The sequence below is a fragment of the Tasmannia lanceolata genome, unplaced genomic scaffold (genome assembly GCF_043159265.1).
Source record: "Tasmannia lanceolata isolate RefF3 unplaced genomic scaffold, GAP_Taslan_0.1 ptg000018l, whole genome shotgun sequence".
Classification (NCBI taxonomy): Eukaryota; Viridiplantae; Streptophyta; class Magnoliopsida; order Canellales; family Winteraceae; genus Tasmannia; species Tasmannia lanceolata.
Genome location: NW_027518695.1, coordinates 11,455,668 through 11,515,236, shown reverse-complemented (window position 1 = coordinate 11,515,236; position 59,569 = coordinate 11,455,668). Strand labels below are relative to the sequence as shown.

The 59,569-nt window shown below is 39.1% G+C and overlaps 1 protein-coding gene and 1 pseudogene across 2 annotated transcripts; one reads left to right on the top strand and one right to left on the bottom strand.

Moving 5' to 3' along the window:
- Positions 1 to 7,538: 7,538 nt before the first annotated feature.
- On the bottom strand, positions 7,539 to 20,474 carry LOC143851806 (phosphoinositide phospholipase C 2-like). Of its 2 annotated transcripts, none has more exons than XM_077361293.1 (9): positions 19,975 to 20,474; positions 19,087 to 19,283; positions 12,926 to 13,061; positions 12,586 to 12,834; positions 12,253 to 12,488; positions 11,964 to 12,081; positions 8,530 to 8,682; positions 8,350 to 8,436; positions 7,539 to 7,877 (listed from the first exon to the last, which is right to left on the bottom strand). In XM_077361293.1, the coding sequence occupies exons 1-9, from the start codon at positions 20,287 to 20,289 to the stop codon at positions 7,584 to 7,586; spliced, it is 1,785 nt and encodes a 594-aa protein (XP_077217408.1). In that variant the 5' UTR covers positions 20,290 to 20,474; the 3' UTR covers positions 7,539 to 7,583. The 2 variants fall into 2 exon arrangements, with proteins under 2 accessions (XP_077217408.1, XP_077217409.1); XM_077361294.1 differs by having other exon boundaries at positions 12,598 to 12,834; positions 19,975 to 20,470.
- Positions 20,475 to 35,146: 14,672 nt separating this feature from the next.
- On the top strand, positions 35,147 to 36,210 carry LOC143850050 (secreted RxLR effector protein 161 pseudogene; annotated as a pseudogene).
- The last annotated feature ends 23,359 nt before the right edge of the window (positions 36,211 to 59,569 follow it).

Sequence of the window (59,569 nt, the reverse complement as noted above, 5' to 3'; positions counted from 1 at the left end):
CATTAGCAATCTTTCCCTTGATTTTGGGAAATGATATCAACGCCAAGTGTTTCGATAAACCTGCGCTCCACTTGTTTGTCGTGTAGTATTTAAAGGGTTTAAAGAGCCTTTTGAGAACCATAATATCCTCTGAAATCCCTTTAAATATTGCACGACAAACAAGTGGATGTTGAAACACCTTGGCGCAGATATCATTTCCCTTGATTTTTGGCTTTTTTTCTCTATCAAAATGGCAAAACTGCCCCTCCCATGCCATGTGGCATGTGGGGATTTGTTAGGCTCCACTCTCGGTTTCCGTAGCAGCACTCATGTATGTTTTGCCCATAGGTAAAGTTCACACAAACCCAAAGGATGATTGTGTCATGCTCCAATCCCCGAAGCCCTTCAACTTAAGCAGGCACAACTCTAATCCTTCCTTTTTTTCACCCTCTTTTTTTTTTTCATGTCACTGCTCTCTTTTTTATGTGTTTCCACTTGGGATGTTAAGGGGATGGCTCTGCGTATTTTCTGCGTAAATATGATTTACGTGCTTTCTCCCTTATATTTCATTGCAATAGGGAGATTTTCTCTCCCATGTGGTTTTCTCTCTAGCACCTCCTCTACGCGGTAATTAGTTTTGGATGGAAAACAGGTTGTCCCTCTAACCGCTGTTGAAGTATAAATGATTAAATAACACGAACTCTAACAGCTTAAGCTTTTGGAGTAATTGGTTGTTTCACATGGTCTCGAAGGTATTGCCTTACTGCATGTCTGGGTTCAAAACCCAACAGTTCCTTAATATTAAAAATCTGCCGGGCGAACGGCGCACACATCAAGGGGAGTCTTGACGTATAAACGATTAAATAACACCAACTGTAACAGCTTAAGCTTTTGGAGTAATTGGTTGTTTCAAAGGTTACACATTCGTATGAAAATATGTTGCTTTATATGGAAGGTTTTTAACGATTTTGTGGCCGTTAATGATAATATAAAGAAGAATATCCATCTTGCAACAATGTGTAATTGCTGCCCTGGCAAGAAAACCAAATCCCTTGATCACCTATTTATTGATGGTGAAATGGTGAAATTGGAAGCCAATGTGTGGGCTTTTTCCTCCGTTCTTTTTGACATACCTATCATTCAATTCCCATGCATTCAAAGCAGGTTATTGCAATTATGGTTCAAGGCCCTTGAAAATAACAAGCCTTGCTGCCTTGCTGTGACTTTATTGTTGAGAACACGACTACGATAATGACATGGGAATTATGGAAGGAGAAGTGCTTCAGAAGGATGGAAGGAAACTAATCCAAATAAAAAAACACTACGTGGCTTTTGTGAGAAGGCCCAAAGAGTCTATGTTGAACTCAACATAAATGAAGCTGCAAAAGGTAATCCAGGTTGCTTTTGTGCAGAAGGCCCAAAGATTTTATGGTTTGGTGAGTTTGTTTTTTTCTTATCATTTTTAGCTATTTCCTCTCGAGGGTTTCGAAGCAAGACGGGCCATGCCCTCCTCGTGTACTTTGTTTTATCATTATTAAAATCTAATTTCATCATAGGATTATCCAAACCCTCCATTTGATGGGCACAATCATTTCGATAGGATGACCTAGCCCTAGGATCTATAGAGAAAACACATATTATTGAAACCTCTATAGATCGGAGGGTTGGGATAATCCTATGTGTTGAGAAAATCTGCCGGGCAATCCAATCCGATCGTGCACAAATTTAACGGAAAAAGAAAAATAACAAACAAGCCACAAGATGAACACTAATATTTTACGTGGTTCGGCCAAGCCTACTCCACGGGCGAGAAATACGATCTTCCACTTTGAGAAAAACAATATACAAGGATTACAATGGATTAATTTATTGCAAACCCACAAACCCGCAACCCTTTCCTTGCTTCTCAAACCCAAGACTGTACACAAGAGATAACACGAGAGATAAACCTAAAAAAAGAACCCAAGAGAAAACCCCGAGATGAAAAACCTCTTCTCCCTTTCTCGCTCTTTTTCTTCTCTCTCCTTTGACAGCCGACACACCAAAGACGTCTTGCTTCGCCGCAACCCAAGAGAACAACACTTCTCTTTTTATAGTTTAGTTTTCCCCAAAAGCTAAAAATAGACATATCTATTTTTGCCTTTGCCTTCCCACCCAAGCAACCACCGTGGGTGGAAAATAAGGCAACTTTCCCAACACTACGGAAATGATTATTGGGGTACTATGTATTTAAGTTGTGGCCCATCAAACGGGCAGTTTGGATAATCATGTGGTGTAAGCCGTACAGTTCTTTTTGAAATTACTGGACTATGACTATACGTGCCTACACCGTATAAAAACTCAAATAACTCATCTCATTTGTCAAATAGAAGGTTAACTAACGACATTTGGGTCTTCATTATTTAAAGGGAAATGCTATCAGCACTACTGTATTTTGATGAGGGCACTCCTCACTTTCTTAAAAGTACGGTATGGCCCGCATCATATGATGATCCAAACCGTACATTAGATGGGCCACAGCCTAAATAGTTTGTGCCCCAAAAGTCATTTCTATAGGTTGATCGTAACCCTACGATCTGAATGTTAGAGTGTTGATCCTAACCCTCTATAGATCGGAGGGTTAGGATCAACCTATGGAAATGATTTTCAGGGTACAACTTATTTAGGCTGTGGCCCATCTAATGGACGGTTTGGATCATCCTATGGTGCGGGCCATACCGTATTTTTAATAAAGTGAGGAGTGCCCTCATCAAAATACAGTAGTGCCGATAACATTTCCCTATTTAAAAACTCTGATTGTAAGAGGAAAAACAAGCACAATAATATAGGGGACCGATATCGACACTAACATATATATATATATTGATAATGGTAATATTCTCATGAATTTAGACTTTTGATAATGGTAATATTCTCATGAATTTAGACTTTTGGTAATGGCAATATCCTTTCGATTTTACACCTTTTAACGTCTATTATATTTCCCAAGAGCTTTCTCAGCCAAAAGGAAGATAAAACCGAGTGATTAGTTCCATTATCAAAATGTTTAAGTGCGGATATCAGTCCATTTAATATATTCTCTTCTTGCTTGATAGATCGAAGTTGTAAAATTAAATTATATGATGCACGAGCATAGCTGCACGTAATGGGGTTACAACATAGTTGTCACCCTAGGTACTTGATTCAAGGACAACCTCTTATAAAGTCTCTGATTGATGAGATACAAGATAATAGAGTGGTGAGCTTTCAGGTTGGATAAAATATAAAGGGTGAGACCTTGGTCAGGCGCAGCTACGCTTGGACACCATATTAAAACTCAGATAAACTTTATCATTATATATTTATATACCATACCATGCACCAAATTTCAGATTTCCAATACTAACTTCTCCTTATGTGTAAATCCCAATTAGGTTGATTAAAGTAGGTCAATTTATCTGATCATCTTTAAAGTATTCATGTTAAAAAAAAATCAAGGGAGCTGTTAGTCAATTGGGCAAAAAGCAATTTCGCGGCTCCTTCTTTTAGGAGAGAACAACACCTCATAGAAAATCTCTGTCTTAATTAATTCATCTTAGGTGTCTGTTCTCTTCTGAGAAAGTCAGTGCAAAATTGCCTAATCGCTTTCAAATCCAGCCGTGCCTTGCATGATGTCTATTCATACATACGTAGCATACTCTTCTTCCTCTACTCTTATTTTTATTTTTCGATGTCCCACTTGCATTGATGGATCACCAATTTTTAGATATTTATTTACTCAAATAGTTGTCGAGGGCCAAGTCATAAAATCGTCTATAATATCATTCAACCACCTTTGGCCGAATCCTCCCTCTTCTATTTGGTTAGTCATTATTAATAGAGAGTGCTAGCACGATGCACGTGAAGGTGGCCCGCAAGTCACGGCACGGCACGGATAGCTACAGTGACGCGTGCCGTGCCGGCACGGCACGAAGCAGCGGGCCGTGCCGGGCTTGGTTGGGCGGCCCACTAGTCCGGTTCCCTCTTTATAAAATGTATTTTATTTTTTTGAAAAACCCAAAAATACCCCTCAAAAATTGTTTCAAACGGCTAGTTTGGGGGGTTAGTTGCAATGGATTTACACGACTTTTAGCGGATTTGAGGAATTGGGCATATTATGAGTCGTGTGCGTCTTTTTTGCAGAACTCCAAAAATGCACGGTTAGTGGCAAGTTCCCAAAAGTTTAATTCACTCAAAGTTCTCATCAAAGTTCACGAAAGTTGAAAGAGAGACTAGATGTCCCCCACATTCAAAGTTATAGTCCCTAACTGTACGTTAAGGAGAGTTAGCAAGAATTCACATGACCTTCAAAATCCCAAACACAGTATTTCAAGTTTGAGTTTTTCCCCTGTTTTTGAGGGGCTTTTCATGTCCCCCTCAGCCACAGCCTCTCAAGTTTCTCTCTCTCTCTCCACCAATCTCTCACTATTGGCTCCACTAATATTCCATGGAATAGTTTTTCAGGTCAACAAAGCATTCCATAAGGCTCTGTTCACTTGCCATCTTGAGAAACGAAATGAGAAGAAAGAAAGCCAAATTTTTCCGTGATTGGACATGATTTGACATTTTCCGCCGTTCACTTATTTTCTCGGGAAAGCATAATTACACAGGTGGAAAATATAAATAATGACGTGGAAAACGAACTTTCTTGCACTTTCCCTCTAGATTTTCTCACCCAAAAGGGTGAGAAAATCACTTTCCTGAGAAAACCACTTTGCCTGCATACTTTCTTTTCCTTTCTCGGCCAAGTGAACAACGGAATTTTCTCACAAAATGAATTTTCTCACAGTTTCTTTTCCTTTCTTTTCCAGTTTTCCATGTCAGATTCTTTTTCTTTCTTTTCTTTTCCTGCTGCTAGAAAACAAGTGACCAGAGCCTGAGTAGAAGTTTCGAAATAAAAAAGGGAAATACCAAACGTTGGGATGATCCTATGGATTTGATTTTTTGTGGACACCCTATCTATGTGAGGACCATTCAAATGAATGGTTTGGATCACCCAAACAAAGTGGGCCCCCACTGTATTTTAAGCTAGTGTGTAGGTAACTTACCTACACAAGTGTGTAAGAAATGTTTTCTCATATATATATATATATATATATAAGGAAAGTGTTGGTGAGCTTAAGCTCACCAAACTTATGGTGAGCTAGCTTGCCCAATCACATGGGTCCCACATTTTGGGGAGTGATCCAAACCATTCATTTGCAAGGCCTTATCATAGATAGGGTGTGTACCAAAAATCAGCTCCATAGGATCATCCTAACCCCTCCATTTGTGGAGGACAAAAATGGACAGTTGTGTCTGTCTATTTTTGTCCTCCACAAATGGAGGGGTTAGGATGATCCTATGGAGCTGATTTTTGGTACACCCCCCATCTATGTAAGGGACTTTCAAATGAATGGTTTGGATCATCCTAACAAAGTGGGCCCCCATGTGATTGGGCAAGCTAGCTCACCATAAGTTTGGTGAGCTTAAGATCACCAACAGTTTCCTCTATATATATATATATGAGAAAACGGTTCCTACACATATGTGTAGAGAGTTCTCTACACACTAGCTTAAAATACAGTGTGGGCCCACATTGTTTGGGTGATCCAAGCCATCTATTTTAAAGGCCCTCACATAGATAGGGTGTCTACAAAAAATCAGATCTATAGGATCATCCCAACCCTACGATTTGTGGAGGTAAAATGGATGTCTTTAAACCTTCACAAATTAGTTCATTTTTTGCCTCCAAAGTTCGAATGGTTAGGATGATCCTATGGATCTGATTTTTTGTGGACACCCTATCTATGTGAGGGCTTTAAAAATGAATGGTTTGGATCACCCAAATAATGTGGCCCCCACTGTATTTTAAGCGAGTGTGTAGATAGCTTATCTACACATATGTGTAGGAACCGTTCTCTCTCTCTCTCTCTCTCTCTCTCTCTCTCTCTCTCTCTCTCTCTCTCTCTTTATATATATATATGAGAAAACATTTCCTACACACTTGTGTAGGTAAGTTACCTACACACTAGCTTAAAATACAGTGGGGGCCCACATTGTTTGGGTGATCCAAACCATTCATTTGAATGGTCCTCACATAGATAGGGTGTCCACAAACAATCAGATCCATAGGATCATCCCAACCATTCAAACTATGGTGGCAAAAAATGGACTAATTTGTGAAGGTTTATACACGTCCATTTTACCTCCACAAATCGTAGGGTTGGGATGATCCTATGGATCTGATTTTTTGTGGACACCCTATCTCTGTGAGGACCATTCAAATGAATGGTTTGGATCACCCAAACAATGTGGGCCCCCACTGTATTTTAAGCTAGTGTGTAGGTAACTTACTTACACAAGTAAGTTACCTACACACTAGTATATATATAGAGAAAAGTGTAGCTACACATGTGTAGCTAACTTAGCTACACCGACGCCTTATAATACAGTGGACCCCACATTGTCTCGGTGTTGTAACCATTCATTTGACGGGCCCTCACATAGATAGGGTGTGCCCAAAAAATCAGCTCCATAGGATCATCCCAACCTTACGATTTGTTGAGGCAAAAATGGACGTGTAAAAACCTTCACAAATCTGTCCATTTTTGCCTCCACAGTTTGAACGGTTGGGATCATCCAATGGAGCTGATTTTTTGGGCACACCCTATCAATGTGAGGGCGTATCAAATGAATGGTTTGGATCACCCAAACAATGTGGGCCCACTGTATTTTAAGCCGTCGGTGTAGCTAAGTTAGCTACACGTATGTGTAGATTCACTTAACTCATATATATTTTTATTTTATTTTTTTGAAATTGTTTCCATCAAAAATAAAATTTTCAGCATTTTGTAACTCATTTTTCATGGAAATTATTTTGAAAAATAAAAATTTTCCTTTTCAAGAAAAATTACAAACCTACTAGACCTTGGATTTTTTCTTCATTGAATATTATTTTCTATGGAATTATGTAACACCTCATGTTTTGATATAGTGGAGTGCACCATCTCCACCTAAAACCATGTATATGATGGGGTCCACCATTTTACACCTCATTTTTATGGGGCGAGGACCACCATTTTTATGTGTGTGTAATTCAAAGACGCTAGAAATTTTGAATTATTCATGAATTTTTTTAAGTTTGAAACCGGGCATAAATTTTTATTTTTATTTTTTTAAATACCTGGCATAAAAGATTCTGAGATTATTTCAAGAATTTTTCTGTATATGGGAGAAATTTGTTACTCAGATCAAGGCCTGTAAAAGTTGATGAACAAAACAACCGCACTCGAGATAAACTCGACGAAAAATCAACAATCAAACACCCTTCCCATTTATTGTCGATTGTCCGACCCATTCCATGATGTGCTAATCATAAAATAAAGCAACAAGACGTTACAACAACATTTAGATTGCAACATAAAACATTTATATCACTGAAGCTTTAGTAGAAACGAGTACTATAATATACAGAATGCATTCAAAAGATTCATGTAGAAATATACAACATTTAGAGCTCTAAAGCCAGGTATATATGGCCAATATAATAAACACAAGGAATAATTGCAGGAAAATCTGAACATCAATTCAAGTATGGAGCAATCTCAAACAAATTCAAACCTCATAAGTAGCTTTACAGACTTGAGCTTTTCTCCCTTGCGATCACAAAGCGGCACAGCTCGGATCCCTGACCTCAACTCTGTTATAGGCAAACAAGTCTGGCCAGCAAAGTCATCCTTCTCAGACATATCATACTCATGCACTTCAATCCGAAGCAAAGCGAGTTCTGGAACAGTCAATGGGAACGTAAACTCCTCATCCCAAACAGGTGTCCAGTTATCCTCGATAGTTCTTGTTTTCTTCATTATGGTATCATCTGGTACTCCTGCTATCCCGACCTGTAGACAGATTGATTAGTGGATACAGGCTTTACATTTTTGCACTATCCATGTTTTCACAACTTTTGTGGTGTGGTTCATTGATATTTCTCCCACACTTTCTGTTTTTCAAAAGTACTATACATTAATGGTGGCCCTATGCCGCGCTTATGAGTATAGTACATGAGAGACTGACAATCTTTCGCTCTTTCAATGAAAAAAAGGACTCTTTTGGCTTATAGATTGTTAGAAACATCAATACATGCAGAAATAAATGGACAGAATAAATCAGTAAAGAATGGGCACATATTAATTTGTCTTCACCAGTTTTGTTTAAAAGTCGACTACAATTTCAGTGAGAGATTGGTGGTCTACATTGTCCTCCTGAAGTAAATAGTACTTGACTACCCGAGCGCAGCTCATGGCAGTAGATAACCTTAAGAGCAACCAAGGCGCGATGTGTGAGCAAAAGATTAGAGATTCATCATTTTACCCTTGCATAGAAGTCTGGTGGCGAGTATGCATCAAAGTGTGTTCGACGGAAATCCAAATGCCATCCATCTCCCATATATACTCTCACCTGTTTAGTAATAATGGAGCTCAAATCAGAGTTGGATATGCAAAAGAAAATACTCAGGACTCAAAAAAGTCAGTTCTGCGGGAAAATATTCACCCTCAATGTTTTCTTCACAGGAAAATGTTTCTGAGGATCAAAGACCTCAGTATTTGAATCAGTCTTCAACAGAAAATCAGGTTTTTTTACATAACCACACCCTCCATTGGCTCTGAACATTCCATGCATCAACCAGAGTGATCTTCCAAATCCCTGTCACAGAAAGACCCACTTGATTCTTTAATGATGCCAGCAAAATTATGAGAAATCATGTATGAAGAAAATGATTTGGTTCTGTAATTACTAAGCTTTAATGTAAATACTTTTGCTTAAACCTATGATGGTGATACTAATGCAAACAACACGGGTTTGATCTAAGCAGTCAAATATTACGCAAATGGAATCTTTTTCTATAGACTTTTTCTATATGAAAGGTTAAGGTAATGTATTGAAAAAGATAAGATGAGATGACCGACCTCATCACAGGAAAAAAAAAAACCCAGGAAACAACTCCAAATTAGGGCTGCAACTCGGGTCGGGCGGGTCGGGTTTTGGAGAACCCAACCCTACCCGAGAAATATCTCGGGTCGGGTCGAGTCGGGTTTTTTTTCAGAAAACCCACGATTCCCAAACCCGGCCCTACCCATGATAAATCTCGGGTCGGTTCGAGTCGGGTCGGGTTTTTTAACGTTGACGCAATTTTTTAAGGAAAATTCTTATTTGGCAAGGCAACTCAACTCATAGAAGCAGAAATTACACTCACATTACACTTGAATCAAACAATGATGTAATTACACTCACATTACACTTGAATCAAACAATGTTGTAATAACAATCAAACAATGCTGAATCAAACACTTGAATCAACTCAATTCATAGAAGCAGAAATTACTCACATACAATAACAGTGGGTGCGTGGGTTTTCACTTTTAACTTTTAACTAACAATAGAAAAAAATGTACATACTATAACTTATGTAACTCGGGTCGGGTCGGGCCCCTTCAAACCCGGCTCGACCCGAGATTCATGCGGGCTTTTGAATGCTCAACCCGGCTCGACCCGAAACCCATGAAACCTGAACCCAACCCAGGCTATTTTCGGGTCGGGTCGATGCGGGTCGGGTAAAACCAGGCTCGAGTTGCAGCCCTACTCCAAATGCATCAAGTATCATCAAAAATTGTTTTTCGATTTTAACAATTGTTTAAATAACTTGAAGTGGCACAATCTTTTTCTTATTAATCATCATTTTTATTTTACTTTTTTTGAAAAAAAAAGGAAAGGAAGGAATCGTGGATGTCTAATTCATTGTTTCAGAAAGCAGATGTGGGTCAAAACGCGGCGAAAGCAAATCCTACTCAACTCGGCACGATGCGGCCGAGTACACGGTTGATGTGGTCGTAACTTAGGAGAGACCAAGCAGTTTTGATTGACTAGGGTAAAATGCGGACTCGGACAAGAATGCGGCTAAGGTAAAAGAGAGTTGACTCAGGCCAATCAGGATGACATGGGGAAGTGTTGAAACTATCTATGGTCCCTTGCATGTTTGGCATATTCGGCACCTCCTCCCATAATGAGTCACATTTCGGTAAATGGTAGGCCAAAAATATTTCTCTTTCACTAGAAAAATAGTTCTGTCTCTTCCAAAATGTCCTCCTAAACCTCCAGAATGTAGATCTTTAATAACATTCTCTCTAAGGGTGCATTTTGGAATGCAAAGGCGAATCCCCTAAAAGAGAAAATCATCTAGGAGAAGATAATCATCATACTTCCCTTGTCTACAAAGCTTCCAAATTTCACAAAAGTCTTCATCATTGGCATACATGTCTCTAATGGTGTCAAAACCTTCAAGTTGCACACTCATGGAATTAAGAAGAGCTACCCTTCAAGCTAGGCTAGTTGTCATGAAAAAACACTTCGTAACTTTGGAGCTTAGAAGCAGGAATCTTCCCTCGGGGTGTTGTTCCCACCTCGGAACCTTGATTCGGCGCTCCTTAGGAAGGAGCTTCCAGGGAGCGCGACCCCAAAGGGACAGGAACCTCCTATGACGCTCCAAGCCTGCTTCTATTACTCCATAAGTCCCACCATCACCTACTTTCTTGCATCAAACTCCTTGAACTCTTCAAAGAACTTCATTGGAGCAAGCACAAAGGTTTGTGCATCTTCAAACGGCACGAGGAATGAGTGCACGGAAATGAAGATGGTTAGAAATTACTGCTTTTTTTATGTACTTAAAATTTGAAAAATACATATGAAAATGGTTAGAAACTATTATTTTTTGATGTACTTGAATTTTGAAAGATATATAAAGAAAATATTACATAGACGCTCCCATGACGCTCCCAAACTTGGACTCTTCTAGACCCCCACGTTTCCTCGCCCCCACTCCCACCTCCGCCCCCGCACCCGCACCCGCTTTGTGCTTCTAAGCTTTGGAGTACTTGTAGTAAGAACTTACCCAACCATCTACTATTTTGGATCCAGCCACACCTTTAGAATATCCTTCCAATTCCTTGAGGTGGTGGTACGTGTTGGAAGCAGGTTTAAATGTTCCCCTCCGGTATACATGGATTTCAACATATTGCTCACTCCAATCAATTCCCATTATGAATACTTTCAATCTAAATACACTACAGTAGCCCATGATGCATACATATTAATCAATGTAAAGATGATTAAAATAGCTGCAAGTTGATGGCCGCCGTTCTAACCGGTAATTAATAACCTTAAAAACATACATGTAAACATGGATTTAAATTTCGGTTTCGGTCCCAATTTCGGACTTGACTAAAACCGAAATTTCGGCCGAAATTCGGTAAAAAATAATAATAATTAATTAATCATTTACAAAATTTCGGAAATTTGGGCAGAATTTTCATAAAAATATTAGTTTTTTTTTTTTAAATTGAATTTCTGAAATTTCAGCCAAAACTTGGGAAATCCAAAATTTTGGATTTCAAGCAAATTTCGGTTTCGGTCCCATCCGAAATCGTACAAAATTTAAAACTATGCATGTAAAAGCAATGACAAGCAATGCAAACATCCTATCTCTCAAAAAGTTTAATTTTTTTCATTCATTCAGACAGTTTCTAGCTGATCCGATTTCTTAACTTTTTTAGAACAGTTGCACCATCTATGACTTTGTGCAACTAAGGAAGCTAATATAAATTAACATATTGTATACTCATTCCAATCTTGTTTGAGAAGAAATGCATTCTCATGGAATATCTACTAGAGGCTAAAATATTCTAACAAGTACTTAATGAGATGAAATATAACCTGAACTGTATTTTCAGTTCTCTTAGCTGCCGTGAAGCAAAATTTCAGCAAGAAGTGACAAATGAAACTGAAGAGGGGTAAAAGCAAAAGGTTTACCATAATATATTCAAAAGAAGTTCAACTTTGAATTGCAACACAAGGAGACTAAGCAAAAGGTTTACCATAATATGTCCAAAAGAAGTTGAAATTTGAATTGCAACACAGGGAGAGAGACTAACCTGCATATTAAATGCAACCATCTGAGCACCATGCATCCACCCAATTAGAGGGTTGTAATTCGAGGAGTTAACACGTGTACCCTTTGGGTATACTCTAAGCAAATTCCTTTGGGTGAACCTGAAAAGAAATGGCAATCATCACCAAGAACTTCAGAAATTTAAGCAAATGCTTGAACTATGAACCCCAAAATGCCAAGTGGAATCATAATCTATAATTGTACATTTGTACCCACATATGCACACAAACAAATCTCCATGACTGAACCTTTTGGATAAGTATATTAAATACCTGACAAGATCAGTTCCATAAGTGATTGCGATCTTCTCAAGTTCTACTTCACTCAAGCTGAGACGTTTAACTTTAGAGGGGTCCACTTTTAGCCAGTCTTTCACCCCACCTTTCTGTTTCCCAGCATGAATAGCAATTAGCTGCTTGTACTCCGGTGCTAACCTCTGATGCAACTTGTGGTCCCCATCCTCATGATTTTCCTCATCATGATTGAATTCACCCTGATCATGCTCATTCTGCTCGCAAGTTGCAAATTGGAAGAATTTAAAGAAATGGATGTTAATAGGTCGGATAAAGTGTACTATATCAATAGAATAACACAATGAATGTAACTTTTAAGTGCACCGTAACATCAGATACAGGTCCAACTTTAAGGTCTGTGACCTCCTTTCCCCATGCTTCTTCGTCAGCTTCCTTTCCAACTTTGGGTCCATCTTCCTTAAAACTTTTTGACTCAAGGAACTCTTTCGGTGGTTTGGTTGAAATAATTATCCGATGCTTCAATTGTTCTGGAGAAGGAAATTCCTGTAAGCAATCTGACTCCGGGTAAAACAGTATATCTCCAAATGTTTCGTGGACCATCTAGACAAAAAAAAAGCGTTCAATCATAAAAATGGTGAACTGAAAAGAAACTGGGTGGTAAGAGTCGAGAAAGAGGAAAATGAATCCTCACCTCAGCGACTTTAGCCTGAAGATCTGGAGTAAGGTGGTCTTCCAGAGTTATAACAACAGGGTACGGAGATGCAGAGAAGGCATGCTCTTTTATGGACCTCAAACATTTGATTAGTTCCACCGGAGCAGTCAAAGTCCTAGAGTAATCCATTAATCGAAATGATTTTAAACAGAATAAAGGTGATGCATATATAATACAAGCAAATCACTAGGAATCGAACAAAAGAAGGGGAATTGCTTTGGAAAATCAACAATCTCACAAAATACAAATTGAATTTTCACAATACAGGTAGAGAGAGAATTCAACAAAGCTACTTTGAGAAATAAATAAGATCTCACAAAATACAAATTGAATTTTCACAATACAGGTAGAGAGAATTCAACGAAGCTACTTCGAGAAATAAATAAGTAAACGTCGAAATTCAAACATATGCTCATGAGCACCATAAAAGTGAAACATGTAAGTACTTTCCATTGAATTTGCTGCAATTATGAATACATAAACAGTACCAAAAATCCTAAACCCACAAATCAGTCCAGTCTACCCAAATTAAGTTCGCTGCAACCCTTAGATAATCACTAAGCAAAACTAAATTTTATTATGAGACAACGAACATCAAATTGGCAAGAAGAATACATTTTTCTGTCCAAATTTTACAAAAAAGACGAACTCCAACTTCTAAAGACAAACTAAAACTTCTGAAGGTATTAGAAAAGATGGCATGTTTCCTTTAAATTTTTCATTAAAATAATGATTCAAAGATAAGAAAAACTCATTTCCCCGTCATTCTTCCCCAATTTTATTTGCTTTGATTCTCAAAATCAAACAAAGAAATACAATTGAAGGTGATTAAGCGACCGTAAAACATTGATTGGGGCAGAAATTTTGTCAAATCAGACAAAGCATCCACTTTCCTTTTTTCTTTTCTTTTTGAGATATTGCATTTTATGTGTTCTAGATTTAGAGGTAGACCTGTAATAATATTGTAATCCATGCATCAATGATGTAACTATGGTAGACTAGTATATTTTAATGCTTTAACATTTTTTCCTTTTTCTATGATTTTATGTTTCTAATGCAACATCATAAATGCATTGATTTGGCACTATATACATGGATAAGTGATGTTGACTGTTGAGTAGTTGCAGAATAGTAACATTTCATTATTTGTACTGTTTTTATTTAATTTTCCTACTTTTTAGTACTTTTCATTTTTCAAAAGGAAAATCATACACTCGGATGTGGAACCAGATCCATGGATACATGACTAAGTTCCAAATTTCGGATTTTGTATGGACTTCAGTCCCCACGAAAGTGGAAGGATTCTGTGGAAGCCTATAGAAGTCCATGGAAATCTTGTAAAAATCATAGAAGCTTAGGGAAGTCCATGGAAATTATTGAAATTTAAGATAAAACCTCAAAAAATACTAAAATAAGTACAAACATACACTTAGAAACAATCACATAAGCAAGACAACCATCCATAATGGTTTAACAAGATCAAACACCTAGTGACACGCATAAAACAATAATGATCATTTTAAGAATAAATATTTTTTGAAAATTGATGAGTGTGCCATTTCTTTTACTGCTCAACTAACTCATCTTATTAATGGAATGGTACTAATACTTTTGTGATATATGAGGCATTTTTATTATGCGGGTGCACATCAAGGAATCAAACTTAGAACTGGACTTCGACTTTGGTGCCAATGGATGTCGACACAGGTCCGTCGAAATTGACACACATGTGAACAATTTAAACCATGTCAATGACATTGATTACTGGTAGATAGTGTCACTGGCAGTTGACAAATGTTAGGTGCAACCTAATTAAATTCTAGTTACTACTATATACAACAAGTAGACAAGAGTTTACATCACTACCTCCTTTGAAAAGCTTTGCACTTTCTCTCTTGCTCAGCATACCTCTAATATAGTTGTAGACAACCACAACTAGAGGAAGAGAATCTGTACAGGAACCCTCTATACCTTAAGTGTTCAATCCTGTTAAGAATCAAAGATCCTCATCTGTTATATCTAATTTCTGGTATATTTAACGTTGAGAGCAATAGGTCGGTAGTTATCCAACTCCCATTTGATATTGGGAATAGTGAGTCATCTCCTTGCCATAAGAGGGTTCTATATCAGACCTGTATAACCTCTTCATCATTCCATTACCTTCAACAAAGATGCGGAAATGGAATTCTAAGAGCGAAGGGAACACTTATTTCATAAAAATTGACAGATGGAATTAGATCTATCACTTGGGCCAACACTGATAGATCACTAAAGTATAATTGAAACAACCACTATTATGTAAAAAATGATAACAAATCCAAAGGGAGGAACTGAATACCTTCACAATATTCTGTACAAGAACCTCAAAATCACCTCATAAAGTGCTCAGCAGGTCATGAATCAAACTAACTATTTTAAATCACAAGAGCAAAAGAACTATAAATCGTAAAAGAATCAAATTAGAAGCATGGAAATCCAATGCAAATCAGATCATGAAAAACTCATAGATGATTTGTAATTTGCCAAAACAGAAAGAAAAAAAAAAACTTATACAAATCCTAAACTCCACATAGGAGATATGAAGGACTATATATATATATATATATATATATATATATATATATATACACATAAATAAAAAATCGACTGGATGGGTGTATCCCTTCCTTCACAAGAAAAGATTTCTTGAAGTTTACTCGTTTGACAAACTAGTAGCTTGGAGAGAGAGAGATAGAGAGAGAGGGTTGGGCAAGGGAGGGGGGGAGAGCAAACCACATCACACTAACTGTCTCTGGGCAAAGAGTTCCAAGACAAACCCTACAACTCGTCTCCTTCTCCATTATATATTAAATAAATGGATAATTCCATATATGGCCATGGACTGTAGACAATTACAAGAGGACATAAAAGTACTTCTATCCTTTGGCTTATATAGACCGCATAAATTATAGGCGCAATCACTAACATTGATGTCATTGGCTATGGCAATCCACAACTGAAAGAAGCTAAGTCTAGGTAAATTAATTAATATTGTTAATTATTATGTGTTTATATTATGTTTTAATTAGATTTGAAATTTTAATAAGGCATTGTTGAGTGAGTCAACTCTATTATTGCACTTTGCATGTAGACACAAATTGGCAAATGATGTCCCAAATTGCAAAGATTTGCAATTCAAATGCTAATGTCAAACAAAGACAAAATTGTTTGAAGCATGGGCAGAACCGGAACCGCCTCTTGTTTCAAAGAGAGGAGGATAGTTCGATAGCATGCAAAAGGAACTAGAGTACTTTCAAAGACATACACTTCAAGAAGATAAACAAATTGGAGCATCAAAGATTGATTCATCTGGTGTTTCTCCACTACAACTTGAAGTTTTGAGTAAGGCATATTTTTGTAGTAAGTGCTTTTATTCACCCGTGCTATGAGACAATAATTAGAAATTCTATTATGTTTTAAGAGTGTTACCCGAACACACTCACTGGACTATTCGCCAGAGTAGAGCGCGAAGACTCTATCATGATCTAACGAATCTGACAGATAGGAGCTCATAGCTGTCCGTTCTCGTGAACATAGGGAGTCTACGGGCCTTGATCAAAAGCCAGAAGCTTCGGCGAAGGGGTAGGTGTATAGAGGATAAAGTGGCAATTAGAGGGCGAGCGGAGCATAAATCTCATCTCACACAAGTATCCCCCCCCCCCCCCCCCCCCCCAAAGCCTCTCTGAAAAGCTCGCTTGGTGAAAACCAGTGTTTAAAAACTCGTTGACAAGCCAAGGAACTCGCCCGAGTCGACAAGGATTTTTCTTGGTCGCATTCTGCATTGCACCACCGCATTCCGCGTTTTGCCCTACAATCTCTAAAAACTCCTTTGACTCTCCCGAGTTATAACCACATTCTTGGCTGCATCTGCGCTTAGTCGACGAGGATTTTTCTTAGCCGCGTTCCGCGTCACATCCGTGTTTTTAAACACTGGTGAAAATGGTAAACACGGCAGCCCTTGGGCATAGTTGGGGTACCATTATCTCTCCTTATCAATTGAATCAATCAAGAATACAATCAAGCGTTTATCACCTTTGATCGCTCCCGACTCGTTTTCAGGGCTGTGTGGCTGCTCTGACGTGCAACAGACCATCCACAAAATGCCTTCTGTGGACGCTAGCAAATCACTCTCTCTCTCTCTCTCTCTCTCTCTCTCTCTCTCTATATATATATATATATATATATATATATATATATATAGAGAGAGAGAGAGAGAGAGAGAGAGAACGGTTTCCACACACAAGTGTAGATAAGTTACCTACACACTAGCTTAAAATACAGTGGAGGGAATATTGTTTGGGTGATCCAAACCGTTCATTTGATTGGCCCTCACATAGATAGAGGGTGTCCACAAAAAATCAGCACCATAGGATCATCCCAACCCTACGATTTGTGGAGGTAAAATGGACGTGTATAAACCTTCACAAATCTGTCCATTTTTTGCCTCCACGGTTGGAAGGGTTAGGATGATCCTATGGAGCTGACTTTTTGGGCACACCCTATCTATGTGAGGGCCAATCAAATGAATGGTTTGGATCACCCAAACAATGTGGGCCTCCACTGTATTTTAAGCTAGTGTGTAGATAACTTATCTGCACATGTGTGTAGTAACCGTTTTCTCATATATATATATATATATATATATATATATATATATATATATATATATATATATATATAAAAATGGACAGATTTGTGAAGGTTTATACACGTCCATTTTACCTCCACAAATCGTAGGGTTGGGATGATCCTATGGAGCTGATTTTTTGTGGACACCCTATCTATGTGAGGGCCAATCAAATGAATGGTTTGGATCACCCAAACAATATGCCCTCCATTGTATTTTAAGCTAGTGTGTAGATAAGTTATCTACATGTGTACAGAAACCGTTCTCTCTCTCTCTCTCTCTCTCTCTCTCTCTCTCTCTCTCTCTATATATATATATATATATATATATATATATATATAGGGAAATGATTTCGGCGCTCCATTGTTGTGATAAACATGTGCTCACTTGTTTGTCGCGTAGTATTTAAAAGGTTTTAAGAGCTTTTTGAGAACCGTAATATCCTCTGACATCCCTTTAAATACTACACGACAAACAAGTGGAGCGCATGTTTATCAAAACACTGGAGCACAGAAATCATTTCCCTATATATATCATACAACTATATATGTACGCTCACATATGAATTATATGCAAGCTACTTTCAATGGTTACTACATCGTCTACTAACTTTACACTTTCTCAAAAAAAAAAAAAAAAAAAAAAAAGGAAGCAAGAGTTATGTGACACGTATTTTTCATGTGATCAGCCCCATATTTCTATGATCCATGATGAAGATACCGGCAGCGAAGGGGTACAGTGAGTATGAGGGCTTGAAAACATCGACATTCTAAGACCTAAGAATATCAATCTGTAAAGGTAGATTTCCGTCACTGTAGAGGCAGTATGAGGTCTTGCTAATTACATTTGTTCCTACAAATAGGGGTCTTTCATGGAGATTCTAACTGGCAAATCTCATTTATTTGGTTTCCCAACATATGCATTTTTTTCATTTGTACCATTAACATCACCTCCACCATGACCTTAGCCACAGCTAGGGCCATAATCACTATCAGAACCACCATCCTGACCATTTTTTAGGGACAAGGACAGATCTCTCTAGAGGATGATACATGGACATAGTTTGTTCCTGAATTTTCATCACTTTGAATTCCAGTCTTAACCCGGCAAGTGACTGCGAAACACCAACTAGAACAGTTCCAAAAATGTGTACTTAATTGATTGCATAAAGTTTCCTTTCAGACTTAAAAACAAGGTCGTAAAACCTCAAGGTTAGAGTGACAGAATAGTGTAGTGGAAGAGTGCCATCTCAAGCAAGTTTCATCTTTTAAGATCTCTTTGCAAGTTATAGCTTCAATAATGTTCCTTCTTCTCTTGAATTATCGATATTGGCTCTAGGTTCAGAACATAAAAATCGTCTATTCCTTGCATTAGCAAAGGAAGTGATCCTATTGAAGCATAATGTCAAAACTTTGCAGCGAAATTAGGACAGAAGAGTGCCAGAATTGGGAGGCTTCCCACATTAATTCCATACCTCCCATGAAGAATATGCACATTATCGTTTGTTGCATTTGGCCACATATCAAGTTCAACTACTCTTACACCTCTCTTCAATGCCTTTATGATTGGTACATCACTGCAGTCACTGTTGAGTTGGTTCCCAGTCAAATAGGAATTGTGGCCAGTATGTATGTAATAGTGGGATAATGGAGCAGTCATATCTTGGTGAACCTGAAATGAAATATACATTGTCAACTATGTAAGAATAAGAGGAATTCAAATTAAATAGTAGTTAGGCATAGATAGGAATGGTCTGGTATCAACACTTTGAGTTTATCTAAGATACTTTACAAAGCAACCATGCAAAAAATCAAAAAGTTAAAATGCTGAGCAAATACAATCATCATTTCATCCCTGAGGACTCCAACCTTTACCAAAGTTAAACAACTGAACGCAAACAAGCACAGATTACTTGCATATGGAAAAGAATTTGGGGAAAAGGCATTGAATCCAAGGATGATCTAAAATTACTCTAGTGCCCACTCCCTATGATGATCCAAACCGTTAATTTGTTGGGCCGCAACGTGAATAGGACGTGCCCCAAAAGTCATTTCCATCGGATAATCCCAACCCTCCGATTTATACAGGTTTCCAAAACACGCACTCCCTGTATAGATCGGACGGTTAGGATCATCCTATGGAAATGATTTTTTGGGCACCACAACCTATTTACTTTGTGGCCCCACAAATGAACGGTTTGGATCATCTTATAGAGTGGCCCGTACAGTATTTGATAGTCACGCACCATATAAAATATCATTTAAAAACATAACAGACAAAGGAAAGGGAAATTCTAGTTTATACTACTAATCTAAATGATGATAGATGGATAGATAGATAGATAGATAGATAACAAACATACCCCAAGGGAAGGTGAGAGAGGGGGATTGTCCTCTCCAAAGAGATAGCGAAAGAAGGTGTCGAGATTGAATCCCTTCCGGAAAACATTGTGATGTTTGAAACGATCTAAAATATATTGGGCCTCTTCTTTGCTTGTTTTCTCCTCACCCTGAAATTCACAGAGAAATCGATGCAACCCATCCACACCCATCACCCCATTCTCTGCCCATCTCTCAAACTCTCTCTTTATATCCTCTGGGGGCTCTGTTAAAGCCCCTCTGAATCTTCTTCGGAAACAAAAGCAATACTTATATGTAGTGTTTCTACTACTACTCATCTCCAAATCAAGATCAAAACACACCTCTTAAAATCAATATATTTTTCCTTTCAATTGTGTAGAGATGAAGATGGGTTTGGCTTCTTTCTTCTTCTTTTTTTTTTTTTTGTAAGATTTAAGATGAGAAGAAGAGTGCTATTTGGGCGGAACTAAGGCCAGCTCTTTGCCTGACAACGATTGGGATTGGGCCAAGAAAAGCATCAGATGCTTGGCTATCTGTTACGCCATTTGGCACTAGATTTTTGCGCCCACGGTGGGCCCCATTTGCCTTGATCACTCACCGTATTATGCATGTAGCAGCATTGTATGTGAGCAAAGCCATTAAGAGAAAGCCAAAAAGAGAAAGGGACCATTCACCTCCCTGTCTCCCACCTAGGCAAAAAAAAAATAAGAAAAGCTGGTTCTCAGTCATTATCCCACCTTTTTTCTTTTTTTTCCATTCATCTAAAGCATTATCTTGTTATGTGGGTTGCTAGCAAAACGGGAATCCCGTTTGGAAAAAAAGACGAGGGTCTTTCTGGTGACACATGCACAGGACAAAGAAGGGGGCAAAGTCCCCACAAAAGCCAAAAAATCAATTTGAACTGTCCATCGTAAATAGGTTGTATCCCAAAAAATCATTTCCATACGATGATCCTAACCCTCCCATATACAGAAAAACTGCATATTATGGAAACCTCTATCCTAACCCTCCCATCTACAGAAAAACTGCATATTATGGAAACCTCTCTAAGGGTTGGGATCATATTTACATTGTGGCCCTTCAAAATGGGCAGTTGGTATCACCCTATGTTGCGGGTCGTGCGGTCCATTTTGAAAAATACTTGACTTTGAAGCTTACACTGCATAAAATCTCTATTCTCACAAACGGTACTCTCTCTCTCTCTCTCTAAACAGGAACCCTTAGTGGGGCAAACAATGAATGGTTTAGATCTTAATTTGACTGTGATCACCATGTTTTTTTTTTTTAAATCTCTTAGGCTTACTTTGTTCGAAGATCCACGAACCATTTGTTTGTTGCGACCCAACGTAAAAAGGCCTTGCTCCAAAAAACATCTCCCTAGGATGATCCTAGCTCTTAGATCCATGGAGATTCATATATATAGTGTCAGTCGTATTAGATTGTAGGGTTAGGAGATCATCAAGATAATTTATGGGGCATAGACTATTTACGTTGAAGGTCAACAAATGAATGGTTTGGATCTTCAAACAAACTGACGGGGTGTATTTTCTAAAAAATACATGTTATATATAATGTGTGCACGTATGTGAGGTGCGCCAGTCTATATTTATGTTCGTAGGTGACCATATATTTCAAAAATTACAATGAAGCCAACCTTGTTCGAAGATCCAAACCATTCAGTTGCTGAGCCTTAAGTTTTGCAGTCAAATCCTTCATATCTCCTCCTATGTGGACTTTAAGGTTTAAGTTTTTTTTTTTTTTTTTTGGCAAAGTACAAATCATCTACAATCCGTTCATGATCTGATTTACATTGGATTTCCATTCAAATTCAATGGAAGTACTTACATGCGTCTCTTTCATGGTGCTCATGAGCATGTCTGAATTTTGATGTTTGCGTATTTATTTCTCAAAGTAGCTTTGTTCAACTCTCTCTACCTGTAATGTGAAAATTCAATTTGTACTTTTTTAGTTTGATCATTCTAAAGCAAGTTGCCTGCTTTGTCGTGATGAGTTTGGTGAGATACTTCGGGCCTTTTCTGGCCCTATTGGTGTGTGTGATTCTTCGGAGGCGGAAGTCAAAGCGACCTATTTTGGGATTATGAAGTTGAGTAGGGAAGTCTTAGACCATATTATCGTTGAAGGGGATTCATTGAATGTTATTAGGTGGTTGAAGGGTGGAGAAGCTCCTCCTTGGAGATTCTTGGCGTTCTTTGATGAAATTGAGGATTTTGTTGCAGGTTCGGCTATTGTCTTTAAACACGTTTGGAGGTCGGCAAACGAAAAGGCGGATGTGTTAGCCAAGTAGGGAGTTGGGGGGGGGAGAGTATTCTCTGGTTCGGTCATCTTCCCCCGTAGTATAATTTTGTAATTTTTGTTGTCTTTTTTCTTCTTCTTTTCTGTTTCTTCTTTCTTGTTTTTGTTCTCTGGGTTGCCCCTTCTCGGGTGCTCCCTTTTCATTTAATACAAATCGCTATTTAAAAAAAAAAAAAAAAAAAAAAAAAAACTAGTGATGTGTTTGCATCATATATCCATCACCTTGTTTCTGCTTAAAATCATTTCGATTAATGCATAACTCTAGGACATTGACTGCTACGGTGGAGCTAATCAAATGTTTGAGGTCCATAAAAGAGCATGCATCTCCAACATGGTTTCGTGGTTCAAGGCTGTAAGTGCTCCCATGAGGTGTTGTTGGGCTCAAGTTTGGTAGAGAGAAGAAAGAGTAAAAAATAAATAAAAGAGCATGCATCTCCATACTCTGTTGTTATAACTCTGGAAGACCACTTTACTCCAGATCTTCAGGCTAAAGTGGCTGAGGTGAGGATTCATTTTCCTCTTTCTCGACTTTGACCACCCAGTTTGCTTTCAGTTCACCACTTTTATGATTGAACGCCTTTATTTTATTTTATTTATCTGTCTTAGAAGCTCCACCAAATATTCAGAGGAATACTGTTTTACCCGGAGTCATAGGAATTTCCTTCACCAGAACAATTGAAGCTTTGGATAATTATTTCAACCAAACCACTGAAAGAGTACCTTGAGTCAAAAAGTTTTAAGGAAGACGGACCTAAAGTTGGAAAGGAAGCTGACAAAGAAGCAAGGGAAAGGTGGACCTGGCAAACGGGTGGGCCAGGCCGGGTTTGACCCGATTCGTATAGGTCTGGGTCATACGGGCCGGGTAAAAAATGACCCGGAAAATTTACGGTCACTAAATGTGGACCTGACCCCACCCGTACGGGCCAGGTCGACCCACGGGATCACCCGTTTTTTTCCTCATCTGCAAAAAATCAAGTTGTGGACCCCGATCCCGAAGACGGTGGGCGAGGGATACAAGATCCCACGTCAATCCTCTAAGATCTCCACAATGTGAAGGAGAGCTCTACCAAGGAACTCTCGAAATGATGCCACTCACAGCTTGGGTGGCGATATAAATGAGATACTTCTTGATTTAGGGACTAGCCAGGAATCAAGATGTACCTATAACAAAGAAGAGTCGCCATCCAAGGAAATGGGCCATGGATCCCTTACAATACTCTGTTGCAACGGATAACCAGAGATACAAAAGTCTGTGCCTGGACAAATGAGGAAGATCCGAAGAGCACCCCAAATTCACCCAAGTGCAAGCACCTGGTCTCTTATGTCATTTTTAATTAATTTTGAAGAGTTTTGGGCGAAAATCATGTGAAATGGGAACGAGTATCCCCGAGAAAACGTCTATCTAAGCATGCATGACCCGCGAATGGGCAAAAGAAAATAAACATCAAGATCCTAACTCATCGCATCTAATCCTAACTCATCACATCTAGAAAAGCAGTAACATCCGCATGCACAGCTACAACTAAGCAGATAATCCAGATAAGATGAATGAATAAATGTTACAACTAAGCATATGAGAGGACAGATAAGCGCGGCAGTAAACTACCAAAGCAATAAAATAAACACACTAACATGCGAGCCTATACAAGAGATAATTCTAAGAAAATAGTAATCAATCACATGGTAAAAAAGGTAAACAAGCTAAAAGTAATACATAAGGAAGCAAAGACAAACACACAACAAGTTAAAGGATGCAAGGAAAGAAAAGAATCAGAAAATCAACGGAATGTGAAGACCAAACATACCAGGGAAAAGAAAAGGGGATTTACAATAGGCTCAGGGGGTGATTCTAAAGGAATCAAGCCCAGCGATCCTGATCCGCTAAAGATCGGACAAGTCTCGCGATCATCATAGCCTATTGTTGGGCTCAGCGAGGACAATCCCTGTGAAGGGGCCACGCTACATCGTCACCCGTCCCTAAACCCGATAAAACGTCTGAAAACCGAAAAACCACGATCAAAATCAGAAATAGAATGAAAAGAGGGCTCCGAGTGACCTGGCAATCACCATCCCTGCCCATTTTGATTTTTGTTTTAAAAGGTTTGAAAGAATTTTTTTTTTATGTTTGAATGATTTTTTGAAGGGTTTAAATGATTTTATTGAAGGGTTTAAATGATTTTATTGAAAAGTGTAAAGACCCATATTTTAATATTGCACATTAATTAAATCACTTAAGTTTTACTAATGGTACCCTATTAAGATGCACTAAACCATATTTTCCCCGTAATTACTTTATTTAATAAATAATTTCAGTGTAAATGCAAGTTTGTGGGCCTCTTTATTAAGGTAGGTTTAAAAATTTAAATCTAATTATGGTTAATAATTTCAGTGTAAATGCAAGTTTGTGGGCCTCTTTATTAAGGTAGGTTTAAAAATTTAAATCTAATTATGGTTAATAATTTCAGTGTAAATGCAAGTTTGTGGGCCTCTTTATTAAGGTAGGTTTAAAAATTTAAATCTAATTATGGTTAATAATTTCAGTGTAAATGCAAGTTTGTGGGTTTTATAAAAACCCATCCTCGTGGGTTTTTCCCCACTGTGCTTGCGCTCTTATAAAAAAAAAAAACAGAGAATCAGAAAATCGAGAAGAAGAAGAAGAGAAGAATAAGAAGTGGAAGATAGAGAGTTAGGCTTACCTTTTCAATCTTCAATTTCAAGTAAGTATTCAGATTTTTTTATGTTATCAACCTTTCACAAATTCAGCCCAGGAACCCAAAAACAGAGAGGTTAGGAAAAGAGAGAAATAGAGTTAAAGAAGATATGCATAAAAGGATAGTGATATATATCAGCCCCTTTTTCTTCCCTAGACCACCTCCCTTTAATGTATTTCCACTACAAGGGGTGGCTTGGGTAGAAACAGTGGGTGACTATATCATTCCTTCTGATATTGTCGCTGCCATATTTTTAATGTTATAATTTCCACTTTATGCTATACCTTTTAATGACTAGAGTACTGTGAGTATATGCAACCCGATATGTGCTTGGGTATTTAACAGGTGGGTTCCCATTTTGTTTGTCTAATTTTGGATAACTTGGCCATCAATTGGTCGGCCCATCAATTGGACGGTTGGATCATCATTGGTGTGAGCCCCATCAATTGGACGGCCCATCAATTGGACGGTTAGATCATCATTAGTGTGAGCCCCATCAATTGGACGGTTGGATCATCCTTGGTGTGAGCCGTGCAACCATTCTTGGAATATATTCAAACCTTCAAACATAATTTAACAAAGACCCACACCCACGTTGATTCCATGCCCAAACCCTTATCTCCAGCCTTCATCCATAGCCACTTTTTCTCTCAACTCCAAAACATCTTAATTCAATCCGGATTATTTATTTCCTAGAACCCGTGAACCTTTTTGTATACATCTATGACATTGTATGTGTGTGACACTGTTCAGGTTGAATATTGTGCTTTTTCATTTAGGGATCGCCGTTTTTTCGAGCGCCAAGCATCAAGGCAAGTTCTGATTACTCGCTTAATAATGCTATTAATTTTGATATGACTTTAACATTTTATTTTGTATAGTAATGATACGGATAATCAAGCATGTGTAAATAGATGATTGTTTGGAATTGGAAAATAATTGTGAATTTTGATAATGATTGTAAAGAAAAGTTTTGTTGTAAAATAAGCGTACATATATTTAGGATTTGGAATAATGGGAGGGAGGACTAAGGAGAACCCTTAGATCCAACCTTGGGCGAAAAGCCAAAAGCCAACCAGTCTGAGAGCGTACGACAGCTGGTGGGCGATGCATTGGGAGGAACCCTCGTGGTGAACCGATTGAAATCCTAAAGTGGATCACGTTCCATTAGGGAACGGAGGGTCCTTGATGGTCAATGATCACCGGCCAGGCTAGAAAGCCATCGCAGAAAATGAGAATAAAGTCGATGGGGGACCGCCGCATGATCATTGGGGAAAAAGGGGAGAACATTTAAAATACATGCTATGCTTTGTATGTTGCAGTTAAATCGTTTTGTTATTATCGAATAAAAGATTGTTACTGTGTCATGTTTTATTATTGTTTCATTATTGTAGAAAATATTGTGTTGTAGATTCATGTCGCTTAATTTCATTATTTTGGGAGTTTTCTTTACTTGCTTTTAACCCACTTATCCTACAGGAATTGTAGGTGAAGAGGAAGGAGCGTTTGCTAATGAAGATATTTGACGAAACCCATGCGGGAAAGGGGAAAGTTGGAGTCTTGTGTTCGGTTTGACACAGTTGTCATAACCGAGAGTCGTAGTTAATAAGGTTTTGTTTTTCTTTATTTGGTTTGATTTTTGACTTAAGATACTATAGATTTGATTTGGTCATTTAAGATGGAAGTGTTTGAAAGTTGATGGATGGTTATGATTTAATTGTTAAGAGCGAATATTTATGGCAAGGTTTTATGTTATTAAGTTTTAATTATTGCTTCCGCCATTTGTTATCTAATGGCCTTTTAAAAAAAAAAAATGTCGTGATTTTTGGTAGCGACCTCAGGCAACGGAAGCCGGGTCGTTACAAAAAGTTTGACTGAACTTGGGACGAGAATCCCAAGCTGCCTACATACCCTGTGAAAAGGGATCAAGCCAACGTAGTTCGAAACAGCTTTTCGAAATACGCTTTGAGTGTTTTTTTATGTTTTTTGGATTTTTGTTATTTGATTTTTATGTATTTTTATCCCTTTTGATTGTAAGGGGGTTTTGGCTCAAGAGGTTGCCGTCCGTCATCGCCTAAACCCGAGAGAAGTGTTCCTGCAATCGAGGGAATTCTGAAGCTCGAAAAGGATCCCGAGGAACATAAGGAGAATGACTCTGAATGAAGAAGAAACTCGAGGGAACGTCCCTATAACCGATGGAATCCCGAAGCTCAAGTAGGATCCCTAAAAACGTGGGGAGAGTGAACCCGAAGAAGAAGAAATCCCGAACCCTGTCAAAAATAACGACCACAAAGAAGAGGAAACCCCTAAGGCCCATGAGAAGTGATGAGATAAGAAAAGAGACATAAAGTGGCAAAGGGGTGGCTCAAGAAACATTCCGTCATAGCCTCAAGCCCAACAAGATATTCCCAAAATCGATATATCGTCCATAAACTGGTCAAAGTCCTGAAGACCAAGGAATTTCCTGACACCGAGGAAGATCCCAAAAACAGAAGAAGAACCAGTAGAGTGAGAGAATGAGACAAGGAAAATGGGACATTGAAGCTCAAAACTAGTTGAAATTGGAAGGTAAAATGTGCAAGTTACCCTTAAAGTCCAGAACAAGAAATTAGAATAAAGGGCAAAACCTATGACATTTCTATCCGAACATACACATGTCTTTTAGATGCCTACTGTAAAGGTCAGGAAGTGAAAACGTAAGGATGCAAGGGATTGGATCCCTGCCCTTACATAGCCTCGGTACACTTCAAAAGTTGAGTATCAAAGTGAGGTTTAAGTTGGGAATGAGACTACATTTCCATCTTCTCCAGTGGAAATATAAACTCCATTTGCTAATGGGTCACGGGCTAAGAAATCTATAGAGGGTTCACTTGTATTTTAAGTGATCTCTCCCCTTGACAGAATCTGAATCCAAAGGGGGCATCACATGGGTGTTGGCTTATACAATATATGATCCACGATCGGCCTCCACATTTCGATATTTGATAATGGCACTACCAATTTGGTTGCACTCCAATAAAGACCACGGGTAGGAAATGTAATCTAGACCAAGAAATGAAATCTATCATTAGGAAAAATATTAGCTCAACAATTCACACATAGCAGGGCAGAGGGACACGATATGTCGAAACTGAACATGTGTTATCTCCTTCTCGTGTATGAGTTATGTTGCAAAGACCTTGAACAGCTTATGGACTGTACATCATCATAATTTGAGCAATGAAGGTCTTACCGTATTTCAATGATCACACTCTCTCATTTATAAACCAAGGATGAAAACTTTGATGCCTTGCACGGGTTCTGATGTCCAATTGTGGCCCAATAGAATACTAGACACAACAGAGAGAGCATATGTACGTAGTCCTTTCATGAAATCTATCTAAATTTAACAAAACAGGGAGTGAAATGTATACCCTAGAAAACGACTCTAATAGCTAGGACTAACTTAAAGGATTCATCAAAAGGAAGTAGCAGAAAGATGACAATCAAGAGAAAAATGGGTTTCATACAGATACCTCCCAAAATCCAATCATGGAACAGAAGTCAAAGAAGCTGTAAAGCAACAAATTGCTAAACATAGCAAACATCAAAGCCAAGATTACCCACACAAGATTAAACAAGAAATGAAATTGCAAGGAGAAGATAGAACTAATATTACCTCTTGGCCACGTCTTCTCCTCTTTGCCCAAAATGCCCAAGAAAAATCTTTCTTCCACCCAAGTAAACTCTTCTCCTTTTCTTCAATTTCCACAAAACCAGAGAGTTCTCAGATCTCTCTCCTTTCCCTTTTCTTCTTCTTCTTATGTTAATCCCACCCAATTTCAGATCTGGGATGACAGGAAATGGGGATCCAATCGGTGGAGTGGGTGGCTATAATGGAGGCAAAGGGTATAGAAGTGGTGGCTATGGGTGGTGGTAATCAGAGAAAATGGGCATTTGACGAAAAAAATGGAGGTGATGGGAATTCAAAAGGGTGATGAATGTAGTAGATGGTGGCTGAAATTAATGGAGGCTCGGCTGGGAAAACAGGGTCATGGAGTTGGATAAGAGAGTAAAAATGGATGAAATGGCCAAGAAATAGGGTTGAGAATGGAGGTGTGCGATGGTCAGAGAATGTGGGAGTGACCGGATTCCGGTAATGCTACCGGAGAAGATGGTGGCTCAGATTGGTCACAAGGATGGAGGTGATGGTTGTGATGAAGATAAAAGGGTGGAAATCGAGGTTATGGTAGTGGTGATGGTGGAAGAAAATGAAGATAGAGGGAGAGAGACGATGGCTCGGATTCTGGTGGGGTTTGCCGGATTTCGATGATATTACTGGAGAAGATGGTGGTGGCTGTTAACGGGGGTTGAATAGATTAAAAAAAAAGAAAGAGGGTATGGAGGCTGGATTGGAGATGATGGATGGAGAAGAGGGGATGGGTTTTACCTGGAAGAAGGTAAGATGGGTTTGGGGCAAAATGGGTTAGATCTGGTGGGAATAGAAATCAGCACGGAGAAGATGGTGGAGATTTACCCGGAGTTCCGGCAACCTTGCCAGAGGAGAATGGATCTTCTCTCCATGCTTCTCTCTCGACTCCCTCTGCAAACGAAAGGGGTTTGATGGTGATGATGGAGGGGAAGAAGATGGTAGGAAAAGGGGAAATAGAATAGGGTTTAAGAAGATGGGGGTAGAGGTGGTGAGATGGAAGAGGAAGCAGGCCGGATTCCGGCACAATTTTGCCGGAGAAGGTGGAGTTGGACCGGAGATCCGGCAGATTCGGTAAACCCTTCTCTCTGCCTCTGTCTCACTCTCTCTCTCTCTCTCACACAAACCCTCCTCTTGTAAATTCTCTCCTCCCCTCTATTTCTATTGCAACTGCAATGATGGGGCTCCCCTCCTTTGCCAAAATGAAGAAGACTCCTCTCTTTTTAAGCCCTAACGATCCTCTTTAGACAGGAAATGACATTGTTGCCCCTACTTTTTCCATGGACAGCCCCTTGTAGATGAATTTATGACTATTCTTTTACCCTATAGGGGTGGTTAGGCAAAGGGGAGGGGCAAATATACCATTTTTCATATGGCACAAAGGATTAGTATTGGCACACATCCCTTGTCTAAATAACTGCCCTTCTAGCCTGGTTTAACTAAGTAAATGATAAGAGAACAACCATTTTTTTTTTTTTAAAAAGCGCACTCCCCTAGCTCGCCATTTCTCTTTTGGGTTAAGAGTACATGGGAATTGACATGGGAACATCTCTGCTTCGATAAGCCACCCTCCTTCAACATTGAATGAAGGAAAACAATATCAGTATCTCTTTCAGGGTTTTCCAAATGTTTTGTAAACGAGGGAATTTTAGACCTTTCTGGTTCTTTCGCACTCAGGACTAGATTTTTCTGAAATTTCGAGATCGATTTTGAGAATTTGAAATTGACTCTGAATTCGGTTTCGAAACTCGGGTTTTGGGAATTTCGGGATTAGTTACGGACGCTTCGGGATTTGACTCTAAATTTGGTTTCGAGACTCGGGTTTTGGGAACTTTATTCAATTTTTGGCACTTTAGGGGCCGGTTAAAATAGGGTGTCTACACAACTTTTCAAGGAAACCTCATCTGCAAAAACCCATCAACACAATCATTCTATCTCACATATTTCAAGTTATTTTTCCTCATTGATCTAAGATCCAAAAACCCATTAGCTACAAAATCAAGAATGCAAAAATAAAAAGCAAATCAGAACCATCATACCTGAACAAGGCAAAGAGGAACCAGTAAAGAAGTGTGATATCAAGAACCTGCCTAGAAGAGACAAATCAAACCCTATTATCAAACCATCAAACCTTATTCTTAAAAAGTAAAAAACCTGACCTATTAAGAAAATCAAGAGGGTTAGGATCATCCCTAACCCTATGAGAGAGAGAGAGAAGAATCCATGGAACTAGAGAGAGAGAGAGAGAGAGAGAGATAGGCGCCAAGTCGGAGGGAGAAACCCTAACTTTCAAGAAAGATGGAGTCAAGCAAATAAAAGATGGAGTCAAGAGAGATTGAAATAAACCTTATCTTTCACTGTTTTATGAAAAAAAAAATCAAAAAACCCTATTCCAGTTAGCTATACTCGATTGTAAGTCCCTCTTCTATTTTCTAATTTCTGGTAGGGGTCTTGCCTAACCCCGCCTTACCGACCTAAAAAAAGCATTTTGTGGTTATTAGTTTAGGCATTTACTTATATTTCTCAAGTTCTTCGTGATGATTGCCATTTTTTCCAGGTTCACCCAAAGGAAATTGCTTAGAGCCTATACCCAAAGGATACACGCTTTGACTCCTCGAATTACAACCCACTAAGTGGGTGGATGCATGGTGCTCAGATGGTCTCTCTCTCTCTCTCTCTCTCTCTCTCTCTCTCTCTCTCTCTCTCTCTCTCTCTCTACGTTGCAATTCAAATTTCAACTTCTTTTGGACATATTATGGTAAACCTTTTGCTTAGTCTCCTTGTGTTCCAATTCAAATTTCAACTTCTTTTGATATTACGGTAAACCTCTTGCTTTTACCATCCTTGAGTTTCATCTGTCACTTATTGTTCAAATTTTGCTTCCCGATCTTACTACAAACACTCTAAACTTAAACAAGACATATGCAAGGCTGATTTGGAGATATGGAATTGGTGTAAACTTGCTGACACAATGGCTAAGGGTTGAGGAGTTTTGATGATTTACTGGAGTCTTCCAAGCCTGAGAACATATTAACCAAACATGGATGGAACGACCAAAAGGAACCGAAAGCGATCAGGTCCGGGGAGGCTTTGTAAGAGATGTGCACCATATCTCTATGGAATCTAACAGCAAAACCATATATAGTAGAAAGCCCAATCAAAGTTCTGGATACCTGTTGGAAATATAATTCAAACGGTTCAACCATGTGGGCCCACCAAGTCACCCAAGTCATTTACGATTTTAGTATTTGTAGTTGAGTCGGTTTGCTTTATTCTAAAGTAGAATTGTGAGAGTCCTTTTCATGTTATTATCTTTTGTTACTATCTCTTAGAAGGTAGGTAGATATTTTATAGAGTGAGAGCTTTATCTATTTAGAGTCAATGTTTAACTAGGATTGTGATATCGAGAGTTTTTGTGTTGGTGTTGCACACGTACAACAATCTATTTAAAGGCAATTGAGGTTATTTTAATTTATGTAGAAACAGTAGAATGAAGGAATAAAAAAAGTGACATTATTTCTTCTTCCAATAGTAAAAGCCTCTTCTATCTTTCTTTGTGTTATTATATTTTGTTCATAAATATTCTAGAAATTGGTATCAAAGCAAAAGGTCTTGGGATTTCCAAAGTGCAGAAAAGCAAGGGCGAATTTAAGAAAACACCGGCAAGGGTTCGGTAAGTTCGCAACATGGCAGGTAACACCAATTCTTCAAATTTTCAACAAAGTGTTCCTTTATTTAAAAGAGATAATTTTCAATTTTGGTCAATTAAGAAGAGACGCTATGTATGTCTTATGAATTATGGGAATTGGTGGAGAGTGGTTATGAAAATTTTGCAGAAGCGGAAAGATTGATCACGGCACATAAGAACGAATTGAAGGAGAGTAAAAAGAAAGATGCAAGGGCTCTTTTCCTCATCCAACAAGCCATGGATGAACCAATATTTTCAAGGATCATGGCTGCAACTATATCAAAAGAAGCAAGGGATTTGCTTCAAGAAGAATACCAAGGTACTACAAAGGTAATTTATGTTAAGTTACAAATCCTTCGTCGTGATTTTGAGAATTTGATGATGAAAAAATCTGAATCAATTCAAGTTTTTTTCTCTAGAGTGAGTTCTATTGTAAATCAAATTAGAACTTATGGGGGGGGAATTAGATGATCAAAAAATTGTTGAAAAAGTGTTAAGGAGTCTTCCAAATAAATTTGATCATGTAGTTGCTGCTATAGAAGAGTCTAAAGATTTATCTACATATTCTATGAATGAATTAATGGGTTCTTTGCAAGCACATGAGCAAAGATTGAATAGGACTATAGAAAATCCACTAGAACATGTGTTTCAATCAAAAGTGGATTCGAAGAAAAGATCTGATGATTCAAATAAAGGATTCCGAGGAGGAAGAGGCCGTGGACGTGGTGAGTTTCGCGGCAGAGGAAGAGGTAGAGGCCAATTCAGTGGTTATCAGAAAATTAAAGTGGAGGTAACCATGAATCTACTTCTTTATTTTATTCTATTTGCAAAAGATCAAATCATAGTGATAAGGATTGCTGGTATAAGGATAGTGGAAATCAAAATAGAAATTTACCACAATATTTTTATTGCAAAAAGTATGGTTATATTGAAAAAAATGTCATCAAAAGGCTACGGAACAAGCAAATTATCATGAAAAGAAAGAGTGATGAAAAAGTTGAAAAAGAAGATAACGTATTTTTGTCATGTCTAACTGCCAATGTTGAATTGAATAATGAAATATGGTATTTAGATAGTGGTTGTAGTAACCACATAACCGGGAACATGGATTATTTTCTTGAAATAGATGAAACTGTCAAACCACGAGTAAGGATGGGTGATAACAATCATGTTAATGCCCATGGAAATGGTCCCATCGTGGTTTCTACACTGGTTGGCAAGAAACACAAATTCAAGATGTTATGTATGTTCCTGGGTTGGCTCAAAACTTGCTAAGTTTGGGTCAATTGATAAAAAGGGGTATCGTGCTATTTTTGAAGGAGAATGTCAACTTTATGATAAGAAAAGTATGAAACTAGTTTTGTCTATTAAGATGACAGAAAACAAGATGTTTCCACTAGTGTTTTCAAAACTAGTATTCAATGCTTTTAGTGCATGTGATGACTCTATGTTATGGCATAGGAGATATGGACATTTGAATTTTGGTAGATTGTCTTTTTTGCAAAAATTGAATATGACTGTTGGTATTCCTTCTTTGAAATATGATGGAAAAGTCTGTGAAGCTTGTGTTTTGGGAAAACACCACCGTGAGCAATTTTCAAGTGGTAAGTCTTGGAAGGCATATAAGCTGTTGATGATAATATATATGCCGATATTTGTGGCCCTATGCAAACTTTATCCTTGAGTGTGAATAAATATTTCATTCTATTTGTTGATGATTACTCAAGGATGACATTGGTATATTTTCTAAAACAAAAAGATGAGGCTTTCTCTATCTTCAAACAGTTCAAGACACTTATCGAAAACCAAAGTGGTCATTCTATTATTACTTTTCGTACTGATTGTGGCGATGAATTTATTTCCAAAGAATTTCAGGATTTCTGTAAAGAAAGTGGAATCAAAAGACAATTGACGGCAAGTTATACCCCACAACAAAATGGAGTCGCAGAGCGAAAAAATAGAACCTTTGTTGAGGTGGCAAGGAGCCTGCTAAAAGACAAAGGGTTGCCTAATGATTATTGGGCTGAAGCAGTAGCCACAGTGGTGTACCTATGCAATCGAGCTCCACAAAAGCAGTTCAAGAAAAAACTCCATATGAGGCTTGGAGTGGGAGAAAACTCAATGTGAGTCATTTTAAAATTTTTGGTTCTATAGCCTATGCTTTTATTCCATCTGAAAAAAGACAAAAGTTAGATGATAAAAGTAGAAAGTGTATTTTTGTTGGCTATAGTGTGGAGACAAAAGGGTACCGACTTTATGATCCTATTTTCAAAAAATTGATCATAAGTCGTGATGTTATTTTTAATGAAAAATAAACGTGGAATTGGAAAAATGATGTTGAAGTCCCCTTATGTGTTCTAAATGGAAACACGTCAAGTGAAACTCCTTCTCTTGATGTTTGTTTACCAAATCCTGATGAGTCACCAAGTTCATTTGGTGATTCCTCTCCCATGAGAATGAGAAGTTTTGCTGATATTTATGATTCATGTGAGCTTGCCTGTTTTTCAATGGATCCTTCTAGTTTTGTTGATGCAGTGAAAAAAAAAGAATGGTGTGATGCAATGAAGGAAGAGATTGATGCGATTACTAAGAACAACACTTGAACATTGGTGGATTTACCTCCAAACAAAGAAGCAATTGGACTTAAGTGGATCTACAAGTCAAAGTTCAATGCAGATGGTTCTCTCCAAAGACACAAAACTCGGTTAGTTGCAAAGGGTTATGCACAAAAGTCAGGTATTGATTATTTTGAAACATTTGCACCTGTTGCTATAATGGATACTATTAGAACTGTTTTGGCTTTAACAGCTCAAAAGAATTGGCAAGTTTTTCAGCTTAATGTGAAATCAGCCTTTCTTAATGGAGAACTTGAGGAAGAAGTGTATGTGGAACACCTCAAGGTTTTGAAATCAAAGGCATCAAACATAAAGTGTACAAATTGAAGAAGGCACTCTATGGGCTTAAACAAGCGCCACGAGCATGGTATAGTAAAATTGACAGGTATTTTCTTGAAAGCTCATTTCAAAAGAGTGCTAGTGAACCAACTCTTTATGTTAAAATTCATGGTAATGATATCCTAGTTATTTGCTTATATGAGGATGATATGATATACACTGGGAGTTCTCTTGATATGGTTGAGGAATTTAAAGAGAGCATGCTAAAAAATTTTAAAATATCAGATTTGGGTCTACTGCATTATTTTATTAGAATTGAAGTCATTCAAGGATCTAATGGGATTTTCTTATGTCAGAAAAAGTATGCTTTGGATATATTGAAAAAGTTTGGTATGACAAATTGTACACCTGCAAAAACACCTATGAATACTAATGAGAAACTTACTTTACAAGATGGGGTTAAAAAAGCAGATGAGAAGAATTTTAGAAGCATTGTTGGTGGTTTGATTTATCTAACTCATACAAGGCCAGATATTATGTTTGCCGTTAGCATTATTTCCAGGTTTATGAACAATCCAAGCAAGCATAATTTTGGGGCAGCAAAGAGTATTATGAGATACATCCAAGGCACAATTAATTTTGGTATTGTGTACTCAAAAGTCACTAACAATAAATTGATTTGTTTTTCTGATAGTGATTGGGCAGGTTTCATTAATGATCGGAAAAGCACAACAGGCTATTGTTTTAGCCTTGGATCGGGTGTCATAACATGGGCATCCAAGAAGCAACTTACTACGGCTCTCTCAAGCACGGAAGCTGAGTATATTACTGCTACAACTACACCTTGTCAAGCAATTTGGCTACGAAGAATTTTGCATGATTTGAAGGACGAACAAAGTGGACCTACGTTGATGTTTTGTGACAACAAGTCCACAATTGCCTAAACAAAGAATCCAGTTCATCAAGGGAGGACGAAGCACATTGAGATTCGTTATCATTTCATTTTTAGAAGTTACAACCAAATGAGAAGTTGAATTGAAGCATTACAACACTGAAGGTCAAGTGGCGGATATATTCACTAAAGCTTTGCCAGAAGAAAAGTTCAAGAAATTTTGTCATATGATTGGAGTACAATCATTCACCTGGTTTGAATTAAGGGGGTGTGTTGGAAATATAATTCAAACGGTTCAACCATGTGGGGCCCACCAAGTCACCCAAGTCATTCACGATTTTAGTATTTGTAGTTCAGTCGGTTTGCTTTATTCTAAAGTAGAATTGTGAGTCATTTTCATGTTATTATCTTTTGTTACTAACTCTTAGAAGGTCGGTAGATATTTTATAAAGTGAGAGCTTTATCTATTTAGAGTCAATGTTTAATTAGGATTGTGATATCGAGAGTTTTTGTGTTGGTGTTGCACACGTACAACAACAATCTATTTAAAGGCAATTGAGGTTATTTTGGTTTATGTAGAAACAGTAGAATGAAGGAATAAAATAAGTGACATTATTTCTTCTTCCAATAGTAAAAGCCTCTTCTATCTTTCTTTGTGTTATTATCTTATTGTTCATAAATATTCTACAATACCTTGGAAAATAAAATATATTTGGAACAAGATTAATGAGCTAATGCGGGATCTCTCTCCAACCATAACTCACATTTAACAAGAGATGAACTGTACGTCTAAAGCCTTGGCCAACGAGGCGTGTTTTACTCAAGTAAACTGGTAGTGCTACAGATGGAGGGATCTTCCCAAAGTAACGAGAGGAGCGAGCAGATTTGTTATACTGGCCTTACCCAATTTGACGAAGATAGTTTTTCCTCAATCAGATTTCGTTTCTTTTCTCTTTTTTTAGTGTGAAATTGTTTTATATTAGTCTTGAGTTCTGTCTTGATAGGTTTCTCAAGACCGATGTATCATTTTTTTAAGTATTAATAAAATTTACAGGTCCGCTCCTGGGCCTTAGCACAATTCCAGGCTAAGAAAATATTTAAGCATCATGGGGCTCTTGGGTTTGGACGTCAAAGTTTAGGTATTATTTTCTTTCAATTCTATTGTTTCTTACTTCCTTTTCCTTTTCTTCTTATGTTCTTATTCTCAACATCTAGTCTAACTACTTGGGTGATCTCTCCAAGGTTTCTTCTTCTTACCTTCTTTAACATGTTATCACAGCCAAGATCCATCATTACCTTGGTGTATTTTTGTGTCCTCTTTTTTAACATGTTATCGCAGCCAAGATCCATCATTACCTTGGTGTATTTTTGTGTCCTCTTTTTGAAAACCCTCCTAGGCTTATCTCCCCTTTCATTTTATTCTGTTTTTTTTTCCTTGAATCGCTATTGTTGAGAAACCTTAAGGTTTTCTCCTTCCTTTGTCATCATTTGATAAGTCTACTTTAAATTCAACTTCTATTTTAGCTAATAATAGCTCATTAGCACATGTGAGGGGTGATGGCTACCATCCTTCATGAGAAATTGAGAATCAAGGTCTTAGCTAGGAAGATGGGGCCTATCATTAGTGTTAAAAAGAATCTTTTATTTAGTTCTAGAGTGCTATTTGAGTAATTTTAAATTATAGCAGGGTGCTATTTAATTAATAGAAAAAATGCACCTGATCTTTTTCCTTCTTCTTCTTCTTCTTGTCCTCAATCGATGCGATGATCAGATTTCACCCCGGGAGTGGGAAGAGATGGGAAAGAAAAAAGGGGCGAGAAGGTAGGGGTCACTTAAAACCACCAGGATAAATGATTTCTCCCAGAATTTTTTAATGACCGTCGAGATATTAAGTTATATCTATGTTATATGTCGGGAAGAACAATTTCTCTTGGCTGTTTTAAGAGAACTCTAGGAGATTTATGCCGGTAAAACTTGCTTTTCTTGTAGTGCTATCTTGTCCACAAGTTATTTTAAGCTAATTTGATCATTCAATGAGTAAACTATTTGCATCACCCATTCTGTCAGCTTAGACTTTCTACACCCATTCTTCGATTCGCTTATTAACATTTTTAGCTAACAAATTTTTATCATATATATTGCATATTCCATTATAATTTCTTTTTGCATTGGTTTCAACTTTTCGTCCCCTTTAACAATTACAAAATTTTACCAGTTTAAGTTTCTAATTTCTTTATTTTTAATGACAAAAAATTATATTGCAAAAGAAAGCGAACGGAAAAACTCAGCGATTGAGCCGATCATGATAATAAACCAATAAAAAGAGAAAAAAAATCTATAGACCCCAAAACAATTGCCATACGCACTATGTCATGGAGGGAGGAAGTCAAACACTTCTAATGCCGCTCTAATGACCCCCTCCCTAGCTAGATGATCAGCCTCACTATTTGCCGATTGCCTAACATGATGAGAAGAGATTAAGGAATCCCCAACTCAAAAATCTCATCAGCTAAAGATTGGGAAAGGCTCCCCTTCAAAAAATTTATTACATTGAGGGAGTCCTCTTCCACGAAGACCCGATCATGCTAAGGTCTATCATCCTTATTCCTTGATGAACTGCCCTAATCTCCGCCTCATTGGATCTAATGGGGCCTGAGAAAGCCCAACTCAAAAGGCTGACATGGTCGCGAAGGAGACTACCTACTCCAACCGGCCCTGGGTTCCCCAAACTTGAACCATCAAAATTCAGCTTAAAAAATCCCTCACTGGGAGGATGCAGTTTGTCGAACCATTTAAGTTCCCTATACCCATCGGAGTCAAGTTTAGAAAATGTAACCAGATGTCACAAACTTAATTAACAACAAAATTATCTTAACAAAATTAAAAACCTGTTTAGCGACGACAAACAAGCAACTTTAACCTCAATATCTGACCCAAAAATTCTTCACCCACTAAAAGAACCATCCCCTTCCCTCAAATGCACCCACTCCAAAGGCTACAACCCTCAATAAAAGATTCAATTTAATTTGGGTCACCATAATTCCATTAAAAAAAACACCTCTTCATTAATCAAAGTCTGAATAAATAGTACAAATTCCAACACCAACATGCAAAACCACCAAAAAGATATCATATTTCAATAAAGACATCGTGTGAGAATCTACAACATCCTCACGTACGTCCACTTCAAAAACACAATTAACTATCTCTCTGAAAATAATAAAAATAAAATCTACCTGTCATGCCTAGCGATCATCGACGAACGGGGAGAGTGCCACCGGGAAACTGGCGTTGGTCGCCGGAATACCACACCGGAAAACCGGATCGTTGTTACAACAACTGAGATGAAGTTTGTAATGAAATGCCCAAGTTCTTGAAATTTGCAAATACTCTTCCTCAGGATTACACCCATTAATATGGAAATTCCAGCTTCCCAGCAACTCATATTTTCTTCAGAGAAAATACAAAGAGAGTTGTCTTCGTTATATATTAGTAAGATGTTGGGCGAATAGATATCACTTTTTTCTATTATTCTATCTGACTTTCAGATAGCGATGGCACAACTACCACTCTCAATTTTAACTATTTGACCAGAATGGGCTTCGGGGTTTTTGTTTTTTCGCACTCATCTGAGGGTAGTATGGTAAATTGATAATAAAATTGTTAGTTCAAGGGAATGAGCACATCGTGGCATCATAGGTTTGAGGCGCAGAGAGTAAAATTATGGTTTCCGGATGGTTTCTTCTTAGAATACGTCACAGAGTGTCGACATATCTAAGTTTCTCTGACTTGGTTTGGAAAGTTGTAGACATGTTTTGGAGGGTTTTTGTTCTGTTATGGAGCGGGTTTTAATGTGCATTTTTTCTCAAGACTTCCACAACTCATAAATTACTGGTGCTATTGGACTATCCCAGTAAGGTCACCCAATTCAGCTCGACCTTGGAATTAATTTCAGTTGATCAAATGTACACACCTTAGGACAACAAGTGAATGGGGAATGGGTTATTTACATTGCATCATGGGCAGAGTTTAAATAGTGATTTGTCATGAATTTCTCCCCTTTAACTATCAACAAGTACTGGATGCAAGACACTAAGTCCGTGACCCATTACACGGATGAATTATACAAGGTAATGACAAGGAACAGCTTGAGGGAAAGTAAGAAGCAATAAATTGAGATTGAGAGATACTTGAAAGGGTTGAAGCATAGTTAGGAGGGTTGAACCTTCTATTTTTTTATGATTTACCGGTTCATACATTTCATATATGTCACGCCCCGACCCAAGAACCCTACTAGCATGTGCGACTGCCGTCAAACAGTCATAGGGTCGCTCCCATGAGCATGCAAGGCATCTCGCTTTTCCATACACAACATACAGAGCTGCTAAATAAATTTGCAGAAATAAAATCTATTTAAAACATTAAGATCAAGTATGACATGACGAGTTCAAAATCATCTCTAACGTTCATTACCAATACCTCAAGTAAAATGTCTTAAATAAACTGAAAAGATGTGGCTAAAACTGAAAATGAGTCCCACTCTGGTGATCCTCTCACTCAGGGATCCAACGACAATCGGTCTACTGCTCCTCAATATTTGAAATCCTTTTTAACCACGTAATGAGCTTATAGCCAGGCAGGTTGCCTAATCCCATGCCAGCTAATAGAAACCTATATAGACAGGAATTTATCATGCACGAGAGGAAATCAGTGCATGCAACATATTTGAAGAAAACAACAAGCATTTTGAATGCAATATATCAATTTATTCAATGTAATTGAAGAAGATCAACAAACATTTTAAATGTTGGGTATATAATATAACCCATGTATGTTCTAATATAAGCCCAATAAGATGATGGACCGGTGTAGTGGACCTATTTGGGCTAAAGCCCACTAACCTATTAAAACCCTAGTGTATCTAATATATATAGGGGCTGGAGGCAACAAACTTGGTATTCCAAATTAGATACCTTGGGTGTAATGCTTCATGCAACCTCTTGCTTGACCTAATTACTCTAACAATCTTGAAGCATTATCAAACCCTGATCGACTTCGATTACCCAACATCCAGACAAAGAAGAGGTCGATTGACTCTTTCTCTCTTGTATTCCCCAACACGTATACACAACAGATACGTCTCTCACGGAGTTTGTTCCTCTCTGCTCGTGTTGGATACATCGAGGAACCCTCTCTTTCGTCCCTCTATTATACAAACTATTTTTGGTTTGTACGTACCAGAGATCTCTTGAAGAGATGATGTGGCCATCTTGCAACTCCACACAAGATAAGGATTGAAGGTCTGTGTTGAACTCTTGTGCATCAAGATTAACCGACCATACCCTCTCTTTTTATAAGAGTTGATCTTGTTTTTCACTTTGCAAGGTTTTGTGTACCATCCTTATTGGTAGAGGCATGTGTTTTTCACTTTGCAAGGCTATGTGTACCATCCTTATTGGTAGAGGATTTGCCTTGGGTAAAATCCAGTTGGCCGAGTATTTTTTTTGGGAGGAGCTTTTGTTGGCAGAAACCTATCTCCACCTTGGAAACGTCTCTGTTTGGGAAACGCCTATTATTTATCCCCAAATTTTTTGGGTATCCTCCACTTTACATTCGATTTGGCCGTGGATCTCTTCCCAATCAAATTAGATTTAGGCGCGGGTTCTTTCCAAAGGTTCTTTCCACCTCCAAATTCGTTTGGGCGTGGTTTGTTCTACCTCCAATTAGTTGAAGCTGGGTGGCATTTTGGTTGGGGGTTTGTCAAATTTCATCCGTGGCTTGATCTCTTGGATCGAATTTCTTGCTGGCACCCTCTTGAGCAGAAAGGTGTTGTCGAAATTCTCTTGGATTCGGTTCTTGGACTAGTCTTGGATTTGGTCCGCGATTCGGTTCTCGCGATACGCAATCAGCAATCAGCCGATTGGGTTTCTCTTCGTCCGGTTCACGCGGCTCGTTGTGGTTCTCGCGGTTCGGGTCTTGGACTTGACTCTTGGATTGGGTTCTCGTGATTCGCCAATCAGGTGCACTCTTTCCATATTTACTTTTGTAGTTAGTCTAAAATGGAAAAGACTACTATTCCTTTTGAGATGGTGTGGACCCCGATCCGAGAGGACGAGTGCGCCGAGGGACGCGAGGTCCCCACAGCAATCATCAAAGATCTCCACATGTGAAGGAGAGCTCTACCAAGGAACTCTCGAAATAGGTGCTACTCTCATAGCATAGCATGAGTGGCGATACAAAACGAATGAGATACATCCTGATCAGGAGCCACGGCTCGAAACCGAGATGTACCTAAAAATAACTCAGAGTCGCCATCCATGGACGCGCCATGGAACCAAAACAAATGCTCTGTTTGCAATGGATAACCAGAGATACAAAAGGTCCGTGCCTGATGACAAATGGAGAAGGTCCGAAGAGCGCCCCCAATTCGCCCAAGTGCGAACACTTGGTCTCTTATGCCATTTTCATTAACTCCAAAGAAGTTTGGGTAAAAATCATGTGAAATGGGAATAATCCTCAGGAGTCGTCTACCTAAGCATGCATTTCCTGAGGATAAAGAATATAAACACACATAAAATAAAATGAAAGATGTGTCACCTAAGCATAGCTAGGTTATGAGTGACATGCCTAAAGGGTGTCTAAGTTCTGATGCAAACATATGCAAGCTATAGCTAAATGTATAAGATCAGTACAAGAAAGTAAGAAAACACATCAAAAGAAATACAATAACAACAAATCCTAAGACTCTAAATTATTAGCCCGAGTCCTCGGATGGTCTGGTATTCATCCAAAGAAGCCTACGTATCCCCGCCTCCACGAGAATCAAGGCAACGTAGTTCTTCGCGCCTATTCTAAGCTATGATGCCTAAGACACCTAGCCCTCTATCCTAAACTCGATCTAAAAGACCGGACCAATTATTAAAGTTTATTGTACGATTATTTAAATTCCAGTGAATTGTGAATTTTAGGACACCCTATATGCCCTAACTAAATGCAGGTTAGCCCTAAGCTAATGCAGGTGGTTCCTACAACCTACGTGTAACTAGGCTGTATGCCATAAGGAAAACAATAGGATTGCTAACGTATCCAAGACCTAGTCATCAGTCGGCGATGTGAATCGCCAACTGACCGGACGGAGGCGCTCCTAGCTAGGACAAACTCCTAACTCTAACACAAACACACAACAAGCACACAACAAAAGACAAACTCCTAACTCTAAAACAACACAAACAAGCACACAACAAATAAAAGACAAACTCCTAACTCTAAAACTCTCTATCTAGGACAAACTCCTAACTCTAGAGGAAGATCTTGTTGAAAACAAGGTTTTGAAGAAAAAGGGTTAAAGCATTTATTAACAAAGTTTGGCTGGACTTGGGACATGAATCCCAAGCTGCACTACGTACCTCGTGAAAGAGGATCAAGCCAACGTAGTTCGAACGAACTCTCAAACTACACTTCTAAAAGAAACACTCAACACTTTAGATTTTTTTAAAGGTTTTTTATGTTTTTCAAATATTTTTGATATTTTTAAAGTTTTCAAATGTTTTTTTAGTTTCGAATTTCTGATTTTTTTTTTATATATAAAAAGAAGGCTGTTGATAATGGCACTACTATTTTTGATAAGGCGCGCGAATTAATAATCGCACCCTTCCCGCTTTGTCTTATTAGGAGAAAGACAAAAAGCCATTATTTGATTTTCGAAAATACACCCCCTCTGCAGATTATTTACCCCCTTTACAGGTTTAAACTACGACACTGTTTCGATCCGTTCGCTGATCAAACTGTGGAACCCGATCCGAGGACGAGTGCGGCGAGGGACGCGAGGTCCCCACAGCAATCCTCTAAGATCTCCACAACGTGAAGGAGAGCTCTGCCAAGGAACTCTCGAAACGGATACCACCCTCACAGCATAGCACGAGTGGCGATACAAAAAGAAAGAGATATATCTTGATCCGGAGCCAGGGCTCGAAACCGAGATATATCTAAAAATAACTCAGAGTCGCCATCCATGGACATGCCATGGAACCAAAACAAATGCTCTGTTTGCAATGGATAACCAGAGATACAAAAGGTCCGTGCCTGATGACGAATGGGGAAGGGGTTAGGCGCCCCCAATTCGCCCAAGTGCAAGCACCTGGTCTCTTATGCCATTTATTATTAACTCCAAAGAAGTTTGGGTAAAAATCATGTGAAATGGGAACAATCCTCAGGATTCGTCTACCTAAGCATGCATTTCCTGAGGATAAAATAATAAGCACACATAAAATAAAATGAAAGATGTGGCACCTAAGCATAGCTAGGTTATGAGTGACATGCCTAATGGGTGTCTAAGTTCTGATGTGCAATCACATGCAAGCTATAGCTAAAAGGTATAGGATCAGTACTAGAAAATAAGAAAAACACATCAAAACACACAATAACAATACAACAAATCCTAAGACTCTAAATTATTAGCCCGAGTCCTCGGATGGTCTGGTATTCATCCAAAGAAGCCTACGTATCCCCGCCTCCACGAGAATCAAGGCAACGTAGTTCTTCGCGCCTATTCTAAGCTAGGATGCCTAAGACACCTAGACCTCTATCCTAGACTCGATCTAAAAGACCGGACTAGTTATTAAAGTTTATTGTACGATTATTTAAATTCCAGTGAATTGTGAATTTTAGGACACCCTATATGCCCTAACTAAATGCAGATTAGCCCTAGGCTAATGCAGGTGGTTCCTACAACCTACGTGTAACTAGGCTGTATGCCCTAAGGAAAACAATAGGATTGCTAACGTATCCAAGACCTAGTCATCGGTCGGCGATGTGAATCGCCAACTGACCGGACGGAGGCGCTCCTATAACTCTAGGACAAACCCCTAACTCTAAAACAAGCACACAACAAACAAACAATCAAACAACCTATCAAAAGAAAAACCCTAACTCTAAAACTCTCTATCTAGGAGAAACTCCTAACTCTAGAGGAAGATCTTTTGAAAACAAGATTTTAAAGGTTTTTGAAGAAGGTTTAAAACATTTATTTACAAAAAAGTTTGGCTGGACTTGGGATATGGATCCCAAGCTGCACTACGTACCTCGTGAGAGAGGATCAAGCCAACGTAGTTCGAAAATCGAACTCTCAAACTACGCTTCTAAAAGAAACACTCAACACTTTATATTTTTTTTTGCGGTTTTTCAAATGTTTTTGATGTTTTTTTTTAAATTTCTAATATTTTTGAGTTTTCAAATTTCTAATGTTTTTGGATTTTAAAGCTTTTCCAATGCTTAGGACCTTTAAATGTTTTCAATCTTAAAGGGAACACGCAAGAACAACCATAAACTAGGGCAAAGCCCTAAATCCAAAAGGGGAAACCCCGAATAAGCAACTAACGCCTCAAAGAGACGAACCACAACAAGAAAGATAGCGTCCCAAGAAGAGAGAAAACGATCCAAGATCCCAAGCAAGCAAAGCTCTAATAAGACTGAGTTAGTCTCTAATAAGAGCGAAGTAATCAACAACTCTAAAGGAGAAACTCCGAACTAACAACACTAAAGGGGGGGAACAAATGAGTCAGAGACTCTCTAATAACACTACCGAGTTAAAGACTCAACTCTAAAAGGGGAGGCCACTCTAACATGAGGCTAGGTAAGCCTCCTAAAGGGGAAACTCTCTACATGAGACAATGCTTGTCTCTGAGACACAAATGACGTAAAAAGGAATAAGAGACCCTGTGCATATTTGGCAAAGGTAAAACACCCAGCCGGGCCGGACAGCTACCTAGCCCTAGGGTGCAACAAATGTGCAACCCAATACCCATAAGGGCAGGGGTATGAAGCCAAGCCGAGTAGGGTGTTCTCCCAAAACCAAACGGCACACAAAGAGGACTAACGAGAGAATGAGACCGGGCGGGTCTCCCAAACACACACAAAAATGGGCTCCAAGTAACCTTATCATTGCCCTTGCAAAGGGGGAAGCAAGGCTAAGACTCACCCTTATTTTAAATAAAATACCACTCTTCACTCAAATTTTTGAAAACCTTTGATCCAATGTCCGATCCGTTCTAACAGTTATTTTACTCTATTCAAGTAGAACATCGTATTAAATTTTGGGACGAAACGGATTTGAAACACTCATGCAGATCATGATTTTAAGCATACACATTTAATAATGAATTAAAATCATTTAAATGCTTAAAAATCATGCAAAAATCTAAAAAATTACCAAATAATTTCCGAAAAATTCGAAAAACAGTATACTTACAGTGGTGGAATTTCTCACCGAATCCGAGAGCCGAAGGAAGCCGAAAATCCGGCCGTTATTCGATCCGCGCCACTTTTATTCTTCTCCTTTGTTTTTTTCTTTTTTTTTTTTAAAAAAAAAAACTACTGTGAGTGGGGTGGTGGGAAAAACAGTGGAGAGGGTAAGGGAATGAGAGAGAGATCGGAGGGAGACTCATCATGAGTCATCATGAGGGGGAGAGAAAACAAAAAAACATACTCATTATGCCCGTTTTAAAAATCAAAAGAAAATGATGATGTCCTTTTTATCTCTTTGAATACAAGCGGGCCCCACATTAGCGGGCCCCACACAAGCGGGTTCCACACACAGCGGACCCCACACAAATGGGCCCACATCAGCGGGCCCCACGCAAGCGGGTCCCACACAAACGGGTCCCACACAAACAGGTCCCACATACAGCGGGTCCCACATCAGCGGGCCCCACACAAGCGGTTCCCACATAAACGGGCCCCACACACAGCGGGTCCCACATCAGCGGGCCCCACATCAGCGGGCCCCACACAAGCGGGCCCCACATAAACGGGTCCCACACACAGCGGGTCCCACATCAGCGGGCCCCACATCAGCGGGCCCCACACAAGCGGGCCCCACATAAACGGGTCCCACACACAGCGGGTCCCACATCAGCGGGCCCCACACAAGCGGGCCCCACACCAGCATAAACGGGTCCCACACAAACGGGCCCCCATAACTAGAAATATCAAAATCTCAGAAAATCCAGCGAAGACTTCCTTTCACAGTAGTTTTTTCTCTTATTATTATTTTTTTTTTTTTTTTATTTTAACCAAATTGTTAGGAACATCCATTAAAACAACGAAACCAGATTCCTAATCAAATCTACTCAAATACAATCAACTGAAACATAAACTTTGTATATATAAAAAAAATCACACAGGAAAAGCTAACATCCAGAGAAAACATGATTTAAATTTCCAGTTCTAAGCATAAGCATTGAAAGTATATAAAAAATAAAATGAGAAGAATTATGAAGGGAAATACCTTCTTTTAGTCAATTCTAGCTATGCTTTGGTCCAATCTACTCTGGTTCTTCCTCGATCAACAGTAAGAGAATAGGTTTGCAGTAAATTGAGGAGATCGCGACGGATTACAAAGATCGGAGAAGACGATCGGAGCTAAGGTTTGGATCGGAAATGAATCGGAGATGGATCGGAGAAGTATCAGAGAAGGATCTCAGATCGGAGCTTAGATCGGAAAAAATGAATCTCAGATTTGCAGAAAAGGCCGGAGGAAAATGGGGGAAGACGATCAGAACACGGCCGGAGAAAATGGAAGCCGTAGGATTAGAGGTGTAGAGGTTGCCGGAGAAGGCGGTGGTGGCGGCCGGTGAGGGAAGAGGAGATGAAGGTTGGATCTCCGGCGGATTTGCCGGAGATGATGAGCTCTCTCCCTCTGCAATTCTCTCTTTCTCTCCCTCTTTCTTTTTTTCTTTTTTTCTTTTCCTTTTTTCCTTCGTCTTTTCTCTGGTTTTTTCCCACTGGTTTTTCTCTCTCCTTCTCCCTTCTTTTCTCCTCTGGTGTTTTTTTTACTGCCAGAGAGACGAAGACTGGGGAGGTTCTCATGACTCATCATGAGAGAGCATGATGAGTTTTTTTTTTTGTCCCCCTCTTGTCCCCCCCCATTTCCCATTTTTTTTGCAAAATCATAAATAAAAAAATAAAAAATAATTTTCAAATGGCATTGGATGCCGTGCGAAAACCAAAACCACTCATTACGCCCACTTTAAAAACAAAGAAAATGATGACTGTCCTTATTCTCTCTTTAACCACATAAGCGGGTCCCACAACAGCGGGCCCCACACAAGCGGGCCCTACGCAAGCGGGTCCCACATCAGCGGGTCCCACATCAACGGGTCCCACACAAGCGGGTTCCACACAAGCGGGCCCCACACAAGCGGGTGCCATATCAGCGGGCCCCACATTCATTCATTTTCCGCCTGACCTCGGGATTTCATTCGAATACGCGGGTTTAAGGTCCTGTCAAAATGGGGTGTCTACACTTAGCTCGTTCGCTAGGCAAACGTGGTCGGATCTTGACGAAATTTCACAGGGACCTTGGTGGGACCCTAAGCTAGCTCAGGGTGCAATTTGGGACCCTAACCCACTGATTTGGAAAAGTTAAGCACAAAACATGGAGGTGCAGGGCACGGTCAAAATGGGGTGTCTACAGATGCCCCTCTTTGGCAGAGTGTGCTTGTCACACGATTGGCAAAGCTGACAAGACAACACATTTTGGCCGACCCGATTGTCAAAACAAAATAATTTTTTTGGGTTTTGATTCTAAAATGGTATTCACAAAGGTAAAATATCAAAGTAACACTATGAAACTCAAAGACTAAAAGCAAAGGGGAGATAACTTCTCACTGACTCTTAACTCGGTGCTTGCATTGAAGAATGAAGATTTTGATTGACAATTTAAACCAAGAATCACTTGGCTAATTATCGGGTGCTAAAACGGGTAAAAAATATTTGAGAAGACTCAAATTATCAATACCGGAATACAAGACGGGTAGAGAATGTTTGAGAAGACTCAAACTTTCAATACCGGATTACAAGACGGGTAGAGAATATTTGAGAAGACTCACATTTTCAATACCGGATACATCGAGTTTTTATCCTGGAATCGAGAGCCAGATCATTCAAAACGGGTAAAGAAATATTTGAGAAGATTCAAACTTTCGATACCGGAATACAAAACGGGTAGAGAACGTTTGAGAAGACTCAAACTTTCAATACCGGAAGGATGATGATATATCGAGTTTTTATCCTGGAATCGAGAGCCAGATCATTCAAAACGGGTAAAGAATGTTTGAGAAGACTCAAACTTTCAATACCGGATTACAAGACGGGTAGAGAATATTTGAGAAGACTCACATTTTCAATACCGGATACATCGAGTTTTTATCCTGGAATCGAGAGCCAGATCATTCAAAACGGGTAAAGAAATATTTGAGAAGATTCAAACTTTCGATACCGGAATACAAAACGGGTAGAGAACGTTTGAGAAGACTCAAACTTTCAATACCGGAATACAAGACGGGTAAAGAATATTTGAGAAGACTCAAATTTTCAATACCGGATTTCAAAACGGGTAAAAAATGTTTGAGAAGACTCAAACTTTCAATACCGGAATACAAGACGGGTAGAGAATATTTGAGAAGACCCAAATTTTCAATACCGGATTTCAAAACGGGTAACGAATGTTTGAGAAGACTCAAACTTTCAATACCGGAATACAAGACGGGTAGAGAATATTTGAGAAGACCCAAATTTTCAATACCGGATTTCAAAACGGGTAAAGAATGTTTGAGAAGACTCAAACCTTCAATACCGAAATACAAGACGGGTAGAGAATATTTGAGAAGACTCAAATTTTCAATACCGGATTTCAAAACGGGTAAAGAATGTTTGAGAAGACTCAAACCTTCAATACCGAAATACAAGACGGGTAGAGAATATTTGAGAAGACTCAAATTTTCAATACCGGATTTCAAAACGGGTAAAGAATGTTTGAGAAGACTCAAACTTTCAATACCGGAATACAAGACGGGTAGAGAATATTTGAGAAGACCCAAATTTTCAATACCGGATTTCAAAACGGGTAACGAATGTTTGAGAAGACTCAAACTTTCAATACCGGAATACAAGACGGGTAGAGAATATTTGAGAAGACCCAAATTTTCAATACCGGATTTCAAAACGGGTAACGAATGTTTGAGAAGACTCAAACTTTCAATACCGGAATACAAGACGGGTAGAGAATATTTGAGAAGACCCAAATTTTCAATACCGGATTTCAAAACGGGTAAAGAATGTTTGAGAAGACTCAAACCTTCAATACCGAAATACAAGACGGGTAGAGAATATTTGAGAAGACTCAAATTTTCAATACCGGATTTCAAAACGGGTAAAGAATGTTTGAGAAGACTCAAACCTTCAATACCGAAATACAAGACGGGTAGAGAATATTTGAGAAGACTCAAATTTTCAATACCGGATTTCAAAACGGGTAAAGAATGTTTGAGAAGACTCAAACTTTCAATACCGGAATACAAGACGGGTAGAGAATATTTGAGAAGACCCAAATTTTCAATACCGGATTTCAAAACGGGTAAAGAATGTTTGAGAAGACTCAAACTTTCTTTACCGGATTACAAAACGGGTAAAGAATGTTTGAGGAGACTCAAACTTTCGATACCGGATGGGGTGATGATATCTCGAATTTTTTTATTCTGAAAATGACGGTCAGATCACTCCTAACATAACCTCCTAGAGGTCAGAGAGGATGAAAAATAGTTAAAACATAGCATAGCTAGAAGCGATTAGGAAAACATGACTTTTACCCAAAGTACAACTCAAAGAAATTTGATGAAATCTTGCGGGCACTGGCCCCTTTAAACAAGTAAACCAAAAACTCTGCCTATATTTTGAAAATTGCAAATCTGAATTCCAAATTCCAATGAGGATTTTATATTTTTTTTATTTTTTTATAATTGAAAAGAAACTGGAAATCGAGGGCCCAGAGTAATAACCATGAAAAGCCGCACAGGGAATATCAAAAGTCCGTGGCATTATGCCACGAAGAGCCAAGATGACAAAAATCGAGGGTCCACGGTAATAAACCATGAAGAGCCTAGCAATAAATCTGAGGTCCATGGTAATCAACCACAAAGAGCCCAGCTGGAAAGGAATCGGGGGTTCCCAACAATAAACCGTGGAGAGCCAAGCATTAAACCCGGGGTCCGCAGCGATGAGCGACAAAGAGCCCAATAGGAACAAAGATAAGCAATGGGAATGAATGGAATGATCATGGATAGTGGGTCCATGATATACCTTAAAGGATATATAACAAAGAGCCACTCATAGAGCAAGGGTCCATGGTGTACCTGACCGGTAGACCATGAAGAGCCAAGAATGAACAAGGATAATGACAAGCACTGGAGATGGATAGAATGAGTATGGATAGTGGGTCCATGATACAACTTGAAGGGCAGATCACGAAGAGCCACTCGGGAAGCAAGGGTCCATGGTATACTTGAATGGTAGACCACGAAGAGCCAAGAATGCATAAGACCTACACAGAAGACTTACTGATTGGAGAATTGATTTTTCTGGGATTAAACGTCTCTTGCTAAGAAAAATGGGAGTACGAGTTCCTTGCTGAGGATCGGACTTAAGTACTTGACGGGGCTTTCAGGTGTTTACCCTTCTTTAACAAGTGAAAAGCATTCTGCTAAGGTTTGACGATTGTGGGAGCAAATTCTAGATTCCGCTGGGGAAATTGATTTTCTTTAGAACTTGACTCTTTTAAGAAAGAGGGCTCATCTGAAGAGTTCAAAGATTTGGCTCAAGACGTGCTCGCATCTCTCTTACTTCAACTTGTTGTAAACACTGGCACTGATTGCCTTTGTATGCTTGATATCTTTTATGACGCAAGTCATAAAAGATGCCCCTAGTGTATTGTACTTCCATGACAAGAGTCTCAAGGAAAGTAGAACAAGGATAGATAAAGAAATTTTGGATTTGCATGGGTTCTTTCTTTGGAATAAAGATGGGATAATGGCTAAGCTCAAAGACTTCTCCTCTCATTGACCACTATGTGAGGTTCGCTCTTTCCCCTACCAACTGCATGAAACTTGACATATTCAGTCTGTCAGAGTAGGATACCTAAACCAGGATCTTTCATTTTGGAAGGTATACACCCCTTCCTTCCAGTGCCATACAACTTTTTAACCTTGAAAGAAAACAAATATGAATGAGGAATAGACTCCCAAGGACTCTATCAAAGAAGGTATAGATTATTCAAGGGACTCGACTACATTTTGATTCACTTTTAGATAAAATATGTTATTTTTTTATGGTAAGGCTAGCCACTCCTACAGTAATCTCGAAAACTATGTCAAGAGGCACTTCCTTCCGTCATCGGGATTTTCGTCATGGTTATTAACCCCTTCGGATTGCTCAGTCTTAATGCCCCTAGTTTAGAAAAGTATCAAAGCAAGTCTTGCCGACACTACTCGGATTCTGGGATCCTGCCTTGTTTGAGAATGCTTCTCCGTCTCCTTGATTTCTCTCTTCAAAAGAAGTCACTACTCAAACTTTGAAAATTCTGCACAACTGAAGAACTCCTTCGGTATCTCATCAATTTTCTCTTCATGGGAATTCTTCGCCTCTGACTAGATTGCCTCTTCAAAATTTCAATCCAGCAGACCGCTACCCTTACTTTGCATAAGCCAATCCCTTTGGTTAATGACTTAGCAAGCACATGATTTCATTTAGGCCGCCCTTTCGGGTTTTCAACCTAGTGGGTCTTCAGACTCTCGTTCTTTTTTCTGTTTTTGCTTTCATTTGCCTTGAACCTTTGCTTGTTTCACCAGAAGGACTTTCTAGGTGGGCTTGGGTTCAAAAGGGGTGGGATATTTAAAGTTCAAACGATTTGGACCGAATCTGGTCTTGCCAGACTACCTACGTACCCCAAAAATGGAGGATCAGATCCGCGTAGTTCGCTGTGGGATTTTTCAAAGAATGGTTTAGCATTTAGCTTCAAAATTTTGAAAGGGATTTTATCCCAAGGTTTGACCGAACCTGAATTAATCAAGTTGCCTACGTACCCCTGAAGAGATGGGGATCAGGTCCGACGTAGTTCGGGCGCATAAATGCCCCGGGTTTATAATGTGTTTGAAAAGAAGTATTGGCTTTAAATTGTTGGCCCAAAGGGTTCTCAAAAGGCTTTTAAAACGTTAGGATTTTGGCTATTAAGGCTCAAACGTCCAATGATGGCCTCCTGATATATTTGATGTACAAGCTCTTTTGCTTAAGGTTCAAAGACTTTGATTTTTTTTTTATTTTTTTTATTTTTTTCGAGGAGTCTGGCGGTTTTCTGGCAAAACTTCAACCACTGTGCTCCACTCCCTCTGAAAATCTTCTCTCAATATTTCATCAGCTCCACAGGATGTCTGACGCTTCACTTTCTAAAATTTTCACTTTCAACTTGATGTCTAAAGATGGTGGAGCCCTGTCTTGGATCACACCAGAGCATTCACCTGGTTTATCCTTGTAGGATCAAACAAGACTTCCTTGAACCCCTCTAAATAGGTTTATCAATTCCTCACGCTCCTCGGGAGATAACGTTTTGCCAATCCATCTTTCCCGAGTTTCGGATTTCGATACCACTATCGATAACTTCGATTTCTTCTTCAAGTGGCTATGCTAGACGCTCTTCCTCTCGTTTGACCTTTTCAGATCTCGAGGGGAATTTCGTCTGCAATCTCATCCAAGAGGGCGTCTTTAGTTGTTTAAACATTAGATCTAAAGAGTGAATCACAGAACATCGAAGACTTGAAACCAAACCAAAAACTTTATTGAATCGAAGACTCTTAAGTACATCAGTAACTCTCTTTTTTTCGACGCGCCTCAATGGGCTCTACATTGAACTTGACAAAGGATGAAAACAACAGACTATGAATGAACACGACTGACAAACATGACACACTTTTTTTTTTTTTTTTTTTGACATTAACATAGTAAGACTTACCAACTTTGAGAGAAGAAAGTTGGTACAAACTTAATGAAAGACAAACCTTAACAACACAGGACATTTTTTTTTTTTTTTTTTTTTTTTTTTTCGATAATGACGAACTGGAACTGAAAGTATATGAGTAGTACACCTTCTTCCATGATGTCAATGACTTGGGGTTCAACTCTGATATAAGTCCTGTTGACTTGATTAGGTGAAATGAAAGGAAACTGGTTTAACCAATGGGTGAGATCAATTAGGTCAGACTCCTGTCATGGAATTGACAAAAATTGATTTTAGTATGAGGCAATCTCATGAAAATGATATACACAAGTTGAAACAAGAGATAATACAAACTCATCCCTCCCTTGGATAAAACCAACAGCAGAACTGTAAGAAGGATCATGGTTGGGTAAGCACATGACTTATCAATAATCCCAAAGGATAACAATCATACTGGAAATGAGTTGAGTAAAATCCGGCAGCATGACGGCCCTAAAAGGATCGTGGTAGAGTAAACTCATGGCTTATCGATAACTCTGAAAAGATAGCGATCACGCTCAAGGTGTTTATATAAAATTCGGCAGCATGACGGCTATACAGGGTGATCCTCACAACTCAACATAAGGGTAAATGAATAGAAACTCAGTAATGTAGGACTCTCAGCAAGGATACTTGCACTCAAATAATGATGGCAAGATAAGCACACAATCAGTAAGCAGAATATGGTCACCACGGAGATGTAATCACATGAAAGACTGGCAATGAATGACGACGAGATGACAGATTATGGTTTCAACAATGGCAAGGGAAATGCCACCAACCAAATCAAGAGAATGTAGATAGGAAGAATTAGACCAGGAATACCCACCGGAAATGGGTCCTAATCTAGACAATCAACTCAACAAATGGTGTAGGTACAAGAAGGTAACTAGAAATCGACTCAGCAAATAAGTTATGTACAAAGGAACGACACAACTAAACACTCGAGAGACAAAAGGCAGACCATAGTTAGAATAATGATAGAGGAAAATTACTGACCAGGTCTGAAGGCTGGGGAATGAAACAATGTGGCTAATGGATAGACCAGAAAACTTCATTGATAGACAGGCCCTGGTCTAACAGCTAGCAAAAAGAATGGATAACAAAGAATCAAGAAATGAACCCAGGCTATAAAAGGTGGTGAACAAGAATCATTGGCCTGATCCAAGAAAGAAATAGTGAACAAACTCTAATCGGGGATAATAGACCAGAAAACCTCAGTGGAAAGTAGGCCCTGATCAGACAGCTGACAAAACAGATATAAATCCAAGATACAGGAATAATCATATGATAAAGATGACAGGGTAGACCGCGATCTGGATGATGACCAAGCAAGAGCAAGAATCATCGACCGAGTCTGAAAGGATGGTATGACTGAAATAGATAAGGAAACCTTATTCGAAAGGATAAGCCATAATCTAAGAATAATACACTATACACACATATATGTACACACATATATATATATATATACACACCCTAACCAGGGGCACCAGCCCTAATCTAATCTAACGGAGTCGAGAAAATCTCGACTTGCGACAGACTAGTGAGTGTACCAGGACCGCGCTGTAGCCATGTAAAATGAGCTACCCTAGTCTACAAATGGGACAAGGCTCCTAACTCTAAGCTTCACATGTGTGAGCAACACATGTTCAACCCCATATGAATGCAATATACTTATATAAACACGGGTACCTCCTAGTTGGGTTTCACTAAGTCAGTACGTATATACATAATATATAAAACAAAATAGGGCTCCGGACTCAATCTAATGGGTACTATGCGTATGAAACATACTTAATATGTATAACAAAAGTACGCCCAATGTTATACATAGTATGCTTCATTGCTCATCGGCTGCTGTAAACACAAGTACGCCCAGTGTTTACGGCTGCAGCACCGGCGCATAGCTTGGAAATAGATTCAACAGTACCATCAGGGTGTAATAACATCCCAGTCGGGCACGCATTAAATCTATCCCGTGGAGCCAATAATGAAAAACAATAAAAAACAATGAAAGAAATAAAAAATATGATAATGCATGATGTGTAGTGTGTGAATCCCTTGTTTTAATTACGCACTTGTCTGGTGCCCCTGAATTCTAAGCGATAGAGTTCCCATTTAAAATAATTTTAGCTCAAATTTCTCCAAAGTTAGTAAAAATGGCATTTTATAGAGTTAGGCAATGTTCCAAGAAGTCCCCAGCAGAGTCGCCAGCCTGTGGAACCCGATCCGAGGACGAGTGCGGCGAGGGACGCGAGGTCCCCACAGCAATCCTCTAAGATCTCCACAACGTGAAGGAGAGCTCTGCCAAGGAACTCTCGAAACGGATACCACCCTCACAGCATAGCACGAGTGGCGATACAAAAAGAAAGAGATATATCTTGATCCGGAGCCAGGGCTCGAAACCGAGATATATCTAAAAATAACTCAGAGTCGCCATCCATGGACATGCCATGGAACCAAAACAAATGCTCTGTTTGCAATGGATAACCAGAGATACAAAAGGTCCGTGCCTGATGACGAATGGGGAAGGGGTTAGGCGCCCCCAATTCGCCCAAGTGCAAGCACCTGGTCTCTTATGCCATTTATTATTAACTCCAAAGAAGTTTGGGTAAAAATCATGTGAAATGGGAACAATCCTCAGGATTCGTCTACCTAAGCATGCATTTCCTGAGGATAAAATAATAAGCACACATAAAATAAAATGAAAGATGTGGCACCTAAGCATAGCTAGGTTATGAGTGACATGCCTAATGGGTGTCTAAGTTCTGATGTGCAATCACATGCAAGCTATAGCTAAAAGGTATAGGATCAGTACTAGAAAATAAGAAAAACACATCAAAACACACAATAACAATACAACAAATCCTAAGACTCTAAATTATTAGCCCGAGTCCTCGGATGGTCTGGTATTCATCCAAAGAAGCCTACGTATCCCCGCCTCCACGAGAATCAAGGCAACGTAGTTCTTCGCGCCTATTCTAAGCTAGGATGCCTAAGACACCTAGACCTCTATCCTAGACTCGATCTAAAAGACCGGACTAGTTATTAAAGTTTATTGTACGATTATTTAAATTCCAGTGAATTGTGAATTTTAGGACACCCTATATGCCCTAACTAAATGCAGATTAGCCCTAGGCTAATGCAGGTGGTTCCTACAACCTACGTGTAACTAGGCTGTATGCCCTAAGGAAAACAATAGGATTGCTAACGTATCCAAGACCTAGTCATCGGTCGGCGATGTGAATCGCCAACTGACCGGACGGAGGCGCTCCTATAACTCTAGGACAAACCCCTAACTCTAAAACAAGCACACAACAAACAAACAATCAAACAACCTATCAAAAGAAAAACCCTAACTCTAAAACTCTCTATCTAGGAGAAACTCCTAACTCTAGAGGAAGATCTTTTGAAAACAAGATTTTAAAGGTTTTTGAAGAAGGTTTAAAACATTTATTTACAAAAAAGTTTGGCTGGACTTGGGATATGGATCCCAAGCTGCACTACGTACCTCGTGAGAGAGGATCAAGCCAACGTAGTTCGAAAATCGAACTCTCAAACTACGCTTCTAAAAGAAACACTCAACACTTTATATTTTTTTTTGCGGTTTTTCAAATGTTTTTGATGTTTTTTTTTAAATTTCTAATATTTTTGAGTTTTCAAATTTCTAATGTTTTTGGATTTTAAAGCTTTTCCAATGCTTAGGACCTTTAAATGTTTTCAATCTTAAAGGGAACACGCAAGAACAACCATAAACTAGGGCAAAGCCCTAAATCCAAAAGGGGAAACCCCGAATAAGCAACTAACGCCTCAAAGAGACGAACCACAACAAGAAAGATAGCGTCCCAAGAAGAGAGAAAACGATCCAAGATCCCAAGCAAGCAAAGCTCTAATAAGACTGAGTTAGTCTCTAATAAGAGCGAAGTAATCAACAACTCTAAAGGAGAAACTCCGAACTAACAACACTAAAGGGGGGGAACAAATGAGTCAGAGACTCTCTAATAACACTACCGAGTTAAAGACTCAACTCTAAAAGGGGAGGCCACTCTAACATGAGGCTAGGTAAGCCTCCTAAAGGGGAAACTCTCTACATGAGACAATGCTTGTCTCTGAGACACAAATGACGTAAAAAGGAATAAGAGACCCTGTGCATATTTGGCAAAGGTAAAACACCCAGCCGGGCCGGACAGCTACCTAGCCCTAGGGTGCAACAAATGTGCAACCCAATACCCATAAGGGCAGGGGTATGAAGCCAAGCCGAGTAGGGTGTTCTCCCAAAACCAAACGGCACACAAAGAGGACTAACGAGAGAATGAGACCGGGCGGGTCTCCCAAACACACACAAAAATGGGCTCCAAGTAACCTTATCATTGCCCTTGCAAAGGGGGAAGCAAGGCTAAGACTCACCCTTATTTTAAATAAAATACCACTCTTCACTCAAATTTTTGAAAACCTTTGATCCAATGTCCGATCCGTTCTAACAGTTATTTTACTCTATTCAAGTAGAACATCGTATTAAATTTTGGGACGAAACGGATTTGAAACACTCATGCAGATCATGATTTTAAGCATACACATTTAATAATGAATTAAAATCATTTAAATGCTTAAAAATCATGCAAAAATCTAAAAAATTACCAAATAATTTCCGAAAAATTCGAAAAACAGTATACTTACAGTGGTGGAATTTCTCACCGAATCCGAGAGCCGAAGGAAGCCGAAAATCCGGCCGTTATTCGATCCGCGCCACTTTTATTCTTCTCCTTTGTTTTTTTCTTTTTTTTTTTTAAAAAAAAAAACTACTGTGAGTGGGGTGGTGGGAAAAACAGTGGAGAGGGTAAGGGAATGAGAGAGAGATCGGAGGGAGACTCATCATGAGTCATCATGAGGGGGAGAGAAAACAAAAAAACATACTCATTATGCCCGTTTTAAAAATCAAAAGAAAATGATGATGTCCTTTTTATCTCTTTGAATACAAGCGGGCCCCACATTAGCGGGCCCCACACAAGCGGGTTCCACACACAGCGGACCCCACACAAATGGGCCCACATCAGCGGGCCCCACGCAAGCGGGTCCCACACAAACGGGTCCCACACAAACAGGTCCCACATACAGCGGGTCCCACATCAGCGGGCCCCACACAAGCGGTTCCCACATAAACGGGCCCCACACACAGCGGGTCCCACATCAGCGGGCCCCACATCAGCGGGCCCCACACAAGCGGGCCCCACATAAACGGGTCCCACACACAGCGGGTCCCACATCAGCGGGCCCCACATCAGCGGGCCCCACACAAGCGGGCCCCACATAAACGGGTCCCACACACAGCGGGTCCCACATCAGCGGGCCCCACACAAGCGGGCCCCACACCAGCATAAACGGGTCCCACACAAACGGGCCCCCATAACTAGAAATATCAAAATCTCAGAAAATCCAGCGAAGACTTCCTTTCACAGTAGTTTTTTCTCTTATTATTATTTTTTTTTTTTTTTTATTTTAACCAAATTGTTAGGAACATCCATTAAAACAACGAAACCAGATTCCTAAT

Excerpts from the sequence above, each read along its gene's own strand:
- LOC143851806 (XM_077361293.1), bottom strand. The coding sequence starts at position 20,289 with ATGAGTAGTAGTAGAAACACTACATATAAGTATTGCTTTTGTTTCCGA. Across the intron at positions 12,835-12,925 it reads TTCAGGCTAAAGTCGCTGAG|ATGGTCCACGAAACATTTGG; the intron begins GTGAGGATTCAT and ends TTTTTTGTCTAG. Across the intron at positions 8,437-8,529 it reads CTGTGAAGAAAACATTGAGG|GTGAGAGTATATATGGGAGA; the intron begins GTGAATATTTTC and ends ATTACTAAACAG.